The sequence below is a fragment of the Ictidomys tridecemlineatus genome, chromosome 4 (genome assembly GCF_052094955.1).
Source record: "Ictidomys tridecemlineatus isolate mIctTri1 chromosome 4, mIctTri1.hap1, whole genome shotgun sequence".
NCBI classification, from domain to species: domain Eukaryota; kingdom Metazoa; phylum Chordata; class Mammalia; order Rodentia; family Sciuridae; genus Ictidomys; species Ictidomys tridecemlineatus.
Window position 1 is genome coordinate 106,762,784 of NC_135480.1, and position 72,089 is coordinate 106,834,872.

Here is a 72,089-nt window from a genome sequence, read left to right on the forward strand (position 1 = left end):
GGGTGTCAATTTCTCAGAAGGTTGTACAAATCCTACATGTTTTTGAATTTGTTCTTTTTAAATGCTGTGTTTAAATAGTTATTCAAGATAATGCATCAAACTTAATATATACAAGCTATTACAATTTTTTTACTTTGACTCATTTTATTCTCAAAAATAAGTCATATATGAGGAGTTTTATATGTGAGGATATTAAATCACAGGTATTATAATTTTTCTAAAGTTTCATAACTGATGAGTAGCAAAGTCAAAGTTTCATTCTGGCTATTCTTGATATAGAGTGGTATTAAGATTTGTACTGTGAATACTATGATATTGTATTCATTAATTTTTTGAGATTGTATTCGCTTATTTTTTGAGACTCCAAAACAAACATTTCAGGAAAGATCAACCATACTTAAAATTTTTGACTGGAAAAGGGTAATACTTATTTTCTGTTCACATGTACCCTGGATGGTTTAATCTCCTGGATTGATCTCTCTTTATCTGCATTTCAGTGTCAGTATTCTTTTCAGAACCACTAATGAGTGAAGCAAATCTTGCAAAGCTGAGTGTTCTAATGTCCTGCTGTCCTAAAACTGCTACATTAGGGTACCTATAAGTTCTTGCTTCTGCAGATGGCTTTCCTATTTCAACCATGTCCCATCAGAGACCCAATTGATAAGTGCGTCACAGCCTTGAGTTGTGACTGGGCTCTTAACCATCACTGTCAATATTGAAGACATTCTTGGCATTATTTTACATGTGGAAGGTCCACAAGGCTGGTTAGGATGACAGCATTCAATAACCCCACCCTCCTGTTGTTCCCAGTGCTTTTCAGAGCAGCTTACTGCCATAGATGTTCCTGACAGCAGAAACAGCTCCTTCTTAAATCTAAATCATTATGTTATGCTATTCGTGGTCTACAAAATACTCCCAAATCTTGATAATTTTTCAGATGTCACTGTAGGAACCCCAGGGATCTTTTGATCTCTGTGCTTCTTGAAATCTAACCAATGTTTTTGTTTTCTAATTGAAAGACTGTCCTCTGCTCCATGATAGCTGGGAGTAAAACTGCTTCTTCCTCTGTTCTTGAGCAATACATGCTCTCATCTGCTTTCCCATTCATGTCCCTGGTTGAGGCTACTTGCTGTTTTGGGAAGCCTTGGAGTCAATTGGAGAGCAAATTCAGAAACCATTTTATAAATGTAAAAAAAATAAAATGTTAGGAAGAGTTGCATAGTGATTTAAAATTTGCAGAGGTCAGGCTGGGCTGTATGTAGCTGAGTAGCAGAGTGCTTGCCTAGCATGTATGAGGCACTGGGTCTGATCCTTAGCACCCACAAAAATTGAACAAATAAAATAAAGGCATGTTGTCCATCTACAAGTATAAGAAAAACCATGCAGAGGTTTGAAGACTTTGTCTTCATAACTATTGGTCCTATTCATAAGGAAATAGATGCCAGGAAATGACCTGTCCTGTCACACAGACTCTATGACAAGGAGTGCATGCAGTTCTGCTTTCAGCCCACTCTTCTGCCTCCAAACAAGAAGGTTTTCTATCTATATCATTAGTCATAGGGGACAGGAGTTAGGATTTGAATGAGCAAATGTTTCATTCTGATTAAAGTCATTTAGATACTATATAACATTTGTTTGAGATAAGTTAATAAACATTGAATATCTCCTTTCCATTGTATTTGAATCCAATGAAGAATTGGACCTCATTCTCTACCCAGAACACTGAACTTCATGAATTCTATTATCTTAGCCAAAAGACCAACTTTATCAATTTCCAAAGGGATCGCTGTAGTGTTTGAAATTCTGATGTCTAGCCAATTTTAATCTTGTCTCTTGAATGAAATTACATCACAAAAATGAGAATAGTGCGATTTCTTCAATAACTTTATATTCTATAGACCTCAAAATACTAGTTTAGGTACATTTTTTATTAAATTCCATCTTTTCAGTGCAAAAATAACAGATTAATACCTACTCTAGATATTCATCTGTTTAAAAAGTGAGGGTTTTAAATGAAGTATTGTCATAAATTTATCTATGTTAAATGAAATAGTGAATAAATATCAATTTTTAAAACTTTTATCTTTATTCTAATTATTCACACACATAGTAATATGCTTGTATGTAACTTGTATCATTTATTCACTGAAAATTCCATGGGTGACTTGTAAGCTCCTGGTGACCTGCATGGACTCTTACATTATTTAATGGCTGATGGTACAAACAACCAGCTACTTTTCTTGGATATGCATTTATGTTTCTCAAGAGTAGGAATAGACACTTTTATGTATTATAGTATGGTTGAATTGTAAAGCTGTAAAGGCAGTAGAATTGTAAGTCACCAAACATGAAATAATATTTGGAAGAGAAATAAAACAGTACCTTATTAGAGAATTCACATCACCTAAGGTCAACAGTCCTGCAGGAGAGTATATCACTCATGCAAATAGTAGTTGTTTATTTTCACTTTCATTTGATGTAATAGTATCTCATTTTCAGTAAAATCTCACTTATGTAAATACCTTACATTTGCTCATCTACCAAGTGACTTACTGAATTACTTTGGAAATTTAATTATTGTATTTCATGCTACACTGATTTTTTGAGTTGAAAATATTGAAAATAAATAGATGCTCTTTTGATGGTGATTCAAGGCAATAATTTTTATGCACATGACCTATTTTGTGTATTTTTTTTCCACATGACCAGACTTTGGAGTTTTAGAGAGCTTTGCAGTTTGAGGACTTTTTTTTTTATTGTTACTAGTTTTCAAATGATTTTCAGGAGGCTGTTTAAACTGCTTTGCTTGCTACTTTTACCTTTGATTAACTGCTCTCTCAGATATTCCTCTCTTTCAGATTTGGTGACTTCATTTTGATTTCTTCAGGTATGTTAAAATTATTTCTTAAAGCAATGATATGGGGCTGGGGTTGTGGCTCAGCAGTAGAGCACTTGCCTAGCACTTGTGAGGCCCTAGGTTTGATCCACAGCACTACATAAAAATAAATAAAATAAAGGTATTATGTTCAACTACAACTAAAAAAATGAATTAAATAAAAACAATGATATGGCACTAATAGCTGGTACATGAGCTGGTTTGTGAATGAACTTTAATAAAAGGATATTGTGATACTTAGAATGGTTTCTTTAAGGTGTAACTTACATTCATTGATTTTATAATGTTGGGATTTAAAATCACTTGATAAATACCTATAGATAGTGAAATATTGCTGCCTATCAGTTGTTTTCCTCAATCCAATGGGCTCTGTCAAAACATAAACTGATAGATTTTGTTTACTTTGATAGATCAGCAATTTTAGTCTTAAAAATTCAGAAAGAACATCTCTTCAGTTTCAGAGATAGGTCCTCTGTGGTTCTGACCTCTGGACAACACTTCCCAATGGAAAAAGTTTTTATACTAATTGGAATTATAAAAGGAAATTTAATCAGTACTGTGTAAGTCTATCAAAACTTATAGTAACCACTAAATGGATCTGAACCTAAACTGCCCCATTTCTGTCTCTTTCATACTATGTTGGCTTCTTTGTGAGTAACAAAAATATGTGTCTGTCTGATTCTTATAGTTCATTGAACAACTTCAAAGCATACTCCTGAAGATGGTCCAGTTTCATTGGTATGATCAATGGGGCTGTTTGGAGTTGTGCCTTGGCATCTCTGATTCTCTTTCTCTTAAAGTATAAGCTCATTTCCTGAATTCAGACCCATGGCTCTTTTCTTACATTCTTAGAATAAACACCCCATCTAGTTCAGTTTTAAATCAGCACATATATTGATTATCCTTAACATGTTGTGGAAGGTTTATCAAGAACATATGTTGCAGCAAATTTTTAAATCTTTTGTTAGAAAGGCCACTGAGTATTTGACTTTGAATAAGGGACAGGAGGAAGATGTAGGAAGGGAAATGGCAATGTGCTGATGGTTTAGGTGTTACACCTGAAGGTTAGCATGACTTCTTTGCTGTTTCTTGAACAGAAATATCTAAATTCTAATCTAAGCATGGCCTTTGGGACCACAATTCGGTCAGTCAAATCCACACTAAAAGGAACAAATGTCTTGGCCCTCTCAGGTTTTTCCTTCAGAAATCATACATGAGAGAATGAGGGTTGGAAGTGATTAGAGCCATGTCCATACGTTCTTTTCTGTACGTCATAGACATCTGTATGTTTCATGGGCTTTTACAAATTGTCAATTATGCTGATTTATGGAGGTGGGCTGGGAACTGAAATGGGCATTTCTCACAGCTAGATCTGAAGCCATCAGGTCACAAGGTCTGAAGGTTCTATTGGCATATGCTGAGATAAAGAGGGTAAGAGTTCACACTTTATTGGAATGAACAAAAGACTAGTTTGGTCTGGAAAAGTTTGTGCTTTTTCTCAAAGTGTAGTAGTTGAAGGCTTAAACATGGCAACAAAATGAAAGGACATTGACTTCAAGAGGAGCTTTCAGGGGAGGGGAAGGGGGAAAAGGAAGGACAGAAGAATAAAATAGACATTATTATTGCTTAATGTATGTACGTGACTGCATGACCAATGTGATTCTGCAACCTGTACACACAGAAAAATTAGAAATTATACCCCATCTGATTCAAATGTATGATATGTCAAGATCATTGTACTGTCCTGTTTAACTAATTAAAACAAATAAAAAAAACTTTCCAACACACACACACACACACACACAAAGAAAATTTGCTGAACTTTTTCTTTTTTTTTTTTTCTTTTTTACTTTCCAATCTAGTAGTGGGATTAGTAGTAATTTTAAGGGAATATTTTTAAAGTGATAGGATACACCAATACACCACTTTTTCAAATTATTTTTTTGTTCTAATTAGGTATATATGACAAAATGCATTTCAATTCATGGTACACAGATGGAGCACAACTTTTAATTTTTCTGGTTTTAAAAGATGTAGAATCACAGCGTTAAAAAAGAGGAGCTTTCAGCATGGTTGGATTTGAGTGGAGCCATGGTTCTGTGTTATAGTTAGAGTCTCTGTTCTCAAACTTTTAAGAGGTCCTTGGAAAGGATGAAGTCATGAGACACATGAGGTTGTCAGGAATGGAAATCCCCAAAAAGAGCCTGAAGTTCTGCTTTGGAAATCAGAAAATTAATACACCCTTTTTTCATATCTCTTCCTACAGATAATATTTTGTAAGAAATGGCTACTTCAAATCATTCTTCAGGGACTGATTTTATCCTGGAATGGTTAACAAAATGACCGGAGCGTCAGTTGCCACTCTTCCTCCTATTTCTTAGAATGGATGTGGTCACAGTGGTGTGGAACCTGGGCATGATCCTCTTAATTGCCATCAGTTCTTGGCTTCACTCTTCATGCTTCACTCAGCTTCTTCTTTCTTAGTCATTTGTCCTACATTGATCTCTGCTACTCTTGTGTCATTACCCCTAAGATGCTAGTGAACTTTGTGTCAGAGAGGAACATCATCTCCTTTCTGGAGTGCATGACTTAGCTTTATGTGCTCCTTTCTTTGGCCATTGCAGAAGGCTACCTTCTAACAGCCATGGCATATGACCGTTATGTTGCTATCTGTAGCCCACTGCTTTACAATGTTGTCATGTCCCACAGGGTCTGCTCTATCATGATGGCTATGGTGTACTCCCTGTGGCATACTTCCTGTACTCCAGCACTGTATCAATGAGGTACTGCTGTTTATTATTGTAGGGGTTAACACCTTAACTCCTACACTGGCCATCCTTATCTCTTATGCTCTCATCCTCTCTAGCGTCCTCCATATTCATTCCACTGACAGCCAGTCCAAAGTCTTCAGCACTTGTAACTCCCATCTCATGGCTGTGGGCATCTTGTTTGGCTCCATAACATTCATGTATTTCAAGCCTCCTTAGAGCAGTGCTATGGACCAGGAGAAGATGTCCTCTGTTTTCTGCACCACAGTGATTTTCATGCTGAACTCCCTGATCTATAGTCTGAGAAAGAAGGATGTGAAGAAGGCACTGAGAAGGGTGGTTGTGGGGACATAGTCATCCTGATAAATAAGCAATCAAGAAAAAAATAAGAAATCAAGGAAAAATTAACAAGATGATAAGTTGTCAGAGGATCTTTGAAATTTCTGTCTTGCAAAGAGAAAACTCATCATCATTTGCAAAATTCATATTCTATGCTTGAGAATAATTGAGACTTTTGTGGAGATTATTAAATAACAGTTTTCTGATATGTTTCAGGGAAATAAGGGTCGGCAATACAAAATAAGGGAAGGCAAACAAACATTATGAATTTTATCATTATGAAAACAATATTTTATGCCTGTTAGAAACTAGAGAAGTTAGTTATATATGATGGAGGGTCTGAGTGTTGAGACAAGAATGTGCATAAGTGAGTGTATATGCATCTTCATTAATATTTCAGCTTCTGTGGACATCAACATACTTTCTACATATTGTGTTTTATCCAGTGTAAAGAGACATTGTACAGAGGTATCTGGTTTAGTTCACTTGGGAAACTCCTTGGCCTTAATGCTCTCATTTCTTAAAAGAAAGATTAATTTAAATCTCCTTCCCATTTCAGTTTAAACATAATTTGACGAAATTGTCAAGCTGCAGAGTACAGGACATAAATTAAACACTGTAAGAACTCTAAGACACCAGCCCAGAGATCAACTGAAAATGTAAAATATTCTTCCTTGTAAGTGAAGAATTTATTCCAGTGATCTAATTTCAGGTTTTCACAAAGACAAGTATGGCTAAAGATGACCTGTCAATTTTTACTGCTCTGTTCTTTCCCCACCTCTCACACTTCCATCCTGTCACCATGTGTGTTTAGGATGAGATCCTACGCTGCCTCCAGTCTCAGCTTTTCAATCTCTCTATTTACACACAACTTCAACCTAGGGCTTTGTGATGAGTGGGAAAGCTCTTCTTTGTAATAAAATATGACAAATGATTGTAACTAGTTTCATATGGTGGTTGTAACAAATTTCCACCAAGTATAGTGGATTAAAACAATTTGGATATTTATTCTACAGTTCTAGAGGTTAGAAGCCCCAAAGTTCTTTTAATAGGCTCAAATCAAGGTTTCAGCTGGTCCTCATTCCCTTGGAAGTTTCAGGGTAGAGTCCATCCCTTGTTTTGCCTAGATTCCTGGGGCTGCTGGCTGCCTTAGCTTGTGGCTGCATTCCTCCAATTTCTGCCTTGTGCTCTCTGATATCTCTTGTCAGGATATACCTGATTTCATTTAAGGCCCACCTGGATAATATCTGATAATCTCCCTTTATCAAAGCCTTAATGTAGTCACATTTGCAATGTCATTTTAAAATTTTTTTTTCCAGATAAAATAACATTAAAGTGTACCAAGAACACTGATATGAATGTCTCATTTTTTCATCTACCACAGTCCTCAGGGACACAAGGACCTCTGAGATTAATGTGAATGTTACATATTGTCTCAGAGATTCATAGAGTGTTGACTGAGGCAGTAGCATGGAAAAATAATTCCGAAACTGTCTTGAAAACTAAAAAAAAGTACTTTAACTCATTATTGGAAAAAGGATGTGTTCTGCTCAGTTATTGCCAGTGTCTGCCATTACATAAAAATTGTACATTTATTTGTTTCATATGCAACATCCTGAAGAGTCATAGCCCGCCACTAATAACTTATCTTTTATGATCAACGCCAGTACCATGGCCAGCTACAATGATTTCATTTTATTTTACTTTGAGAACTGTGTGATTCTTTGGCTTGACTAGAAGTGAGTGGAACCTCTTCTACATTTTCTGAACTTCTCTATTATAATCGGATACTTTCTAAGCTGGAATAGCGCAGAGTAAGTCCTATATAATTTTCCAGTCATAATTCTTCACCTCCACCATCACCTATGCACAGAATGATTTTGTCCAGAAAGATATCTGCATAAATGAGAGAATAGATATGAATACAGAACAGTACTTCCTGGGCTGTCTTTGGGGCAAATGGTGGAGCTTATTATTCTTTACTTTTTAAAGTGCCTAAAATTTTTAAGTTGCATTTGTCATTTATTAGATATTTGTATGCCTTTCTGTGAAGTAGATGGAGCTATTTTTCAGATAGGGAAATTAAAGTTGACCACAGATAATAAGTATAAAACAAAGTGTAGAGTCTGAGTCCCTTACATGTCAGTCCAGGATTCTTTCTACCTTTTTATCATGAAAAATTCTTGGATCAAATCCAAAGGAATTTTAACATGACTTCTGAATTAAAGAATAATTGATTCCCAAAGATCACCCTTCTTCTTCTGGCATAATTTTTCCTATTATAAAAGTTATATAGCAGTAAGAAATTTAAAAAATAATGTACTTGAATCCTGTTATTTTATAATAGATGAGAAATGAGTCTCAGGGTCATAATGATTTCCTCAAATGTTTTGATTAAGGGAATATTATATATGTAAAGTGCCAAGGCCAAGGTCTTTTACATAATAAGCATCTATAAATAGTATTGCTAATGATAGTAATAATAATAATATCAGTAATAATAATAATAATAGTAATATAAAGATTTCTACTTAGCATTACAATTTTAGATAGGGAAGCTTTGGAACTTAAACTTGCTATTGAATAAATTTAACTTTTACTTGACTGTGTTAATATACTGTATGTGTAAACTTCATTATATATTGTTGAATGCATTTGAATTAACTTCCTTATAGAAGAGAATTAACTTGTGACACCTTGGAATTTGTGGTCAGCAGACACAGGAAAGCTGAAGTGACTTTTAAGTGTACCATCTCTGGCTGTGGATCAGGGGAATGTATTGCTCACTTGTCCTGGGACAAAAAGTACCTTCGACAGGTGTAATGTGTAATGATGAGAAACTGAGAAAGTCACTTATGCCATTGAATGACATTAAACTGCAGTCATAAGAAACAGTATAGGAGGAGCGGCAGCAGAATAATGACAGGGTCCTGGTAATTAATGATTAGTTCAGAGGGAGGGAGTTCAGGAACAATTTTTCTCAGGGTCTCAGGATATTTCTTACTCAAGTCTTAGACAGGAAGGGCAAAGAGGACATTCCTTTCCTATGTTAACCACTCCACACTTCAGAATTTGGATTTTGCAAGACAATACAAGTCCAATGTGGGAAAACAAGTTCTCTAAAATTCAATTTGCTAAGTAAAAGCACCAAACACAATACACAGATAAGTAATGTAGCAATAAAAAATATGAAACTACTATGTACTCTCAGAAACATATCATAAAAATAAAAGAATATTTTCAATCTCCCCAAAATTTTAAAAACTAACCATGACAACCTCGAATATGGATAGTCTTTAAATTGATAAACATACTTTTAGGAAAACATTACATTGTCTTTATCCTCTCCCATTTTCTTTTTTCTTTCTTTCTTTCTTTTTTTTTTTTTAGTAATTCATGAAATCGTATTCAAGAACAAGCATCTGATTTCCAACTTGTTTTGGGGAATCATTGTTCTAATTTTTCTGTGTTACACAATTATCATTGAAAATTTACAAATATAAACTGAGGAAATTCTTTACTCTTGTGACAGATAGCCATAGGGAGCTCAAAGCATGACATGATAATTTTTGCAAAGAGTTATTAAATATTGAGGACTCCAGTAATCTCTGGGCTATAGAGGTCTTGAGGGATTTGTATGTGCAGGAGTTTGTTTTGTATTTCTAATGAGCTCCCTAACATCACTCAACCTCAGATAAAAATTGTGTTTCATATCACCCTCATGTTTTTAAGCTAGGGAAATCTAGATACTATGACTAGTTTAAGGGACTAAGATATGGCATGAAATGAATTTTGATGCTTTATTATTATCCTATGAAATATTTCATTCTTTGATATCATGCCAGAGAAATGCATTGCTTTTTGTTAGATGAAAGAGGGATCTTTAACATGAGCAACGCAAGCAGTTTCTAAGAACATCATTCTCTGTGCAGGTTCCAGGTAAGTGTCCAGTTTCATTCAATATGGCTATCCTGTCATGTCTAACAGTTGGTGACAAGCAAGAGCGGCCACATACAATATTTTGGCTTTACCCAGGAGCATTGGATCCACTATCCTCTCCAGTTGGTCATGTCTCCCATCTAATTCTCTCAACCCTGTTTGTCACTTCTTTGTGACTCAGGTCTCACATCCTTGAGATGATTCTGTGTCTAAATTCAAGCAGCCCTGGTGTAGAGACTCTCACTGGGGTTTTAATTAACTGTGAAGCACTTACTTCCTTGGAAGGTTTCTGGTTTACAAATTCATTAATGTTCCTTATAATCTTGTCCACGACCCTACACCCACAATTCTTTAAGAGATAAAGATATTAAGGGCAGATTATAACCCAAGTAGAGTGTTCAGTTTTGGACTGAATATTAAACATAAATTCCTACCCTTTCATGTATCTTTGATGAATATTCTTAAGCCATTAAGAGATAGACAAAGCTTCCATTTATTTCAAATAACCCTTCTTTACTTCCTTCCTACCTCAGAAGCCCTTGCCACAGGCATCTGCTTTGGATAAAGAGTCTCAGTGAGCCAACTTCAAAAAAGGCAAAGTCTTAATACTTCCAACTACTCAGAGTTTATGAATCTAGAGACAAGTGTTTAAGTCTGACCAGCCCCAAATGTTTAAGATATTTTCATTACTCAAACCAAGGTGAAGGACCTGGAATGAAAAGAAGACATAGGAATTCATCTTCTCCTTACCACATTATGAGCCTTTCTATATTCAACCATATTTCAAAAATATGTGCCACATTAAATTTTGATTAGTGCTTTTAGATAACAATCTTCACATTCATTATTTTAGTTGATTATGACAATCCTTTGAAACAGATATTTTCATTTCCACTTCATAGAGATTTATATCAAATGGCTTGCTCAGTGTTGCAAGCTGGTCAGCAAAAAAGTCAGCCCTTGAACTTAAGACGCTCCTGACACCAAAAACTTCCAATTGGATTGCAAAGCAGACTATGAGTTCACCTTGTTAAACCCTTTCACCAGTTTTATTATCAAGTAGAAATGGCTACTGCACTGAGAAATGGACACATTTCTTTCCAGTTGATTATTAAAAGTTCTTAATATATAAATGCTTACTGTGTGCTTCTGTAAGGGATGTGTGAAAATACTTACTTGAAAAAAAATGACTATGTGTTTTATTTGTTGCTTTTTTTAACAGGACATTATGAATATTGTCTGTGAATATAGTCATGGCTATAGACACAGTGCCTCAGTGTACCCTTTAAGGATGACATGGAAAATGTTCTTTCAGTCATTCTTGTACATTTAATATTCTGTTGGATAGGTTCTTTGGAAGCCAAAAACATCTATGTTCCTCTCTCTGTATTTTCTCCAAGCCCCCATCAGCTTTAGGTAGAATTATGAGATATAGAAATTTATGCTGGATCTCTGCTATTCCTGATCTGAACCCCTCCATGATGAGCAGTGTTCTCAGGCTGCTCACCCTGCATAAGCCCCAAGCCCTGTTGTTGCTCATCATCTATATTTTTCTTTTCCCAGAAGAGTGTTGAAATCTGGACTTTCTGTAACATAAAAATGGTCACATTTCCTTGCAGGCTCTCATACTCTGAGTTTTGAGACAAGTTAGAGGACAATGGGTGTTAAAATATTCATTTATCCCTGAAGTAAAGTGGTGGAAGGGGACTCTGACACTATATTCCCTAGACTCTAGTCTTGTCTCTGCTGTTCAAGTCTTTGTGATTGATTTCTTCACCAGTAAAATACAATATAAATAATAATACTATTTCAAGTTATTGAGGAATAAGATAAGTGAACCTGTGGAAGTAATAAGCAATCAGTGAGTAATAAAGAGTAGGCAGAGAAGGGGAAGAAGGAGGAGAGCAGAAAAAATATTTCTATCTCTAGCTGAGTAGTGAGTAGTGAGTAGTATTCCATGAGTAGTGAATAATGGAAAGTTCACCAATTTATTCAAAAAAGTTCAACAATTTATTTTGTTTGGTATTGTTTACACCAATGACACCATTCTTTCAGGCACCCTGGAAGCTTCTTTTACTGCCACAGTGACAGAAAGTGTTCTGTACGGTAGGGTTTGGGTTTCTTATGCATAAGAGGATAGTGGTTCATTGCTAATGTTGCAGTCAATCAACATTTGGGGGCATAGTTGAGGTCTGAGGAGACTCTCATTATAAGTTTTAGGCTGAGCATCTGGGTTACCCACCCTTCATTAGTGAATGCCATGGTGAAGCCCTTTCTCCACCTCTTTTATCAGCACTGTGGAGAACCAGGAAGTGTTGCAGGAGCACTTTTGTTTTTGTAGTACTTGTAACCAGGACTGTTAAAGTCATTTTTCATTTATGGAGTGATGATTCCATCCTCTATATTTAACTCCTTGATCACCTTCACCTTAGCTGGAAGTTAGAATTTTTTTCCTTTTTTTTGTGTTTGTTTTAATTTGTTCTAATTAGTTATACATGACAGTAGAATGTGTTTTGACACATTGTACACAAATAGAGCACAACTTCCTTTGGCTGAACATGGTGTCCAGTCACACCAGTAGAGTAATCATGCATTTATATAGGGTAATAATGTCACTCTCATTATACTCTCCTTCCCATCCCCACACCTCTTCCCCTCCCCTCACTCTCCTCTGCACAATCCTTCATTCCCCACCCCACCCTCCATTATGGATTAGCATCCACTTATCAGAGGAAACATTTGACCTTTGGTTTTTTGGGTTTGGTTTATTTCACTTAATGTGATATTCTCCAGCTCCAACCATTTACCTGCAAATGTCATAATTTAATTCTTCTGTAAGGCCAAATAATATTTCATTGTATATATGTACAATATTTTCTTTAAATCCATTAGTCTCTTGAAGGGCATCTAGGTTGGTTACATAGTTTAGCTATTGTGAATTGAGCTGCTATAATCATTGATGTGGTTGCAATACAGTACTATGCTGATTTTAAGTCCTTTGGGTATAAAACAAGGAGTGGGATAACTGGGTCAAATGATGGCTCTATTCCAAGTTTTCTGAGGAATCTTTGGTTACACCAATTTACATTCCCACCACAATGTATAAGTGTACCTTTTCCCCCACATCCTTGTAAACACTTATTTTTGCTTGTATTCTTGTAATTGCAATTCTGAGTGGAGTGAGATGGAACCTTAGAGTAGTTTTGACTTGCATTTCACTAATTGCTAGAGATAATGAACATTTTTTTCATATGTTTGTTGATTGATTGTATTTCTTCTACAAAGTGTATGTTCAGTTCCTTTGACCATATATTGATTGGTTTTTTTTTGGATGTTAAGGTTTTTGAGTTCTTTCTATATCCTGGAAATTACTGCTATATTTGAGGTACATGTGGTAAAGATTTCCTCCCATTCTGCAGATAATTTTCGATGCTCTGAGCCTGAGACTTTGGTTCTTTCTTTGTTTGGATATTTTATGGGAAATTCCAGAAACCTCAGAGTGTGAGAAAACTGGGAACATTGATATAGTTATTAAAATAGTCATTAAGCTTTTCTGCTGTTTAACTGTCAGCAAATTGCTATAAGTAATTCTCCACATATAGAAAAATTTTGATTTTGTTTCCAAATTCAGGAGGTAAAGATTTCCAAGTCAATCCATAAGAAGTGTGTGTGTGTGTGTGTGTGTGTGTGTGTGTGTGTGTGTGTGTGAGAGAGAGAGAGAGAGCGAGAGAGAGAGAGAGAGAGAGAGAGAGAGAGAGAGAGAGAGAGAGAGAAGAAATTCTGGACTAACTTGGAGAAGGTTCAGGGTGATTTAGGGTGATAGGGAAGAGTTATCATGATCAGAGGCAATAAAAATTATGCCTTGGTCTTTCTGTTCTTGTTAGCTTCCTAGTGCAGGTTTAGTTTTATTTGAAAGGGGACTGAAGATCTTCTTTAATTTATTTATTTACATTTCTACAGAAATCTCAAAGAAGAATGGTCATAGCAAATCATTCTACAGAAACCATGTTTGTCTTACTGGGTTTAACACAGCAGCCAGAGCTCTAGCTGCCCCTCTTCCTCCTGTTCCTGGGAGTCTACATAGTGTCAGTGGTGGGAAACCTGGGCATGGTCCTCCTGATTGCAGCCAGCCCTCTGCTTCATACCCCTATGTACTATTTCCTCAGCATCTTGTCCTTCATCGATCTGATCTCTGCTTTTCCACTGTCATCACCCCCAAAATGCTGGTGAACTTTGTAAAGAAGAAGAATACAATACTTTATTCTGAGTGCATAGCCCAGCTCTTTTTCTTTGTGGTCTTTGTGGTGGCCGAGGGTTACCTCCTAACTGCCATGGCATATGATCACTATGTTGCTATCTGTAGTCCACTGCTTTTTAATGTGACCATGTCCCCTTGGCTCTGCTGACTACTTGTGCTGATTGCCTTCATCCTGGGTGTTCTACCTGCTGTGGCCCATACAAGTGCCATGATGAAACTGAGCTTCTGCAAATCCCACAGCATCAATCATTACTTCTGTGATGTTCTTCCACTCCTCAAACTCTCTTGCTCTAACACACACCTCAATGAGCTCCTACTCTGTCATAGGGGGATTCAACACTTTGGTGCCTACCCTGGCTGTTGCCATCTCCTATTCCTTCATCTTCTATAGCATCCTTCTCATCCACTCCTCAGAGGGTCGGTCCAAAGCTTTTGGAACTTGCAGCTCTCATCTCATAGCTGTGGGGATCTTCTTTGGGTCTATCACCTTCATGTATTTCAAGCCCCCTTCAAGTAACTCCTTGGGCCAGGAGAAGGTGTCCTCTGTGTTCTATACCACAGTGATCCCCATGCTGAACCCTATACAGTCTGAGGAACAAGGATGTGAAGAAAGCATTGAGGAAAGTCTTGGTGGGGAAATGAGTTTTCTTTTTTGAGAGTTTATAGATGGGGGAAATGAATAGTTTCAATGCAAATGACCCTTTTGTTCTTTTTCTTTGTTATTCTGTTGTTATTCTAGATTATTTTTCTTTTGCACACCAGGACCTCTTAGCCAGGTGCTCCACAACTGAGCTACATTCCTACCCTCAATATCCAGATTAATAAAAAAATGATTTCCTATCTATATTTGATTCAATTTTCAAATTAAAATAAAAAATGTAAAGCAGAAATTAGTGTTCTTGTTTTTCAACATGAAAACTGAAATTTAGTTCCATACTTTTTTATTAATGTAGAAAAGGAATGAGAGTTAAGATGCTGTCAAACATAATTATTATATTCCTAATTTTCCATGTTTGTTTATCTTTGAACACCTGCTATGTGAGAGGTACTGGGTTTTCCACTGATGTGCTAACAAGATAAAGGTAACCTGGTCCTGAATGTAATCCAATAATTCTTGAGGGAACAAGGCAAATATACAGAAAAAAAAAGAAAGAAAAATACAGGAAAAACAGCCATAGAACAAGAATAGCAATTTTACTCAGCAGAACTTTATATGGTTTTGTTATTCTTTATTTTTTATATGCAGTAGATTCAAAACCTCTATTACCATTTTCTTCTTGGCCCTTATAAGGTTTCTGTTGTTGCTATTTTATTTTTGTTGTTGCTTCTTTTAACACCAGAGATAAACTCTTAGGGACTTCTGAGTGCATATTTTCATGGCAGCCTCACCTTTGGTGTCTGCAGATTGTTCTACATTTGCACCTGCTGCAATGGCCTTGCCTGTGTGTGGAACCTGCCTCACAGGGAAGGTGTGGCTCATATGCACATTGCTTCAGTTGGAAAGTGGATATCAGGAGATTTCTGAACTTAAGCTATGCTTGACATTTCTTTTTTTTTAAATATTTTGTTTTAGTTGTAGTTGGACACAATGATACCTTTATTTTTATTTTTATGTGGTGCTGAGAATCCAACCGAGTGCCCTGCACATGCAAGGTGAACCCACAACCCCAGCCCAGAACCCTAGCCCTGTGCTTGATATTTCTGAGCATATGACTAGAGCACAAATAAAAACAGAAAATCTGGGGATAGCTTGAGCTCTGCAGATAATGTTTTTGTTGCATTCCAGACCACATGTAGCAATTCCATCTTTTTGGGGGATGACATGGGTTGGGTAGAGAGGGGTGGTAATAAAATATGCTTCTAAGCTTTGTATCCCTAAGCTGATTTCCCTCCTCCAAGGAATGTTTCATTGAATTTCCACCATCTTAACTTCCATCTCAAATTGATTCTATTCATCCTATATCACACATTAAACCAGTTGTGTTAATTGGAAGTTATTGAAATTACATCTTTCTCCCTTTGCTTTTTTGTTGCTCTTGTTTTAGCCAATATACTTTTTAGAACAAAATGTTTTAAATTTTATCTTAGGAATCATTCTAATTGAGACATATGAAATCAGTAGGTTTTCATCTATAAAATCCCACTGTTCTAACAAAGCATATCTACCTTTAGGTCCTCCCTTTTATAATACCTCCCAGATTTAACTTCCCATCAAGTTGTTTACCCAGGTCCAGGACTTTCGTCATGACATTGTCCACTTCTCCTTAATGAGTCTTCTCTGTACTTTATTCCATGTATTTCTTCCGTGAATATTTTAGGGTCCAGATAATGCTTTTATCTTTTCTATCTCTCCTGTTTCTTATGTCCTTTCAGCATTTGAGAGGACACGTATTACTTACTCTTTTTGCAACTCACTTTTTTATATCCCACATATAGAGATCTTGTAGTACTTGTATTTCTGTCCCTGACTTGCTTTACTTATCTATTTGCTCTTTTTTCCAACACCATTACTTTTTTATAATTAACAATCTAGGAAGATTCTGAATTTCAAATCGTTATTTCTATCATGTAGATTTTTAATCTGCTTTCATCTCTTCTTGGAATGTTTAATTTACTATGTCCTTTATTTATCTGCAATTTTCTGCTGCTCTTAGTGGGATTTAAAACTGCATCATTTATAAATCATTTCATTTACTAAACAGATTTGTAGAAACAGAATGTTTTCAGTCCATATTCTTAGCCTTTAATTTTACTATACTTTGATTGAGCTGCTTCTTCTTCCCTATAAGATGAAATATTCTTTTTATGGTAAGGTCTTCCTCTTCATTTTTATTAGTTGTTAATGAAATCTACAATCTACAACCCTTTTGTAGGGGAAAGCTCTAGCTTAGGAGACAGATATTTGCAGTCCTGGAAAGAGCTTATGCCTTTAACATATCCAAGTTTAGCTTAAGCATGAGATCACTTGGTAGACATTAATTCTCCTCTTCCTCCTCCTCCTCCTCCTCTTTCTTTTCCTTTTTTCCTCTTTTGCTGAGGCTCAAACCCAGGGCCTTGCATATGCTAGGCAAACACTCTACCACCGAGTTGCCTCACTACCCCAGAGAGTTAACTAAAAAATTAACTCCCTTAAAAATAGTGTGAAAATAACAGATGATTGTTCTAATCCCTTTTGTCCCCAAATTACTTTTTATAATTTTTTTCTACTTGAAAAGAGCTTTCTCTGTATATTTAAATTTAAGCTGCAACAATATTTTAAAGCATCTTGTGTAATTGCTTAGTTTAGCTCAAACTACCCAACCTACATTGTCTGAGTATCATGGAACTCTTAGTTAAATCACATTATTCAAAGGACTTAATCTTTGTTGATGTTAGGGGACAGATTATTAAGGATGGTGGAAACACAAGCTAAAGAGAATAATTCTCTAAAATGAACCCACTGTGCTTACCTCCACATGCTTTCTTTACCAAAAAGCAATTTGCCTGCAAACCTTTGTAGCCTAAGTGAACAGGATGTCACATTCCTCAGCAACCTACCCATTATCTGAAAGGAAATGCAGGCAGGAGATAACCTTGATAAAAGGAAACAAGAGAGAGAAGTTTGTGACATTTTCACAGACCATTCTGGAAGATAAGGATAACCCCTCCTGCTGACCACAAAATCCATAAGGATGTATGAATAACAATTCAATTAGAACCAGTCAACATGGGCCAGGGTAATCTAGAATGGCCATGGCAGTGAGCATTTGAATGTTTGATGTCACCCTGCTTCAGTTTAAGTCAAAAGATTGACCTGGGTGGAATTCTCTGAAACTTCCCTGGGATCCCCACTAAAACTGGAGCACAGGTGAGGCACATTGGACCCTTCCTCTGTGAGAGGACCCACTCTTTCCCTTGAAAGTATCCCTTTTCCTTTTCCTAATCCCTTCAATAAACTCATGCCTATTACTCTCAGTGCCATGAAACCTTTATGACTTGGTCACAAGAATTTGGGTTTGAAGAGGAGGTCTTCACACTGCCTCAGTTTCTTGGAGGTCTCTAATTTTGTAACATTGAGACATTTGTCTGTGTTGAAGTCGTCCTAGAACTAGCAGCGTGGTCACTGGAAAAATAAATTTTCCCTCACTAAAAATTACCTGTCTCTAAAAAGAAAGAAAGAAAAAGAAAGAAAGAAAGAAAGGAAGGAAGGAAGAAAGAAAGGAAAGGAAGAAAGAAAGAAAGAAAGAAGGAAAGGAAGAAATAAAGAAAGAAAGAAAGAAAGAAAGAAGAAAGAAAGAAAGAAAGAAAGAAGAAAAGAAAGAAAGAAATTTACTTGTGAACAGTCCTGCTGTATATGCACCTGTGAAAATGAAAGTCTGACATCCTCAGCTGTTAGCATCTAGTTGCTGCTTCTTGAGATCTCAATACTTGGAAGCTATGTATATAAATTGTAAACTATCAAAGTAGTGTCAAATGAGTGTTACTTCATGACACTGAGATAAAAATCCATTTCTATCTCCCTATTAAAAATATAAGACTCAAATGGTTAGCTTTTGCATCTAACTTTATTATTTTTTTTAACTTCTTTATACCCCTGGTCCATTATACAAGGTATCATCTGTTTGGAGCTGCAATGATTTGTGTTCTGCACAAGTTGAGAGAAAAAGTAAATTAGTTGTAAAGTGAAGAAGTAAAATATCTTTCTTACAACTTTATTATTGCTAAGGTGTATTTTGGGTAAAGTGATTGCTTTTTTTTAATTATAGCTGTATCCTTATGCATAGTTGTTGGGTTCATCCCAACAAACTTATACTTACAAGGAAATCAAATTCAGTTTGCGATCTTTCCCCTTTTCCCTCCGTCTTTTCTCCCTTCTCCCATTCTCCTTCTTCTACTCTACTGGACTTCCTTTTTCTCATCAAATAACTTATATTTGATAGTTTCTTTATGTTACCCTACTCACCAAACTCTAGAATTAAACAAAATTACCATGAATCACAGAAAGTGCTGAATCCATGTAGGTCTCTATTAGCAGTTGTAGGACTCATAGGCAAGAGCAAAGATATATTCATTTATTTAAAATAATATTCTTTATTATAAACACAATTACCTTTATTTTATTTATTTATTTTTATGTGGTGCTGAGGATTGAACCCAGTGCCCGACACATGCCAGGCAAGTGTTCTACAACTGAGCTACAGCCCTAGCCCTGAAAGATATATTCTTTATGAAAATATGCTAACTCATAAAATTTATTATTTATTATTAAAATAATATATTATTTTAATATATATTATAGTATATAATATATTTAATATACTATGACATCTTGATAATATATTTTAAATGATATATTATTATTTATTATTTATATAACATTTTTATTTACTATTTATTGTGAAAATATGCTAACTCATGAAATATAACACAGAAACGAACATTTTCCCTTTTTTTTATTAGTTGCTCAAAACACTACAATGATCTTGACATATCATATATCATACATTTGATTAAATGGGGTATGAATTCTTAGTTTTCCATGTGTGCAGATTGCAGGATCACATTGGTTATACAGCCACGTTTATACATACTGCCATACTAGTATCTGTTGTATTCTGCTGTCCTTCCTATTCCCTTCCTATCCCCCCTTCCCTCCTCTCCCTTTCTACCCCATCTACTGTAACACATTTCTCTCTCTCTTTTTTTTTCTTCCCCCTCACACCATTTTATATGTAATTTTGTATAACAACTCCTTCCATCTCCCATGCAATTCCCCTTCTCTCTCCCATTTCCTCCCACCTCTCATCCCTGTTTAATGGTAATCTTCTCATGCTCTTCCTTCCTGCTCTGTTTTGAGTTGCCCCCCTTATATCAAAGAAGACATTCGGCATTTGTTTTTTAGGGATTGGCTAGCTTCACTTAGCATAATCTGCTCTAATGCCACCCATTTCACTGCAAATCCATGATTTTGTTATTTTTTAGTGCTGAGTAATATTCCATTGTGTATAAATGCCACATTTTTTTTTATCCATTCATCTATTGAAGGGCATCTAGGTTGGTTCCACAGTCTAGCTATTGTGAATTGTGCTGCTATGAACATTTTCCCTTTTGAAACTCATCAATCAGATGAGCAGCCCCACCTTCCAAGGGAGAATTGGTGAACTTGCAGTACTAGAGGAATAGGTATCCCACCTCATGGATGGAAACATCAGGAATGAGGAATGTCTCATCCCATACATTAATTTTAGGACTTAGAAAATCAGGCTCCACTCAGCAGCTTCGGAAGCTGAGGCAGGAGGATTGCAAGTTCAAAGCCAGCCTCAGCAACTTAGTGAGGCCCTAAACAACTTAGCAAGATCTTGTCTCAAAATTAAAAGTAATAACAGAAAAAAACTGGGATGTTGCTCAATGGTTCAGTGCCCCTGGGCTCAACCCCCCATACCAGAATATTTTTAAAAAATTTAAAAAAGGAAAAAGAAAAAATAGAAAATCAGACTCCAGTCAATTCAGAGAGGAAGAAATGGTGGCAAGACTATAGTAAGACTATGATGAATAAAAATAGAATAAGAGGATATAATTTAGTTAACTTGTTATAATGATTAGGTCTTTTTGCAGAAGGAGGAGTAAGAACTAATGGAAAAGAGGAAAATAATTTTAGCTGAACAAAATTGAGCTATGTAAATGCTGCTTACATTTATAGAAAGGTAGATAAAAATCATTCAATGGGCATATATATATACACATATGTATTCATATACATACACATATTCATATTCATATACATATGTATAAACATATTCATACATACATATAAATGCATATGTATAATTAGCAAAATAAAAATTTTAAGCTCTATTAGGAATAGAAATTCAAATAAAACAAGTTATATAAGTTATCTAGAATTTACCTACGAAATAGCAAACATTTTTAAAAATCTTGAAAGTGAGTACAATAGGACTTATATAGAAATATTCATATTAATTTGTATAAGACATTTTGATAATACATCAAATATATTATAATTTTATAAGAGCTTTTGACGAGTTATTCAATTTCTATGCATGTGTACTTTAGAAACCAAAGTTACATGTCAAAGGTAAAGTTATGACATTTATTGCCTTGCTATTATAAAAGTAAAATAATGAATGCATAAAATTCACTCAAAGGTTTATGTTTGAATTTGGTATAGATATAAAATAGAATAAGTATGATTCAGACACAATAGAATAAAAAGCAATCATTATAACAATTTTGTAAAATAATACTGAAAAGAAAATTATCTACATGGGAAGTGTGAAGTGATAAAGGCATGACGAAAGGTGCTCACATATGTGATGTACTTAGATGAAAAATCCCTAGTGTATTAGCAGGCATTTTTTTCCTTTTCCTACTTAAATAAGCACATAGCATGCAAATTTAAATGGATAACACTTTAGGGATGACTTTGACATCCTTTCTATATTTCATTGTTGAGTGCAGGGAGATAAATACAAGGGGTTTCCTCTTTGATTCCAAGTGTTTTTGAAGACATTCTTCTACTGCATACCAGTGAATCTTCACATATATACATACAACATGCAGTGGAATGCAGCTCCTCGGATTGTTGACGATGTTTATACTTAGTGACTCCCCAGATAAAGACTTGAACATTGGCATTGCACCAGGAGGCTTCCTCTTTCTTCTTTCTAGAAAATGCCTACCCCTAAAGGAAGCCATTATTTTGACTTGTACAGTTGGTTTTGCCATGTTTGAACTTCATATAAATGAAGCCATAGAATATATATACTCTTCTATGTCTAGTTTATATACTCATACTATGGTGCATGTATGCAACCTCCGTCATGTGAATACAGCACATTTTATTTATCTATTCTCCAGTTTGATAGACATTTGTGTGTTTATTTTTTAGCTGTTATAATTAAATTTTCAATGAATATTCTTTTTCTGACTTATGGTTGATATATATCCTCATTTTTCCTGGGTATTTTTTTACTCCAGGTTATATATCTCCTTGATGTAGAGTGAATTAGTAGTTTTTGCTGAAACAGCTTTATAAAATAATGCCACACTATGTCCTAGGGCTGTTGGGCATGCTATACTGCAACTCTCAGTAAGAGAAAGCACCAGTTTCTCCAGAACATTGCCAAGATTTAGTATTGTGATATTTTTAATTTTAGCCTTTTTGGTGAACTTGTATCTCAATATAGGCAATAACCTGATGTCTAAGTATGTACCACATTCATTTAGCTATATATTTTTTTGGAAGTGACAATTTAAAATGTTTTTTTCCCCAGAATTTTGAGGTAACATTGTGGTGACATTGCTTGCCTAAATTAAAATTTCTCCAGACATTCTTCTCAAAGCTATACATATAGGTTAACTAAAATAAAAAGTAAAACCACATGATCACTGTGCCTTCAGCACAGCTAGATAACAGCACAAGCAATATTAAGTAACACTCCTATTAAACAAAAGAAATTGAGTCTAATAGCCTTCAGCATTAAAAGGACCATTTAATGCAAACATGATAAAAAAGATACTTTTGGTAAACCAGAATATTGACTATGGGAACCAAACTCAAGTCAACTAAAAAGCACAAAAGACTTAGGGTGTAATCTTAGAAAAATAGCACTTCTAGGTGAGAGGATGAAACCAACTCAGAGGAATCATATGTATACTAGATAGGGGAAATGACAGACAAAAAGTTAAAAATTCTGAAATATAAAAGAAAGTCAAAACAACAACATAAACAGAAAACATATACCCAATCTATTCCTAAATGCTGTGCAAAAAAAGAAAGAAAGAGAAAATATTTCCACTGAAGAAACTGCACATACCTATGCTGACAAAAGAGAGTAGAGTGTGGAGATTAGATGAGATCTAGTCATCAGCTGATCCTGCAATGTAGGCAAAAGCCAAGCCTGGAAAACAGTCCTTGCCAAAAGGCAGGGATGTGAACAGCCTTCATACCAGGCTCTCACCCTAATAGTTATCAGATGTTCCAGTACGATGGGTTTTCTGGGTACAGCACAGATGTTTGTAACACTGTAACAGCAGGATAGTTAGAAAAAGTTTCCAGCTCTGTAACTTTTTAGTGCATAAAGATACTTCTTAATAACTCACAAGCCTTGAACAATTCACGGAGCCTTATATTTAAACTTCCTATAAGACCCTATATAATAAACTCGTGGGGCTAGTTCTGGGTCTCTGTGACTCTGTCAGAGGGCAGTGTCCCAACTGGCCCCAGCTTTGCTTAAAAATATCTCTGTGTTTTCTTTGTCTCTGTGTTTTTCTCCATCTCCTGATGCCCCTATTGGAGATCTTTTGTTGATGCTGCGTGGGTCACAGCACTGTAGGTACACTGCAGTTACTGCAAACTCTCAAAAGGCAAATCTTGTCCACAAAATGTACGAGGAAATCCAGCTGGGAAATCTCATCATAGTAACAGTAGTAAAAACAGTCTGCATTGTAGTTGTGGTTGTTCACTGGCAATGGCCAATGTGGAGCATTCTGAGGAAGAAATATATTTTCACCTGGCAAGGAATGACATTAACAAATATGCTCATTTATCAAACCAGTTGGTATGCACCCTTGATATATGTTTGTATCACAGAATGTAAATAATCTGAAAAAAAGTACAATAATGAAAATTGATTTCCTAATTTAACAACTGAACATAAATCAATAAATTAGAAAAAAATCAAAATATATAATTAATTATTAAATTAATAAATTAGAAATAAAACAGACATAATTTAAAAATCAAAATCCTGAATTAAAAAAATCAACCAAATAGGCAAATCTTTAAGTAAATTAAAATAAAAGATAACACATCAATGTACAAGATATGAAATAAATAACACAAATAAGCCAGTGAAACAGGAATGTAAACTAGGAGAAATTAGTTTGAGATCTTTGTAGAGACGAATCTTAAAATTTAATTAAAAGAGTTTCCTAGGAAAATATGGTTTACTAAGGTTTTACCCTCCAGCAATTGTAAGATTTAACAGATTCATTTCCATTAAGGATGCAAGTTAAGAAACAATCCTAAAGAAAAACACAGGCCCAGAGGGTTTCAATTGGCAATTCCACAATAAGTTCAAAGACAAAATTGGCCCAAAGCTTAAAATAGAGTAAAATATCCCAGAGAATAAAAATAATAACAATCTTCCAAATTCCCTTTAATTAGAAAGTATAGCAGGAATCGTTATAGACCTATAACATTCAGAATATCAAAGCAAAAACATTAAATACAGTATTAAAAGGTTAAACAAAACCACTAAATACAGTATTAGCAAACAGAATCTAGTACTTGAATAAGAAAATAGAGGACCTTGACCAAGTGGGATTTATCATAGGAACGTACAATGTTTTGACATTAGGATCCTATAATCCTATTATAAATCAAAGGATAAAAGAAAAATATATAACATGATTAAAAACCTATTGACAAACTCAAATTTTAATTACTTATGTTAAAAACATTGTATAAAAGAGAAAACAGATGTTTACTTTCTAAATATAATGGAATATACCATGATTCAACAAATAGTATATCACAGAGGAAAACACTGAGTTATTCCTACTAAGACACAGAAAAAAAGAAATGTGTCAATGCAATAGACGTGAGAAACCACATAGAAGCTTAAAAATTAGGAGAAAAGAAGAGTTACCTCTAGTTTCAGATGATATAAGAAAACACCTCAAAATTCTTAGAGATTCAGTAATAAAACTAAAAATTCAGTCATGCAATAAAAATATTAACCTTCAGAAATAAAAAAATGTAACTACTATAAACCTCCTTTACAATAACAACAAAAAGTTAAAGTACATGCTATTATTTTTAATACAAAATGGAAAAAAACTCTATGAGGATGTAGCAGGAAATGAGGGTCAGGATACCAAGATCTGGAAGCAACACTTTATTAGTGCTACCATGGCCCAGAGGGATAATTCCCAAAGTCTGAGCCCTGAGTGCAGCAGGGCTTTTATTTTTATACAAAAGCAAGTTTTGGGTACATCAAAGCAAGGGAGCTCATGCAATTCTATTGGAGTGTGCATTCAACATTCTGTATATGGGTACAAGCTTTCAACAGCCTAGTAACTTTTAGCTCATACAGGGATTGTTCTGTCCCAGCTGTTTTGTTTCCTGCGTCTGCTGCTGCTATGCAGTTGTTACAGGTACCTGTTAACTGCTGCAAGCCCCTATGCTTAAATGTCAGTAAGTAGAGCTGCTGGGTGCCAATGTGTGAAATCACAGCCTGTCAGCTCTTAAACTGCTGAAGTTTCCATTCTATTCTACCACAAGGAAACATTTAAGTCATTCTGAAAGATACAAAAGTAGATTTAAACAAATTAAAAGATACTTATTGGTTTGTATTTTGTCCCATTTCATGGTTTTCATTTGCTTTCCATGCTAATAATACTGAACATGTTTTCATGTGAATTATTGTTCATTTATCTTATTTGTAAAGAATCTGGTTAAATTTTTTCAGTTTATTATTCAATTTTTGAGTTATTATTATTTAATTTTATGTAAATTTTATAGTAGATGAATTCTGTTTATGGAAACAAGTCCTCTATCAGATATGTGTACTGCAAATATTACATCCCCAATGTGTGACTTGTTCTTTCATATTCTCAGTGTTTTTCAAAGAAAAAATCTATTTGATTTTGATGTTCAATTTATTGCTTTTATTATATGTATATTCCTTTAAAAATCCTTTATATATTTTGAAGTTGCAGAAAACTTCCTTCTGTTAGGTTTTCCTATATTTTTTTTATGGTTTTAGGTTTTACAATTAGGCCTGTGATCCATTTTGACTACAATTTTGTGGTTAGTTTATTTACTTTTATCAGCACTCAAACAGTTGTTTTTTTTATTCTGTCTAGACTTATTGTATTAATTATTGGGTGTGGAGGGTGTAGTGAGCTTATATAGCTACAATAGAGGTGTGGCAAAGCTGGGTGATTTAGTACTAAGGTTCAAAAAGAGAAACACCATGCAAAAATAATTAGAAGACAATTGAAAAAAAAAACTACAGGGAAAATTAGAACTACCACATATTAAAACACTAAAAAACTTGTAAAATTAAAAAAAAGGTGCTACTACTGCATCAAAAGGCAGGAAGTACAATGGAATATAACATCCAAAATATGATTGAACACATATAGAAATTAAGGGTTGTTTTAGTCAGCATTTTCACTGCTGTGACTTAAAGACCCAACCAGAACAATTTTCGGGCAGGAAAATTTTATTTGAGAGCTCAGAGTTTAAGAAGTCTTAGTCTATAGAAGAACAGCTTCATTCCTCAGGACTGGGGTGAGGCAGAACATCATGGTGGAAGGGTGTGGCAGAGGGAAGCAGCTCACATGGTGATCAGGAAGCAGAGAGAGGGTCTCCACTTGCCAGACACAAATATATACCCCTAACCATACTCCAATGCCCGCCTCCTCCAGCCACACCCTATCACTTCAGTTACCACTCAGCTAATCTGTATCAGGAACATTTTTTTTTTTTTTTTTTTTTTTAGAGAGAGAGAGAGAAGAGAATTTTTAATATTTATTATTTGGTTTTTGGCGGACACAACATTTTTGTTTGTATGTGGTGCTGAGGATCGAACCCGGGCCCAAAGCATGCCAGGCGAGCACGCTACTGCTTGAGCCACATCCCCAACCCTGTATCAGGGACTGACTTAATTAATTGGATTAAGATTCTTACAACCCAATCATTCCTCCTCTGAACCTTCTTTCACTGTCTCACATGTGAGATTTTTAGGGTTACCTCACATCCAAAACATACCAAGTATAATATAAAGTCGCATCTAATATAGCTGGAAAGAGAAGGAATCTTTCATTTAGCAATGCTAACAATCTAAAATACCTATTCAGGAAAAGAATACAGGACTGGGGTGAGGCAGAACATCATGGTGGAAGGGTGTGGCAGAGGGAAGCAGCTCACATGGTGATCAGGAAGCAGAGAGAGGGTCTGCACTTAGCAAAAGAATGAACTCCAACACTAAATTTTAAAATTGAAGTATTTAAAGTTAAAAAACAAATGCAAGGGGGTATTCCTCTATAACCTGGATGTGTGGAGAGGTTTTCTTAATCTTGCACAAAATCCTAACACATTTAAATTTTTTTATTTTACTACTGAGTTTTTAAATATCACCAACAAGAAAAATAAAATCACTATAAACTACTCTGCCTCTTTGTGGTATTTCAAGATAACTTCCCATCTCTACATGCTGATAGAATCTTCAAATGCTCTGACACACATTCTGTCCTTATTTTATACCTTATTTTATAGTTAGTTCAGTGGGAGATTAAAGTGCCAGTTGCTTAAACTTACCTGGAACCATCTAACCTACAACTGAACTACATATTTTAATTATATGAACATTTTATAGTAAGATATTAGAAACAATATCAATATTCATAGAAGGATTTTATTATAATTTCCAACTTTATTGAATTACAATAGCATTTAAATGACTATATTATCCATCCACAAAAAGAAGTTTCACCGTTAAATAATTTACATTACTTATACAGTCATTAAAATAAAATAAAATCCACATAGATAGGAGAAAATCTCTGAAAAGTAATGTAAGTAGAACAAATTAAATATTAAAATTAACTATTTAAATTCATAAATCAAAAGCAGCAAAAGAGGAATAGCTTTAAATAATAATATAAAAAACAAAATTTCAAGCTCAAACTATTAGGCCAAAGAAAAATAATAACCTTGTCAATGAATATTATACTCTCCCAGATGGTTTTGTTGATTTTTTACAATTGTAGATTTTCAGTGATCTTAAATCACTGACATAGCTCTACCTTAAAAACTTGAAAAAAATAAGAGCAAATGAAATCCAAAGAAGCAGAAGAAAGGAAATAATAAAGAACAGAGCATAAATAACTGAAATATAAATTAATAAATCAACAAGAGAAAATTCAGTTAACCCCAACTAAATAAAATTCAATCAAAATCAATCAGAAAAGAAAAACTTACTTTATTTTCTGAGATCAATAGAATCAATAAGTCTGTAGCAAGTTCGGTTAGGAAAAAAGGGAACATAATTACCAATATCAGAAATTAATTGATAAAAATTAAGAAACTTGAATGGACATAAATGCCTCAAATTCTAGAACTTAAATATAAGTGGTAAATACACAAAACCCCACAAACTACCTAAGTTTACTCTAGAGAAAATTTATAACCTAGATTTTTCCTTTTATTTTATTTTATTTTTTAAAAATTGAATCAGAAAATCTTCAGACAAGGGAAAATCCAGATGCAGATTTCTCTGATAAATGATATTAACCATTTAAGGAAGCAGAAATTTCAACTATACATGAACACTTCAAGAACTTTCAGGGAAAGCAAATAACTCATTTTACTCATTTTATAATTTAACTCATTTTATAACACTAAAACCCCCCTGTTACTAAAAACCTGACAAAGATATCACATAATGGAAAACTGTAAACAAATATCCCTCTTGAATAGATGCAAAATTATAAACAAAACAAATCTCTTAGGAAGATAACATATCATGTCAAAGTAGAGGTGTTCCAAGATTTTAACAATGTTATAACTTTTGATAATAAATGGAATCAATGATATTTTTAAAAATAAAACATATTTCAATAATTTAGAAGAAACATTGACAAAATACAACCTTATTTTCTCATTTAAAAAAATCCCAAATTCGCAACAAACCAGGAATAAAAGAGAAATTTCTAAATATGATAAAAAAAATCTATGATAAACTTACATCAGACTTGTGAATGACTGAATGATTTCCTTCTAAGATCAATAATGTCAAAACGAAATGCCCTTATCACTTCTATTCAATATTTTATTGTAAGTGTCAGGTGCTACAATAAGGAAAAAGAAAAATGACACTGAAAGGAAGTAAAGCTGTCTGTAGAAAATTTAGCAAAGCCTCAGAACATCTACTATGGTGTATATATTTAGTAAGAGTTTCAGGTGAAATATTTTTACTCTAATGTGTTTCTATATAATAACAATGAGCAAAACAAAATTGAAATAAAAATAAGTTAATAGAGAATCAAGCAAGTGAGTATTAAGATATACCTTAAAAATTTTTTTAAAGAATCTCTACACTAAAAAATGGAAACTAAAATGTATTGCTAAGGGGAGACCTAAATAAATATTATAGCATTTCTAACCAGGTCTCTGAGTTAGAAATCTCATTAATCAAATAATGACAACTCTTTTCAAGTTTATCTTTACATTCAAAGCAATAAGGAATTATTCATCAGACTATGTGTATGTGTGTGTGTGTAAAAGTTGACATGCTGATCCTAAAATATTAATGGAAAAACAAAAGACCTAATATAATCACAACATGGAAAAGATGAAAAATAAAGAGAAACAAAATACAATATCAAGACTTATCATAGGCTCTATGATCCTCCCGATTTGACAGACAGCCACATCCTCTATTCTCTTGCAGTGCTAGCCATGACCCTGAGACATGATGGTGAATTTCAGAGTGAGCAGATTTGGCCGTACTGGATGCCTGGTCACCAGGGCTGCTTTCAATGGTGATAGAGTCTTCAAATGCTCTGACACACATTCTGTCCTTATTTTATAAGATGGATCTTGTTGCTATCAATGACCCCTTCATTGGCCTCAAATACATGGTCTACATGCTCCAGTATGATTTTACCCAGGGTAAATTCAATGGCACAGTCAATGCTGAGAATGGGAAGCTTGTCATCAATGGAAAATCCACCTCTATCTTCCAGAAGTAAGATCCCACCAATATCAAATATTGATATTTGATGCTGGTGCTGAATATGTGTGGAGTTCACTGGTGTCTTCATTAAACATGAAGAAAGCTGGAGCTCATCTGAGGAGTGGTGCCACAAAGGTCATCATCTCTGTCCCTTTTGCGATGCCCCATGTTTGTGATGGGTGTGAGCCATGAGAAGTACAACAACTCCCCCAAGATTGTCAGCAATGCCTCCTATACCACCAAATGCTTAGCTCCCCCGGGCCAAGGCCATCCATGATAACTTTGGCATTGTGGAAGGACTCATGACCACAATCTGTGCCATCACTGCTACTCAGAATACTGTGGACGATCCCTTTGGGAAACTGTGGCATGATGGATATGGGACTGCCTAGAAGAATATCATCCCTGTATCCACTGACTCTGCCAAGGCTGTGGGCAAGGTCATCCCTGAACTGAATGGGAAGCTCTCTGGCATGGCTTTCCGTATACCCAATCCCAACATGTCATTTGTGAATCTGACCAAATATGATGACATTGAGAAGGTGGTGAATCAGTCATAGAGGGCATCTGGGGCTACATGGAGGACCAGGTCATCTCCTAAAACTTTAACAGTGATACTCACTCTCCCACCTTCGATGCTGGGACCAGCATTGCCCTCAACCACCACTTTGTCAAGCTCATTTCCTGGTATGAAAATGAATTTGGCTACAGCAACAGGGTGGTGGATCTTATGGTCCACATGGCCTCCAAGGAGTAAGAGCCTCTAGATCACCTGTCCCAGAAAGAACACAGAGGAAGAGAGAAGCCCTCAGCTGCCAAAGAGTCCCTGCCCCTAACTCAGTCCCTCAACACACTGAAAATCTCCCCTCTTCCCAATTTCCATCCCAGACCCCTTGAAGATGGGGAGGGGCTTAGGGAGCCCTACTGTCACATACCATCCATAAAGTTCACTGCACCCCTCCTCCAAAAAAGACATTATAAAAACTCTATAATATACAGAAATAGATCCGAGTATTTATGAAAATATTTTTTTGGGTAACAATGAAAAGACAATTCAGTGAAAAAACATTTTACATCAAAGAGTATGAAAACAAATAAGATTATACACAAATTGAACTTGAATATGCACTTCATAGCATATACACAATATGTCCTATACCCAAATGTATAGCATGAACTTGTGAAAACTCTAGAAGATATTTAAGACAATTTTTGTTACCTGGTTTTAGGCAAAGCTGTGTAGGATATAAATAATCTATACAAAAATATATTGATAGACTGAACTGGATTAAAATCATGAAATTTACTTCTCAACAGAAGGTAAAAAGAATTTAAATAATGCATAGACAGGGAGAAAATATTTCAAACCAGTTATCTCATGAGTGACTTTATATAGAGAGAATATATAAAGATATAAAGAGCTTTCAAAATAATAGCAAGAAAAAAAGAAACGCAAAACATTTGAACAGACATTTTCACTGAAAAAGATCCATATAACATTAAGAAAAGAAGCTTAGCATCATTAATCATAAGGAAGATGCAAGTTAAATCACAATGAAACACCACTAACTACTCTATGGAGGAGTTAAGCATAACAATAATAAGAGTGACCACAACAAATGTTTCAAAAACAATGTAGGAATTGACATCCTGAAAAATTGTTATAGAGAATGTAAAATGGTGAAGCCACTTTGGAAAAACAGTTTTCAGTTTCTAAATCAATAAATGCATACCTAATACATGGTCCAGGTATTCCACTCTGATGTGCTTATCCATGAGAAATAAAAGCATATAAGCCTATGCTGTCACAAAGACTGGTACACCACCCTTTATCTGGAAAAAAACCAATGTCCAGCACCAGATGAATGAATTTGGTGTACTCATACCATGGAATGCTACTGCAATAATAGTAGATATTATTACATGTAACAACATGGACAAAATTAAAAATAACTATGCTGGGTAAAATAAGCCCCATACAAAAGAGTGATTACTATATGATTTACTTTGTATGAAATTCTTGAAAATGAAAACAAATTTATAGCAACAGAAAGCATCCAGGGGTAGATTAACGAGGAGCATGAGTAAACATTTAAGAATGATGGATATATTCACCGAATTGACTGTAGTGATGGCGTTGTGTGTACATGTCAACACTTATCTAATTGTATATGTTTAATGTATACAATTTGTACACATTTAATTTGTCTGTTATGCCTCAATAAAGCTATTAAAATAAGATAGAAATGAAGAAGGAGTATAGGAGCTGAGCTTGATCAGTTTTTAAGTTGTTATTTTTATATGGAATATTGAGAAATAGGTGGGATGCATGGACAGAGATGTTATCCCATGAGTTCCTCCATGGGAAAGCATGGGCCCTGCCAATGGAGTTTCCCTTTCGGCAGTGGAGGCTGGAAGAGGAACAGCAGGAAACTTAGGCCTTGAGTGGATGAGGTTGTTTGGCATGATCCTTACCTACCCTGTAAGTCATTCCCACAAGAAATCAGTTATCACACTGGACATAACATCTGTAAGTGGAGTAGGAGGAAATGGGGAGCAGAAGAGAATTAGTTAGGCTGCCTTCTAGGAGCATGCCCATGATTCAGTCTCTTTGAGATTAAGGAAAATCTATCACCTATGAAACTAAATTTTTTAAAGGTCAAATTGCTTGCATATTTTGCTAGGATATATATTCCTTTCTGAAAGCAACCTCCCTGGCCTACTATGAACTTATTACTTTGCTATTTATGTCTGCCTTTAAGTTTTTATAAAGGTTCATTAATTTGGGAATTAATTGATTCCCCAATTAATCTTCACAAGAAAGATACACAGCAGAACAATAAAAGGGAGAGGACCCATGAGGAGACTTCAAATTAGCAAAGTATATACCTAGTTTTTGAATTTTTCCTATGATTAATTGCTAAGATTACTATTGTGATAAGCCTAATCTGGTAAGACTTAACATTGAATGTTACAAAGCTAGTTATGTTAGATAGAAGGTGATGAACGCAGACTTACCCCAAATAAAGGAAAAAATAATTCTACTCCAGATTTTCTCAATAAGGAATGAAATAGAATGTGCAAATTTAACTCAGAAGAATATTTTTAAGTAAACATGTCCAGGCTTATCAAGGACTAATGATTCCTTATATTTTGGCATAGTTTGCTCAAGAAATAAGTGTGTATGTGTGTGTGTGTGTGTGTGTGTGTGTGTGTGTGTGTGTGTTTGCACAAACTTCATAAACTGGGCAACTGTTAGAGGAAATGGGAAAAGGGAAAATTATTGAATATTAATTTTAAGAAACAGGGAAGTTAGTTTTAAGACAAAGAAGGGGTCAAGTGGCCACCATGATCCTTAATGGTTATGTCCATTAACTCTGGGGTAGACCACATCTCTTTCTCATTACTTTGCTTAGAACATATTTTACATCCTTATTCCTTAAGCTGTAGATCAAGGGATTCAGCATAGGGATCACCGCGGTATAGAACACAGAGGCCACCTTCTCCTGGACCCTGCTGTGGCTGGATGTTGGCTTGAAATACATAAACATGATGGATCCGTAGAAGACCCCAACAGCTGTCAAATGAGAGCCACAGGTACTAAAAGCTTTGGACCTGCTCTCACTTGAGGGTATTCGAAGAATGTTGGTGAGTATAAAGGTATAAGAGATGGCTATGGGCCCAGTTGTTGCCAGCACATTAAATCCACCTATAAGTGTCACCAGAAGCTCATTAAAGTAGGTGCTAGAGCAGGAAAGCTGTAGGAGGGGAATTATGTCACAGAAGTAATGGTGGATGACATTCTCCCCATGGAAGGAAAGCCTGATCATGGAGGAAGTGTGGGCTACAGCTCCAAGAGCTGCCATGATATAGACCCCTGTTACCAGTATGCTGCATGCCTTTTGGGACATGGTGACACTGTAGATCAGTGGATTACAGATAGCTGCATATCTATCATATGCCATGGCTGCCAGCATATAGCCCTCAGCAATAGCAAACGTGCAATAGAAAAAGAGCTGTGTCATGCATCCAGAATAGGAGATAACATTTTGTTCCCATATAAAGTTTCCTAACAGTTTAGGGGTAATAACTGAGGAATAGACGAAATCTATGAATGACAAATTACCAAGAAAAAAGTACATGGGAGTTTGGAGCTTGGAATCAACAGTAATTAGGAGGATTATACCCAGGTTTCCCACTACAGTGATCCCATAGATTACTAGAAACAGGAGAAAAAGGGGCAGTTTGAGTTCTGGTTGGTCTGTTAATCCCTGGAGGACAAATTCAGTCATGGTGGAAAAATTGCATCTGATCATTTCCTCTAGGAAACAGAGTATAAACCTAAGGGAAAAAAAAAAAAAAGAAACCTTAGAAAGTAAGAAAGCTCTGTTCCCATGGTGGGAAGTTGTTTTATTACGAGTGTGACAAAAGAAAAGAAATCCTGATCATCAAATGAGAACAGTTTAATGGCTGTAAATAACAAAAGAAGAGGATTATATATTTTTTTCATGTCAGATTTGAGTTTCTTTTAGTCAAGGAATATTATAAGGTGTATAGAGCAAGTACTATATGATCTTAAAATGACTAGAAAGTATCTGAACAGTTCAAGGCTACCCCATTTTTATCCTCAGAGACCACCCTAGTGTCTACTATGAATGGGTACTCCATAGTTAACAGCTGGAGCTGGAAATCCATCTGACCTCTGCATGCCTAATGCCTGCTGAGATGTTCCATGCTGCTAACACCAAGGTTCAATCTGGTGCTAAGAAAGTAACTTCTGGGGCTGGGGTTGTGGTTTAGCAGTAGAGCTCTTACCTCCCATGTGCAAGGGCCTGGGTTGGATCCCCAGCACCACATAAAAATAAACAAATAAAATAAAGGTACTGTGTCCAACTACAAATAAAAAATAAATATATTTTAAAATTAAAGTAACTTCTGGGCTAGTAACAGCCTGCGTGTGCATTAGGTAGTTGTTTACTGTGGAATAAACAAGAACTGAGGAGAAAATGCATGTTTTAGGGTCACAATTCAAGGTCACAGAGGGAAGCACAGTTACTTTGATGCTCCACGTTAAGGTTTTAAAGTTGATTCTGAAGTTCTGTTATTCAAATAAGAGAGTCTATTGTCAGGCAATTTTACTTCTAGAGGAGCTTTGGGATATATTGTGGGCACATCTTAGGACTTTGATGAAATAATGGGAAAAAGAAGAGCCATCTTTCTGTGGTTCTATCCACTGCATGTTACAGGCAAGAGTAAATTTATTTCCTCCAACTCCAGTTGTATTGGGTGAACTAATTTCCACATGTATTTGATCTAACTAGCTTATTGAACTACAAATTTGAAATTTTCCATAAGTAACCCTATTTTACAATGAAAAATTTAAGGAAATGTGGCTTTTCCTAAGTGTACACTTACCTGAATGCTGTAAGGAGTAGAATTGTTGCTCCAACTTGGTTTGTTTGTTCTCTTTCAGTGTGAAATGAATTCACACAGTTGGATTTATGGAAAATATGCCCCATCCAGTGCCTTGCTGATCTTGTTGGAGTGTAATTGATGAACACTGAAAATCAAATGGATATTATTGAAAATGAAGAAAAAAATAGAGCATCTTCTGGCCATCTCAATGCTTACCTCATGCTCCAGCTGTGTCACCAAGTCACTGTATGACTTTGGGAAAGTAACTTCACCTTTGCTCTCCTGTGAAAGAATGAATTTGGGATGAGGCTTTCCATAGTGTACTGGATCTCTGAAATTTAATGACACTGGGTAAGCAAATATAAGATTCCCTTTCATCCCCATAACACAAACAGCCTTTTCTAAGCAAGGGAATATTTTGACTCATTGTTTGTGGATGTTTGGTCTCCAAGGAAATGGATGACAAGAATATTCTCTGAGGACCACAAGATCCACACAAGATGATGAAATTCTCCTGAGAACCAGAAACATGATAAAGTCTATTTGCTCTTAAATTCATGATGTGCACAGAATGTTGGCATTTCCAGTGAATGTAATTACATTTTTGATCTTACTTTTTGGAAGAAAACAATGTATGTGAAAGATGATAATAGTTCCCACCTGAGATGGTTGTAGGATTACCATAAGCAGTTTAGCTAGGAGAGTCTCACTTCAAAAAAGCAAATGTCTCTGACCTCATGACTGAGCTCCAAAAAGAGCATAGTAAACCTGACTTTTAGATTTTTAAATCTATGTGTTGTAATTAAGGTTAATTAAGATTTATATTCCTGGAACAGTAATTATGCTACCAGTATCAATGATGAGCCACTTGTGTTACAACTAGTGTTCTGTGATTTGAATGAATATTCCGTATGTATTTTTATTTATAGGAAGAACTTTAGGATATATTGTGGATATATTATGACTAGCAAACACAATATTGAAGGGAAAGAATAGTCAGAAGACTGGAAGTATCTGACTTCAAAATTAATGCAAAGCATTAATACTCAAGAAGGTAACATAAAAAGAATAGATGAAGAGATGAGCAGGACAGAGAGCCCAGACATAGACCCTCATAGATACTGATTGTGGATAAAGGAGCAAAAACAATTTAATGGAGAAGGACAATCTTTTTTAACAAATGATACTGGAACAATTGCACAATACATATAAAAAATTAATCTAGACACAGGTCTCACATGTCTCACAAAAATCAAATCAAATGAATTAAAATCTAAATATAAAATCATAAACTCCTAGAAAAATGACCTAGAGAAAAGTCTGGGTGACCTTGAGTTTGATGATAACTTTTAGACATAACACTAGATACATAATATATTAAAGAGTTAAAGAAAAATAAGTCACAATTTATTAAAACCAAAAACTTTTGCTTTGTAAAAGGTGTTTTTTTTTTTGCATGTGTGTGGATAACTGCATTACTTTTTATTATTTAGTTTTGTTATTTCTTTTTTAATTGATTTTTTAAAATAAATGACAGCAGAATGCATTACCAAAAGGCATTATTTAAAAGAAGAAAAAGGTAAGCTTCAGACTGGAGGAAAAGTCTGCAAAATGCATATCTAATAAAGTGTCAATATACTAAATTTACATAGAACTATTAAAAAATCAACAAATACTTTAATTTAAAAATAGGAAAAAACGTCTGAATGAACATTTTACCAAAAAGAAGATAAAGGGCTGGCAAGTAATCTTATGAAAAAATATTTAAGTAAGTTATCATAAAATTGTAAGTCATTCTGTAGGCTCTCTATTCACCTCACTGATTATATCTTTTGCTGAGAGGAAGCTTTTTAGTTTGAATCCATCTCATTTATTGATTCTTGATTTTAATTCTTTGCCTGTAGGAGTTGTTTTAAGAAAGTTGGGGCCTAATCCAACATGATGGAGATTAGGGCCTACTTCTTCTATTAGACTCTGGTTTTAATTTTTTTTTCAGAATAAAATTGTATTCGAACTAAGGTTAATTTTTAAGCCTGTAAAAAAACATCAGTGATGGTTAAGTAAGATCTTAATTCTTTTTTTCCCAACATTTAAAAATTTTTTTTTAAAAATACACTCCAACAGTGGAAGACATTACAATCCTTATTACACATATAGAGCACAATTTTTTGTATTTCTGTATATAAAGTATGTTCATGTCAATTTATGCCACTATACATGTACTTTTTTGCATTACACTTCTAAATACACATATATACCACAATTTTTCATAATTCTGTTGGTATATAAGGTATGTTGACTCTGGTTTAATTTCCAGGTTCTTGATCCACTTTGAGTTGAGTTTTGTGCATTGTGAGAGATACAGGTTTCATTTCATTTTGCTACGTGTGGATTTCCAGTTTTCCTAGCACCATTTGTTGAAGAGACTCTCTTTACTCCAATGTACGTTTTTGGTGCCTTTGTCTAGTAGAAGATAACTGAAATTATGTGGGTTAGTTTCTGTGTCCTCATTCTGTACCATTGGTCTACAGGTCTATTTTGGTGTCAATACCATGCTATTTTTGTTACTGTTGCTTTGCAGTAAAGTTTTAGATCTGGAATAGTAATGCTACCAGTTTCACTCTTCTTGCTAAGGATTGCTTTGGCTATTCTGGGTCTCTTATTATTCCAGGCGAATTTCATAACTGATTTTTCTATTTCTGTAAGAAATGCCATTGGGATTTTGGTTGGGATTGCATTGAATCTGTATAGTGCTTAATACTTACAACAACATCTGCTTCTTGGCATAATACATCATGATTCAATTTAAAAATATTTTTAGTTATTAAAAATTATAAATCAAAGCAAATTAAAATATCTGAAATTCAAAATACTGACAACACCAAACACTGTTGAAGTTGTGAAACAACAGGATTGCTCATTCATTACTGGTGGGAATGCACAAAGGTGCAGCTTATCAGGTTTTTACAAAACTAAACATACTCTTACCATGTGACTGAACAATCAAGCACCTTGCTATTTACTATGATGAATTGAAAATAAGTGTTTACACAGAAAATGCATGTGTGTAGAGGCTTTATTCATTATTATCAATAGTTGAAGTTAAAAGAAAAGTGAATCAATAAACAATGTGCAGTGAGTCCAGACAATGGGATATTATTAGTTGATTTTTAGACATGAGCTACCAAACCACAATAAGACATGGAAGAAGCTTAAGAGCACATTTCTAAGTGGAAAAAAAAGTAACTGAGGAAAAGCATACATGTATTTTAATTTTAACTATGGGTCATTTTGGAAAAAAGTTAAACTATGAAGACAGAAAAAAGATTAGTGGTTGCCAACAACTTGGGTGGAAGGAATAGAGATGGATAGATTAGCACAGGCAATGAGGCAATGAGGCAAATTTGTGTGGTATTGTAATGGCAGATACATGCAATTGTAGACTTGTCAAAACTTGTGGAATGTAGAACATAAAGAGTGAACCCTAATGTAAATGATCAGCTTTAGTTAGTAGTAATGTAACCATATTCACTCATCAGTTTAAAGGAAAATACCATGAAAAATATTACTAAAAGGGGAAACTACACTGGTTGTTGGAGGAGGTAGGAAGTGCTATGTAATATCTCTGTATTCTTTGCTCTGAAAACCAAAATTTTCTTGAAATTATACCTCTCTCTTTATTCCCCCTCCGTGTTTTGGATGTTTCTTTCATTTATTCATCCAGGACACTAAGGGACATTTCAGCACTAGGGATTCTCTTCTTCAACTTATTTAGATTGTTTTCATTCCATGAGATTTTTAAAAATATATTTTTAGTTATTAATGGACCTTTAATTAATTTATTTATATGTAGTGCTGAGAATCAAACCCAGTGCCTCACACATGCTAGACAAGTGCTCTACCACCGGTCACAACCGCAGCCCCTCCATGAGATCTTTATCTTAATGATTCACTTAATATTCAGTAGGGTAAAATTTTGGGAGCTAATACAGAATTTGTGTACAACATGACTGATTTCTTGGGCTTATCAATCTGAAAAACAAAAGAAAATACAGCAACAACCATTATCACTTCCTAAGCAAATTACAATTAAAATCAGTGAAGTGGAGAGAAGCCATCTTATTCTCTGTTGTTTAATTTCCTGGTATTCTGCTCAGGGAATAGATGACTGCTTTATAGCACTTTATTTTTTCATGATCATGTTTCTCATTTAAAAGGCTTCTTATAATCGCTTTTTTATGAAAATAATGTATGACAACTTCAAAGACATTTAAATGAGAAAAGTAAGTGAATTAGAAGAGAAATAAGGGTCATTTCATATTCAGTATTCAGCTGATCCCCTCCCCTATGCACACACATTTTGACTGTTTTAAATTCCATGAGACCTATTTTTTAATGCTACATTAAATATTCGATGGCATGAGAACCAGAATAATATCTTCCCAGAGAAGATAAATATATCTAGGAGTTTGGCTCTACACATCTTCTCTATTTTATTTTTCCTTGAAATTCTCATTTATTTATTCATCCAATAAATATGATTTGAGCAACTATGCATCATTTATTGTTTTAGGAATTGTAAAGAAAGATGTACAAGACAGACATGGCCACTGTTTTCACAGATTTTACATTTTAGATATGGTCATATATTACCCAGATATTCTCAGAATTCAGTGTTAAGTTTTAATTACAATGAGTGTCATGAAGGTGATGCTTAGGTTTCTATGAATTCATATGCTACAAGACCATATCCATTTTGTTCCTAGGAATCTGGAAGAACACAATTTATAGAACTTAAAGAAACTGCATCCCAGAGAGCACATAAAATTATCCAATTGGTTAGTGTTGTTTTGCAGATTATTTGTCCATATTTCCTAAATCTCAGTATAATGGTTTTCTTCTGAATCCTTTCAGAGCGAAGAGCCAACATACTAGAGGGACAGTGATAATATTTCAACTTCAACTCTCCTTGCTGTTTTCAACACTGCCCTGACTTCTTGTTTGCAGCTTAGTTTTGGTCTTAGTATAACTGCAGAAGAACTCTATGTTGATGTGAAAGCTGCTTAGGTAATATATTTCCCTTAGAAATGTGTGAATGTGTGAGTGTAAGTGTAATTGGGGCCAACCTTAGTCAGGATCCACTTGTTTTTTTTTTTTAACTGATCTTTGATTTTCTTCCTGAAATAAAGAATCAATTTGCTTTATTTCTTGCACAATTTTTTTTCAATAATATGTGTCCATATACAAACAAAATATAGATTCTTATTCTTGAGAGGGTATTTTATTGTAAAGAAATCATGATTATCAACATGGATTGAATGTATCCTCACCCAAATGGACTCCTCTCATGATTTTCCATAGCTTTGGCTATTGCAACCCTGTCTATCCAATGGCTAACGTGAAAAGCTTTGGAGAAAATTTCCTTCTCTTCCAATTCATATCCAAGCTATCCATAGATATGAATACTTGATCCTCAAGATGTATCTGGAATTCTGCCTCTTCTCACTGCCTTTGCTGTATCCATCCTGGTCCATGTAACTTTTGTCTTTCACCTGATTCCTGGAATGACTTCCTAATTGTCCTCCCTGCTTCCAGTCATATTCTTCATTAGCTGAAGAGCACACTGGGTGATTATTTTCTCTTCTTTTTAAAAAAATTTATTTATTTATTTACATATGGAAGCAGAATGCATTACAATTCTTATTACACATATACAGCACAATTTTTCATATTTCTGGTCATATACAAAATATATTCACACCAATTTGTGTCTTCATACATGAAATTTGGATAATATGTCCATCACATTCCACCATCATTTCTAACCCCATATCCCCTCCCTTCCCGTCCCACACCTCTGCCCTATTTAGATTTTATCTATTCCTCCCATACTCCTTCTCCCTACCCCACTATGAATCAGCTTCCTTATATGAGAAAAAACATTTGGCTTTTGGATTTTTGAGGTTGGCTAACTTCACTTAGCGTTATTTCTCTAACTTCATGCATTTACCTGCAAATGTCATGATTTTATTGCCTTTTATTGCTAAGTAATATTCCATTGTGTATATATGCCATATGTTTTAATCTGTTCATCTACTGAAGAGCATCTAGGTTGGTTCCACAGTTTAACTATTGTGAATGTGCTGCTATAAACATTGATGGGACTGTGTCCCTGTACTATGCTGTTTTTATGTCCTTTGGGTTTAGACCAAGGAGAGGAATAGTTGGGTCAAATGATAGTTCCATTCCCAATTTTCTAAGAAATCTACATATTGGCTGCAACAATGCGCCGTCCCACCAGCAATGTATGAGTGTACCTTTTCACCCACATTCTCCCAAACACTTATTGTTGTTTGTCTTCATAATAGCTGCCATTCTGACTGGAGTGAGATGAAATCCTACAGTAGTTTTGATTTGCATTTCTCTAACTGTGAGAGATGATGAACACTTTTTCATATATTTGTTGATTGATTGTATATCATCTGCTGAGTAGTGTCTGTTCAAGTCCTTGGCCCATTTATTGATTGGGTTATTTGTATTTTTGGTGCTTAGCTTTTTGAGTTCTTTTTATGCTCTAGAGATTAGTGGTCTATCTGATGTGTGAGGGGTAAATATTTGATCCCATGATGTAGGCTCTCTATTCACCTCACTGGTTGTTTCTTTTGCTGAGAAGAAACTTTTTAGTTTGAGTCCATTCCATTTATTGATTCTTGATTTTAATTCTTGCACCACAGGAGTCTTATAAAGGAAGTTGGAACCTAATCACATGTGATGTTATTAGGGTCTACTTTTTCTTCTAATAGATGCAGGGTCTCTGATTTTATTCCTAGGTCCTTGATCCATTTTGAGTTGAGTTTTGTGCATGGTGAAAGATAGGGGTTTAGTTTCATTTACTTGCATATGGATTTCCAGTTTTCCCAGCATCATTTGTTAAATAGGCTATCTTTTCTCCAATGCATGTTCATGACATTGTTGTCTTATATAAGATAATTATATTTTTGTGGGTTCATCACTGCATCCTCTATTCTGTACCTTTGGTCTACCAGTCTGTTTTGATGCCAATACCATGCTGTTTTGTTACTATTGCTCTGTAGTATAGTTTAAGGTCTATACCAGACTCTTCCTGTTAAGGATTGTGTGGTGAGCCGTTCCTGCGGACTGTGGTCGCCATTACATGATGGCGCTGGCTCCGTTGTGGTCTGTGAAGGACAACTCCATATCAAAGAGAGTTGGCGTGTTCCCAGCTCCTTATCAGAGAAAGTTGGCGTGTCATTTTCTAGCACCCTGTGAGAAGGGTACACGTGGCAGCTTTGCATTGGGGTTCGCGGTGCTTTATTAAGGCTGGGAGGGGCATCCGAGGGAGTAGTAGAAGAATTATTAGAAGAATATCAAGGGCCTGAATAAACTGCTGAAAGAAGATTCCTGAGTCGCGTCTTCCTTGTGGGCAAGGGGGGTCGCGACAGGATTGCTTTAGTTATTCTGTATTTCTTATTTTTCCAGATGTATTTCTGCCACAGTCTGGCTGGGCACAAAATCACGAGCCACTCACAGCTTTGTAGATTCAAACAGCAATTCTTTATTCCCGAACTCACACCGGCCCTCTATAAACACGTTCTGGGGAAATTCACGTTCTTCTCTAAAATTCCCGTACTCCACCAGGCTTTGAATCCCAAATACTTTCTGAATTCCACGAGAACTCAACGGGAACTCAGGCAGCAGGATACGCCCTATTCCCAGCAGGAATAACCTTAAACCAGGAACGCCCTAAACCCAAGGAGCAGGATACTCCCTAAAACCTGATCCGCCCTAATCCAGTAGGATCCTCTTTAAACCCGGATCCACCCTGGTCCTTGAGCAGGGTCACCTTTCTCAAACATACATGCAATGTCACTTCAAATGTCCATTTCCAGGAGTCCTTCCTCTAAGCAACATAGGGTACGCTGGCAAGGAAATTTCGATGCGTCATTCCCACTTGGCAATGGCCCTCAGCATATTTCATGATTGCTTTTTCTATTCTATGAGAAATATCATTGGGATTTTAATTGGAATTGCATTAAATCTGTATAGTGCTTTGGAAGTATGGTAATTTTGATAATATTAAATCTTCCTATCCAAGAGCAAGGTAGATCTTTCCATCTTCCCATCTTCTGTGATTTCTTTCTTTAGGATTCTGTAATTTTCATTATATAGATCTTTTACCTCTTTCATTAAGTTGATTCCCAAGTACTTTTTTTTTTGAGTCTATTGTAAATGGGTTAGTTTTCCTCATTTCCATTTCTGAGGATTTGTCATTGATATACAGAAATGCATTTGATTAATGGCTATTGATTTTATATATAGTTGCTGAATTATTTTACTAGTTCTAGAAGTTTTTTGGTGGAACTTTTAGGGTCTTCTAGGTATAGAATCATATCATGAGCAAATAGTGCCAATTTGCATTCTTCTTTTCCTATGTACATCCATTTAATTTCTTTCATCTGTCTACTTGCTCTGGCCAGTGTTTCAAGAAATATGTTAAGTAGAAGTGGTGAAAGAGGGAATCTGTGTCTTGTTCCAGTTTTTAGAGGGAATGCTTTCAATTTTTCTCCATTTAGAATGATGTTGGCCTGGGGTTTAGCATAGATAGTCTTTATGATGTTGAGATATGTTTCTGTTATCCCTAATTTTTCTAGTGTATTGAACATAAAGGGGCGTTGTATTTTGTCAAATGCTTTTTCTACACCTATTGAGATGATCATATGATTCTTATCTTTAAGTCTATTGATGTGATGAATTACATTTGTTGATTTCTGTATGTTGAATCAACCTTGTATCCCTGGGATTAATCCCACTTGATCATGGTGCACAATCTTTTTGAAATGTTTTTGTATTCAATTTGCCAGAATTTTATTGAGAAGTTTTACATCTATGTTCATTAGAGATATTGGTCTGAATTTTTCTTTTTTGGTGTGTATTTGCCTGGTTTTGGGATCAGGGTGATATTGGCCTCATAGAATGAGTTTGGAAGTTGCCTCTTTTTCTATTTCCTGAAATAAAGTGATGAGTATTGGTATTAGTTCTTCTTTAAAGGTCTTGTAAAACTGTGCTGTGTATCTATGTGGTCCTGGACTTTTCTTGGTTAGTAGACTTCTGATGGCATCTTCTATTTTGTCACTTGAAATTGATGTGTTTAAATTGTGTATATCTTCCTGATTCAATCTGGTAAAATTGTATGACTTAAGAAATTTGTCAATGCCTTCAATGTGTTTTATTGGAGTATAACTTTTCAAAATAATTTCTAGTTATCTTGTTTATTTCTGTAGTGTCTGTAGTGATATTTTCTTTTGCATTATGTATGTTAGTAATTTGAATCTTCTCTCTCCTTCTCTTCATTAGCATGGCTAAGGCTCTGTCAATTTTATTTACTTTTACAAAGAACCAACTTTTTGTCTATCAATTTTTTCTTTGGTTTCAATTTTATTGATTTCAGCTCTGATTTAAATTATTTCCTGTCTTCTGCTGCTTTTGGTGTAGATTTGTTCTTCTTTTCTGGGGCTTTGAGATGTAATGTTAAGTCATTTATTTGTTGACTTTTTCTTCTTTTGAGGAATAAACTCCATGCAATGAACTTTCCTTTTAGAACTGTTTTCATAGTGTCCCAAATTTTGATATGTTGTATCTGTGTTCTCATTTACCTCTAAAATTTTTTTAACCTCCTCCTTGATGTCTTCTGTAACCCATTGTTCATTCAGTGGCATGTTAGACTCCAGGTGTTGGAGTAGTTTTTATTTCTTATTTTATCATTGATTTCTAATTTCATTCCATTATGATCTGATAGAATGCAGAGTAGTATCTCTACATTTTTGTATTTGTTAAGATTTGCTTTGTGGCATAATATATGGTCTATTTTAGAGAAGAATTCATGTGCTGCTGAGAAAAAAGTGTATTTGCTTGTTGAAGGATGAAATATTGTATATATTTCAGTTAAGTCTAAGTTACTGATTGTGTTATTGAGTTCTACAGTTTCTTTTTCAGCTTTTGTTTGGAAGATCTATCCATTCATGAAAGAGGTGTGTTAAAGTCACCCAAAATTATTGAGTTGTGATCTATTTGACTCTTGAACTTGAGAAGAGTTTGTTCAATAAAAATAGACACTCCATTTTGGGGGGCATATATATTTATAATTGTTATGTCTTGTTGGTGTATGGTTCCCTTGAGCAGTATGTAGTGTCCTTTTTTACCCTTTTTGATTGACTTTAGCTTGATTTACTTTATTTGATATGAGGATGGAAACCCCTGCTTGCTTCCACAGTCCATGTGAGTGGTATGGTTTTTCCCAACCCTTTGCCTTCAGTCTGTGGATGTCTTTTCCTATGAAATGAGTCTCTTGGAGGCAGTATATTGTTGGGTCTTTTTTAAAAAATCTAATCTGCTAATCTATGTCTTTTGATTGGTGAGTTTAGGCCATTTACATTCAGGGTTATTATTGAGACATGATATGTATTTCCAGCCATTTTTGTTTATTTTTAATATTGAACATGACTTGGTTTCTCCTCTGATTAGATTTTCCTTTATTGTAATTCCTCCTGCTGCTGATTTTCATGATTGTTTTTTATTTTGTTTTCATGGAATATTTTGCTGAGGATGTTCTGTAGTGCAGGCTTTCTAGTTGTAAATTCTTTAAACTTTTGTTTATCATAGAAGGTTTTATTTCATCATCAAATCTAAAGCTTATTTTTGCTGGATATAAAATTCTATGTTGGCATTCATTTTCTTTCAGAGCTTGGTATATGTTGTTCCATGATCACCTGGCTTTGAGGTCTGGGTTGAAAATTTGCTGAGATATGAATTGATCTCCCCCTATATGTGATCTTATTCCTCTCTCTTGCAGCTTTTAAGATTTTATCCTTATTCTGTATGCTAGGCATTTTCATTATAATGTGCCTTGGTGTGGATCTGTTCTAGTTTTGTACATTTGCTGCCCTATAAACCTCTTGTATTTAGTTTTCCAATTCATTCTTCATGCTTGGGAAAATTTTTAATATTATCTCATTGAAGAGAGTGTGCACTCTTTTGGTTTGAAAGTTTGTGCCTTTATCTATCTCAATAACTCTTAGATTTGGTCTTTATATGCTGTCTCATAATTCTTAGATGTTTTGTTCATGCTTTCTAACTTTTTTCACTGTGTGATCAACTTTATTTTCCAGATTGTATATTTTGTCTTCATTATCTGACGTTCTTTCTTCCAAGTGATCTAGTTTATTGATTATGCTTTCTATTGAGTTTTTTTAATTTGGTTTATTATATCCTTCGTTTCAAGGATTTCTGACTGTTTTTTTTTTCAGAGTCTCTTTTTCTTGAAGTAATCTTTTGATACCTGTATTTGCTCTCTTATTTCTTCATTGGGGTGATTAATTTTTGCCTTTATTTGCTCATTTAGATCATTCTTTATGAAAATAATTCAGATCATTTTGATTATGAACCTTCTGAACTCATTCTCTGACATTTTATCAACTTTGCTATACATGGGTTCTGTTATTATAGTATTCTGGTTTGTTTGGGGCACTTTCCTTTCTTGTTTTTTCATGTTGTCTACGGGTCTTCCTTTCTTGCAGCATGAATCTGAGATATCACATTTTCTACCCTATATTCTTATAGTACCCATGAGGACTGTCTGCACCTCACCTTGATGTTGGACTTCCAGACCCTGCTGGTATCCCTCAATGTATGTTATTGCATCTAAAAGTGGTGGCAGCGATAGCCGAGGTTACTTGAGATAAAAGTTGAGGTGCCCCAAGATGGAAGCAATGTCTTACAGAGATGGGGCTGAAAGGGTGGGCCTAACACTCTATTTGCTATGAAATACAGCTGCTTATTGGCCCTTTCTGCTGTCAAAAAGTGAGGTGCTACTGTGTAGGGAAGACTATGGTGGTGACTGCAGTGTCCCAAGATGGAAGTGGGTTAGGCTTAGTCTCCAGGTGTGGGGTGGGGAGTGAACTCAAATCTACCCTGCATCTGGGTCCTGGGAAAGTCAGAATGGGTGGATCTAGTCTGCTGGTTGGAAGAGGCGGTTCTGTGCTGGAGGCTGGGCTCCAGGGAGTGTCTGCTGGTGGAGGAAGCCTGAATCTCTTGCAGGCTGGTGTGGGTGGATCTGGGCCACTGGGCTTGACCTCTGACAGAAGTCTACTGGTTGGAAGGGGCAGTCCTGTGCCAGAGGCTGGGCTTGGGTGGGTGCTTGCTGGTGGAGAGGTGGACCCAGACCTACAGTGAGCCTGCATCCCAAGCAGGCTGGTTTGGGTGGATCTCTCTTCTCTTTCTTATTTTGAAAAAATGTATAGCCTAGAGAAAAGTTGCAAGAACAGAACAATAAGTATATTCTTACCCTGGATTTACTGGTGATTTTTTTCCATGGTTACTTCAGTGTTCTTTCCCCACAGTACACTGCATGCTCACCCACATAGGTACACACACACACACACACACACACACACACACACACACACACACCACAGATATCCTCATGTACACATATTTTTTATCATTTAAGAGATAATTACAAATCATGAAGTTTCCTTAATATACTTTAGCACATATCCTCTAAAAATGAAGACATTCTCCTGGGTAACCACTATATAATTACATCACTAGGAAATTTCAACACTGGTGCAATTCTATTGAATGTATAATTCACATTCAAATGTCATCAGTTGCTCTAATGATATGTGTTATTAGTTCTTTCTGTTTTACTTTTACCTTAGATCTAACATAACAGTTTTCACTTTCCTTTAGTATATATAAATTTAGAATTGTTTCTCAACTGCCTTCTTTTATGATATTCAGATTTAAAAAACATAAATTAGCTCTTTTACAGGTTACCTTTAAGGTTTGATTTGTCCTTTTTCCCATGAATATTAGATTCAGATTACTATACTATACTATATTACATTAGTTATATAAATATATACAATGGGTAAGAGAAAGAATAGGGAGAGTGAAAAATCACTGGGAGTTGGAAGTAGGGACAATAAAAGGGAAAATGAGGATCATCAAAAACTATTTAGATATTTTGGTTTAATATTGAAATAGGTTATTCTTATAAACAAGCAAAAATTAAGATAAAATCTATGTTCAAAATTGTCTTATAAAAATACATTATTTTATACACAGATCTGGAGATCATCCACCATTCAAAATTTGTTAAATGCTTCCTTGACATCCTTGTTCCTAAGACTATAAATGAGGGGGTTAAGCATGGGAATCACTGTGGTATAGAACACAGAGACCACCTTCTTCTGAGTTGTGTCACTGGTAGTTAGTTTAAAATACATGAAGATAATGGAGCCACAGAAGATCCCAACAGCTTCAAGATGGGTGTTGCTGGTACTGAAGGCTTTGGAACTTCCCTCAGCTGAGCATATACGCAGGATGTTGGAAAGGATGAAGGCATAAGAGATAAAGATGGCTAGAGCACATGCAAATACATTAAATGCAACCAAAACCATCATCAGAGGCTCCTTGGTGTAGTCTCTTGAGCAAGATATACTTAGAAGAGGGAGGATGTCACAGAAGTAATGGAGGATGATGTTAGTTCCACAAAGAAAAGTGATTAGATACATTGCTGGTATGAACTAAAGCCCCAAATGCCCTCATGAAATACACACTGGTGACCAGTAGCAGACAGACTCTGTGGCACATGGTGACACTGTAGAGTAAGTGGTTACAGATAGCAACCTAGCAATCATACACCATGGCAGTCATCTTGGAGAAGTCATCAATACCAAAGAAGCAGAATACAAAGAGATGCACCATATACTCAGTAAAGAGCATAAAATTCTTCTCTGACACAAAGTTCACCAACATTTTATGGATTATGACCGAGGAGTAGCAGAGATCTATGAAGGACAAGTTACTGAGAAAGTAATATAATACATGGAGGTGTAAAGCTGAGAGCTGATCCTGATTAAAATGACCAAGCCCAAGTTTCCCAACACTGAGACCACGTAGATCAATAGAAACAGAATGAAGAGAGGGAACTGGAGCCCTGGGATATCTGTTAGCCCCTCCAGACAGATACAGTTGCTGTGTTCATTCTTCTCCCTATTGTTATAGGTAGAGTGGCACAAGGGGGACGTTCTCACTGGACAAATATTGTATGATATGGTATGTCTAGATATACTTTTTGCTTGTTTGTTTGCACTTGTCCTTCTCATCATTCTTTGAGATTTAGGGATCAGTGCTTTGATGTCCAAACTTGATTTTGGGAAATTATCAGTTATTGTAGCTTCTTTATTTGTTTCTTTTTCTGATATACACACACAATATATATGGCATACTTTTTGAATCAAAATTCTTGGGTATTCTGTTCCCATTTTTCCATTTTATAAGCAATTATTAATTAATATCAGCTTCTTTTATTCAAGAACATATTTAAGAGATATTAAAATAAATATACTAAAAGATAATAATGTTTGTTTTATGAAGAAAATATCTCTGTTTCTTTTTAACTACAAAAAAAATGTCAAAATTGTTTCTGAACTTGATATTAATTCCCAATGGTAGGACTTGATGAATGCATTTCTCTTCCCGTACAGAAAAAAAATGAAGTTATAAAGGGGAACAAACCAATTTCACAGTGTATCAGTGAGATGTCTGTGGTTAGTGGGGGTTCAATTTTACGTATACTCCCTGAGGCATGAGTAAAGAGCCTCCCAGAATGGTTACTTGAGGAACTATAAGATGGAGCATTCATACACAGGTTCCTGTTCCCATTAGGTTTGCCTTCAAATGAAGGAACTCTCATTAATACTTTATTGGCTTCAGCATTGGTGGAGAAGTCCTCAAGACAAGTATAAAAATAAATGATGCTCTTTATCTTTAAGATCAGGAATAAAGCCAGGCTCTCCTCTCTCAGCACTCCTGTTAGACATCGCACAGATAGGCAACTAGCCAGTAATGAATGGGTGAGTAGGAAAAAGACAATGAAGGGTGACCAGAAACCACAGCGAGTCCTATCTGACAGAGGAACATAGGGAAGATGGGGCTTGGCATGCTAAATTCTCCCCCAGCTATGATTAATTCCCCATAAGAAAAAAGTATTGTTTCAAGAACATATCACACTCCATCAGGTGGCCTGGACCCTCCCTCATCATTAAAACTATCACAATCTCCAAACATCCTGGCAACCTAAACATCAAGACACTCATGAAGGAAGCTTACTGAAGGCTATTCAAAAGACACTTTACTGATTAAGGGATCAAAAGTTAATGCAAGAACAGGAGTACCCAGTTTCCTTGAAATTTCCAACTCTGTGATCATAACACCTTCCTTTCTTGGAGAAAATCCATGCAGTTCCCATGTTATCAGTCAAAAATCAAAAGGTAGACTTGAAAGGGACTCTCTGGAATCTTTCCTATCTTTCCCCTTAAAAAATGAAGTGCAGGGGGGACACTCCATCCCTCTCCTCTATGAAAGGAGAATTTCCCTTTCCCTTTTTTCTCTCTTCTAACCAAACTCATGCCTGTTATATCATTTATCTATTCTTTGCAGGCAGACAACCCAGTCTAGCTAGCCAAGATCCAGACAGGCTCCATGGTTTTACTGCTGCAAGTATAAGTTCTTTCACCTTTACATTATATTTTTCTAGGTCAGATGTTGGCCCAGTTTTACTTAGTTATATGTAAATATGCTCATAATAACAAATAAGTTAATAGGAATTGGGGGCAAGCAGTTTGGATTTCCCTTTTAGGAATGTTAGGGATGATTGAGAGGTTCATGGTTATAGTCTGCTTAGTTTAAACAGGTTAAAAAGTCATCCTGGATGTGGGTGCCCTATAAGAAAAGCAAGAAGACATGAATACTGGAATGATATTGATACAATTAAATGCAGCAACATTCAAATATATGAATAAGTTATGATGATGACAATAGAGACCAGGAATTTTTTCCACCAGGAGGTGCCAGAGAACCATAAGCTAAAAAGTTGTTCCCATGACAAGGCCAGTGAGGCCGCAGCATCTATTTAGGAATAGAAATCTTTAAGGATTTTAGCCACATTGCCAGAGTTGTCAAGAACCAATTAGTCCCAAGCCAATCATTGGCCTATAAATTCATGATGTGTTGACATAGAGATACTGGGATACATCCTAATTTCTGAGAAGCGCTAGGCCATTTATCATAGGCATGGTTACATTGTTACCAATGTATTGGGGCTTTTTGATTTAGATGCCCTGTGGTGGGTGTAAGCCTTATATTTCCTTCCCGAATCTGAGAGTAACCATCTTTGGCATTGTGGTATAGATAATGGAAGGTGAGGAGTAGTTAGGCTTAAATGTGTTTTAACAGCTGCAAAAATTTAAAGATTGGTTTGCTCTTGAGTGAAATTCTTTCCATGACCTGGCTGTGACAAATTCTCAGTTATAGGTCATAATATAACAGCTGCATTGGTGGTGGTTCATAAAGAGTATATCTCTTCCTCCTCTTCCTCAATTAAAAATTGTAATTTTATCCAGTTATTCCCTTGTAAAGAAGATACCCACCAAGGCAGCCCAGAAGTACTGGAAAGAGACAATAGTACACATATACAGCAATTATCTTTCTGTAACCTAGTAGCATACTGTTGAGCCCAGTCTAGAAAATAGTTAATTTCAGTGGACTTATCTAAAATAATAAAGAATGAGATGAAGAAATATTTACATATCACCACTATCTTTGTGGAAGAGAAATTTTAGGTCTTCTAATGGAATGCAGGAGTTTAGGGTACTGGGGATTGAGTTCAGGAACATTCAACCACTGAGCCACATCCCCAGCCCTTTTTTTTGTATTTCTTTAGAGAGAGGGTCTAAACGAGATGCTTCATGCTTTGCTGTTGCTAAGGCTGGCTTTGAACTCGCCATCCTCCTACCTCAGTTTCCTGAGCCCTTGGGATTACAGGTATGTGCCACCATTCCTGGCCTCAGTTTCTTGAGAAGGAGAAATTTCCCTGTGAGTTGATCCAGGATGCCAACTTTTTAGCTGAGACTGGTGGTTCCAGTTTCTCTTGTCCAAGCACTTTTACTGAACATTGATAAAACCACATGGAAGGGCCCCTTATAGATTGGATCAAAATTTGGAGAATTTGAAGGTATTGTCTTGACCATAATAAGATCCCCATGATCATAGAAGTGAACAGTTCATATGTGGAATATCTATAGATTTCTGCTTGAAATTTAGCCAGCTTTGTGATAGGGGCAGTTTTATGTTCTTTGAGAATATTATTTGCAGTTTTATGTTCTTTGAGAATAATATTTTTTAGGACTGTGCCACAGTCTGGCTGGGCACAATCAGGAGCCACATGTCAAAAGAAAAGAAGTTTATTTTTAGAACTACACATGCCAAACAAAACTGCTCCTCAGGAAAAACCTTCAGAGCCCAACTGCCACCACCGGCTTCCCACAAGCCTCTCAAACTCTCCCACTCCTCCTGCTCTTGAGGCCGATTGGCTGGGTCACGTGGGTGGAGCCAAAAAAAGTCCCCCAATGAGCCAATCAGCTAGAAGTTGCTGGGGCCAGTTGTGAGCCAATCATCAGCTGGCAGTCTGAAAGTTTGCTGGGGCCCCTTTGGCTGTGGCTCTTAACATCTCCCCCTCTCTGTTTAAACAACAAGCATGTGGCTTAGGGACTGTGCCTGCCTTAGGTTGTCCAATAGTACATATGGTTCTTACCCGTTATTGGATGAGCTGACCTCAAGGCATCAGCCTCCTGTCTTAGGTTTGCACCCTTGCAATTGGATCTTACCAGTCACTGACTACCGGCCCTGTATACAGCCACATCTGTGGATAGGTCTTTGTACCAGCAGGGGGGTGAGGTTCTTTGCCTCACCTCTGTTGGCCCCCAAATTTTAGCTGAACAATCATGACAAGCAGAAGGGAGGAAGATACACCAAGCCGATTGACGGCTCCTTTTAGAAAAATTGTACCACCAATGACATCATCAGCAAAAATACCCCAACACTACCACAAGTCACACACCAACAGATAGTTCACAATGCATACAGGTGAGTTCACAATGCATACAAGTGATACATAATCCAGGCAAGTTCTGCAAGCAGTTCAGTGATGGCTATTGCAGAAGCTATAGATTGGTTTTATCTTTGTCTTCACTGGCACTGGGATGAAGATAGGAATTCTGGAAATAATGGCTAAAGAAAAAAATTATGTAACATTCTAGAAGGCACTAAAAGAAAACAATTTTCTTAACAATTTACATTATCTTGAAGAGAATTATTGAATATAATGAAAAGGAAAGGTGAAAGTAAACAAACAGATCTGTTAACCTCCTTTTTTGTTCACATATTAAAACAATCCTCAACAGTTGTTTACCCAATTTAAATTAAACCATTTAAATCACGTGAATAAAAAAAAATTTGGATCCATTTTTTCATGAGCGCTCATCATATATGATATATGGACATACGTACATAAAAACATACAACATAAAACACAAGTGTGCACACAACACATAACATAATAGTAAAGGCCTTATAACTTTTTACAGGTAAAATCTCCATTGCAATGTTTAAAAACTCTATAGTCAAAAAATAGAACTGATCAGCAAAACATTAACCTAGGTCTGTATCAGCTCAAAAAACAAAATAGAACTTCATGATGTGGGAAAGGGCAATAATAAAATAGATATTGAAAAAAGCACCCTGGTTCTGTCACAGATGTAAGGGTAGCCAAACTGGAGTTCTGGATATCAGCTGTTATGGATTTGAGCTGAATCATCTTCTTTTTGGTCTGTAGAAATTGCTTTAGTTACTCTTTCTGGAATCCAAATCGGCTGCTGTTCTCTCTGTGGAAACACATAAACAGACCCCCGACTCCACTGGGTCAGGACCTTAGTTAATTTCTCTGAAATCCAAATCAGCTGCTGTTCTCCCTGTGGAAACACACAAACAGACCCCTGACTCCAGACAATTACTGGGTCAGGACCTTTCATTGTCCTGTTAGAATATCCTTCCAAAGTACCTTGGGCTTATGTACATTTTTTGGACACATATGCTTTTCCACAGTACTAAGCCCTGATGAATCCAAATTTAAAAAGTTTAGAGTAAAAAGCGTTATTTTGTTTATCTTTGGGGAATATATACCCCTTCCCAATTCCTTCTTTTTGCTTTAATAAGTACATTTTAATAGTTTGATGAGCTCTTTCAACTATGCCTTGTCCCTGTGGATTGTATGGGATTCCTGTTATGAGTAATGCCAAATGTTGAGCAAAATTGTTTAAAAGAGGTAGAAGTATAACCAGGGGCATTATCTGTTGTTAACTGATTTGGAATACCCACAGTGGCAAAATTTTGTAAGCAATGAGCTATAACATCTTTAGTTTTTTCTCTGGCAAATGAAGGGAGCCCATCAAAAGTCCAGAAGAAGTATCAACTGTAACATGCAAATATTTTAATTTTCCAAATTCTGGCAAGTGTGTGACGTTCATCTGCCAAATATGGTTAGGTACCAATCCTCTAGGATTGACTCCAAGATTAACTTGTGGTAAAATGGTCACACAATTTTGACATTGTTTTATTATTTGTCTAGCTTGTTCCTTAGTTATTTTAAAATGCTTTTGTAAAGTATTAGCATTGACATGGAACTTTTTATGAAAATTTGTAGCTTCTTCTAGTGTAGAGAAAATATATATGTCATGTGTAGTTTTATCTGCTAAATCATTGCCCAAACTAAGGGCTCCAGGCAATCCTGTATGTGCCCTGATATGTCCTATAAAGAATGGATCTTTTCTGTCCCAGATTAGATTTTTTATAGTGGAAAGCAAAGAGAAAACAGTAGAGAAAGGGGAAATCCTACCAGCATCTTCAAGGGATACTATAGCATTAACTATATACTGACTATCGGAAAATAAATTAAATACAGAATCTTTAAACATCACAAAAGCTTGTAATTAAGCTCTACCGTTTGAGCTGATTGTTTGGGTACTAAAAATGTAAACGTTTGATCAGGTGTAACTATTGCTGCTGTATCATTATTTGACCCATCAGTGAATATATTTGGAGCATTCATGATAGGTGTTTTTCTTGTCATTTTTTGAAAAATTACAGGATGAAATGACCAAAAAGACAATAAAGGATTAGATGGTAAGTGGTTATCAAATGAAACATTAGATTTGCACATGATTATTGCCCAAGTATTTAACTCATTAGCTAACTCATCAATTTGATTCATAGTGTATGGAGTAATAATTTTATTGGGAGAAATTCCAAACACTCCCTTTGCTGCTTTTATTTCTTTGAATATTAATTGTCCTACAGCCTCAGGATACCTAGTAAGAATAGTGTTAGGAGAATAAGATAAATGTATCCATAATAATGGACCTTCTTGCCAAAATACTCCTGTAGGAATATTTTTTGTTGGTAGTACAATAAATAATAAAGGCAAACTTATGTTAATTCTATCCAAATGCATATTTTCCATATGTTTCAATGATTTTTAATGCCTTTCTTGCTTCAGGCATTAACATTCAGTGTGAATTTGGATCTGATGAACCTTTTAGGATATCAAATAAAGGTCCCAACTCTCCTGTTGGTATACCTAGGTAAGGCCTTATCCAATTTATGTCTCCTAATAACTTTTGAAAGTCGTTAAGTGATTTGAGTTGATCTACTCATATTTGTTTAAACAGAGAGGGGGAGATGTTGAGAGCCACAGCCGAAGGGGCCCCAGCAAACTTTCAGACTGCCAGCTGATGATTGGCTCACAGCGGCCTCAGCAACTTCTAGCTGATTGGCTTCTCTGCGGTGATGCTCATTGGGCTGTTTCCCCGCCCTTTCAGACTATGGCGCTGCTCATTGGGGGACTTTTTTTTGGCTCCACCCACATGACCCAGCCAATCGGCCTCAAGAGCATGAGGAGTGGGAGAGGTTGAGAGGCTTGTGGGAAGCCAGTGGTGGCAGTTAGGCTCTGAAGGTTTTTTCTGAGGAGCAGTTTTGTTTGGCATGTGTGGTTCTAAAAATAAAGTTCTTTTCTTTTGACATGTGGCTCCTGATTGTGCCCAGCCAGACTGTGGCATTTGGTGGGCCCCACGGGGAACGACTGAGGGTAAGTGATAAGGTAAACTGCTCGCCCCTGAGGGCAGGGCGAGAGGATGGGTAGCCATTTTAAGATTATTCTTTTGTTTTGCTTCACTTTTGTTTTAAGTTGCCTGTCCCTGGAGATGAGTGAGACGGAAGAAAAACCACTCACATCTGAGGAAAACTATTTACGTCTGAGGAACAGATAGGGAGAAAGGACGGATGCACATTTCAGGAGGATAGAAAGGCTATAATGATTTTTTGTTGTTCCATTTTTATTTCATTCTGTCTCAGTTTTGTTTGGCGTTATCTTGTTGGGTTGTATTATACTAGAAATATAGGACCAGAAATTAGTAAAAAACAAACTGAAAGAGTGTTAAGTAAATTATTAGAGGAAGGAGGCATCCCAGGAAAATCAAGAGCAGTCAGGGCATACGTTGATACAATACAAAAATGTAGCCCATGGCTTTTTAAGGAGGAGTTGTTGAATATATCACAATGGAACCATCATGGTGAAGATTTAAAAGGAATAGAAAAGAAAAGCCCAGGGACTCTGCCACTTGGCACATTGCCATTGTGGATGTTCGTATCTTGTTTGCTTAGTCCAAAGTCTTCAGTTCAGACAATGGTGGAGGAAGGAGAAGACATATTGATTCAAGTAAAAGAGAAGGTCTCTCAAGTTAGTCAGACAGAGGAAAAGATTCAAGTAAAAGAGAAGGTCTCTCAAGTTAGTCAGACAGAGAAAAAGATTCAAGTAAAAGAGAAGGTCTCTCGAGCTAGTCAGATAGAGGAAGAAAGCTTAGAGTAGAAAAAGCCATCAGGGGAAAAGTTACAACAGGAGACTGCTACTAACTCCTTTCTATCACCAGAGGGCGTAAGTGTCCAACCAACAGCGCCACCTCCATATGCTGGGAGGCTCCCAACCCCTGCAGTTGATAGTTGGGATCCTGAGACAGGATCTCAAATATTAACATGCCCTGTATTTGAGGCAGGAGGGCAACAAATTCACCATGCTTTAAATTTCAAACAAGTGAAGCAGCTAAAAGAGGCTGTAACAACCTATGGTCCTCAAGCACCCTTCACTGTAAGCATGGTCGAATCCATTACCAACTTGAACATGATGCCAGCAGATTGGGCTAATATGTGTAAAGCTGTGCTAAATGGAGGACAATACCTGTTATGGAAGGTTGCCAATGAGGAATTTTGCAAGGAGACAGCTAGGCAAAGTGCAGCAGCTGGTTATCCTCAGAGAAATCTAGATATGTTGTTAGGAAAGGGACCTTATGAGGATCAGCAGCAACAAATTGCATATGATCCTGGTGTATACGCACAAATTGCTGTAGATGCAGTTAGGGCATGGAAGATATTACAAGGGCATGGAGATTTAAAAGGTCAATTATCTAAGGTAATATAAGGAGCTAATGAATCTTACGCTGAATTTGTAGATAGGCTTATTCAAACAGCTACCAGAGTTTTTGGGAATACGAAACAAGCAATGCCATTAATAAAACAACTGGCTTATGAGCAAGTGAATTGTTGGTGCAGAGAAGTCATTAGACCATGGAAACATGAAGATTTAAACATATATATTAAATTATGTAGAGACATTAATGAACAAGGGCAAGTCATGGCAGCTGCAATAAAACAGGCTTTAGATGCCAGAGACATTAATGAACAAGGGCAAATTGTGGCAGCTGCAGTAAAACAGGCTTTAGATGCCAGGCCAAGAACATGCTACAATTGTGAACAAAAAGGACATTTTAAAAGGAATTGCCCCATTGGAGGAGGGTTTAACAAAACTAGGTATCAAAGGAGTAGAATACCGGGTATTTTCCCACGATGCCATAGAGGGAGATATTGGGCTAATGAATGCCGTTCTCAAACTACCATAGAGGGTACTCCATTATCAAAAAACGAACAAGGACCAGGTGTTTATCTAAGATATCATGGAGAAAGGCATCGGGCTCCATTGCCAAAAAAATGGACAGGGGGCCCCAATGCTCTGGGGCCAAAAACCACAAATATACGGAGCACTGGAGGAACCCAGCAACCCCATCAGGGTAGTGCCCAGGAAAAATTGTCCATCAGATCCCTCATCAGACAAACCAGAGGGAGTGCAGGGTTGGACATCTGCACCTCCGCCAGAACAGTACTAACTCCAGAGATGGGAGTTCAAATCATTCCCACAGGGGTAAAAGGACCTCTTCCCAAAGGAACAGTAGGCTTATTATTGGGACGCAGCTCTTCTACTATAAAAGGACTTACGATAAGTCCTGGGGTAATTGATCCCGATTATGAAGGTGAAATAAAACTTATAGCCAGTTCTCCAAAGGGTATATCAGTAATTTCACCAGGAGATAGAATAGCACAGTTACTAATAATACCCAGCCTACATGATAAATTTTCCAGTCGTACTGTAGAAAGAGGTTCCAAGGGATTAGGCTCCACAGGTGTAGATTGGGCTCTTCTTTTTTTTTAAATTTAGATTCTCGCCCCATGCTAAAACTAAATATTCAAGGACATGAATTTAATGGGCTACTGGATACAGGTGCAGACCTTAGCATCATCTCTCATCAAGAATGGCCAAAACATTGGCCATTACAACAAGCCACTCAAACGTTTCGAGGCCTAGGAGTGTCGACTAATCCCCATAGAAGTGCAATGGTATTAGATTGGAAGGATCCTGAAGGATGTGAAGGGACTATACAGCCATATGTATTGGATCATCTTCCCATAAATTTATGGGGAGGAGATGTCCTAGATCAATTAGGTTTGACATTAACAAATAACATCAACCAAAATGCACCCACTATTATTACTAGACAAGGTTTTAGGAAAGGTAAAAGATTAGAAAAACAAGAACAAGGTATAGCAGCACCAATACAAATAGATCAAGGAACAGACAGACATGGGTTGGATTTTCAGAAAGGGCCACTGTGACAATAAAAATTACTTGGAAATCAGAAAGACCAGTATGGGTTCCTCAGTGGCCCCTGACTAAAGAAAAGATACAAGCAGCCCATAACCTTGTCAAACAACAATTAGCAGAAGGACATATACAACCTTCTGTATCTCCCCATAATACTCCCATTTTTGTCATCAAAATGAAATCTGGTAAATGAGATTATTGCAAGATTTAAGAGCCATTAATAATGAAATGGTTATTATGGGATCTGCTCAATCAGGGATTCCTCAATTGTCTGCTTTGCCAAAAACCTGGTATGTTTTAATTATAGATATTAAAGATTGTTTTTTTTTCAATTCCAATTTATCCTGAGGATAGTCCACGTTTTGCATTTACTATCCCTGCACTAAATCATGAAGGTCCTGATCAGAGACATGAATGGAAAGTACTTCCTCAAGGGATGGCTAACAGCCCAACTATATGTCAAATTTATGTTAACAAAGTAATCCAGCCACTTAGAAATCAAAATCCTGAACTACAAATATTTCACTATATGGATGATGTATTATTAGCACACAAAGATAAAAAAAACATTGCTAGAATGTTATGCCATACTTACAAACTTATTCAAAAATTATAATCTAGAGATAGCAATAGATAAAGTACAATTAAATTTTCCAATTAATTATTTAGGAGTTCTATTATCCTCAACCATGGTCCATCCACCAATGTTCTTTGAGAATATTATTTCTTAGGAATGGCCTTCCATATAAAACTAGAATGGACTAAGCCCTAGTGTCCCTGAAGTGTTTCTAATTCTGAGTAGGGCCAAAGGGAGTGGGTTTCTTGAGAAAGTTTTCCCAGATGTCTCTTTAAGATATCAATATCCTTCTCTACTTTGCCCAAGGATTGAGGTTTCCTTGCTCAACGGAGATATTTTATACCTAGGACTTTGGATGTGCCCTGAGTAACAGCCACATTGAAAACTTCCCTGTTATCAATCTGGAGGCTGTGAGGCAGTCCAAATCAGGGAACTATTTCCTATAACAAGGATTTTACCACCTCTCCTGCCTATTCAATTCAGTAGGGATAAGCTCAGTCTATCTAGTGAAAGTATCTACCATAACCAATAAGTATTGCAACCTGCTGCTTTTAGGTATGTGGGTAAAATCAAGTTGCCAGTCCTTCCTAGGGAATTGTCTTTTGTTCTCCTGAAAGTCTTTGGGTGGAGTTAAGTGGGTTGTCATATTGAAGCTCCCATCTGGATATGAAGAAACAGGACACAGCTGCCCATGCTGGAAAGACTCTCTTTTTACTCTATAGGGACATCCTTTGGTGAACTTCTCATGGTCAACAATCCCGCCTCTCATACCCATGCTCTGCCAGATTTATTGCTCTCTTATTGGTGAGAATACAATGGTCTTTGTTTGCCACATGCCAAAGACTGAGGGAAATCAGAGTAGCTATTACTGGCTTCCCCTGGGTACAATGAAACTTCCAAATGTGGTGTCCCACAATAAAAAAGCTACTTACAGTAGGATATATTTCTCTGCTCTGTGCATCTAAAAGATTATATAGTCTAGTTTGAAAAAATTTCCCTAACTCACATAGGATTCAAGGAAATTATGAAGGGTCAATCAAAATAATTTAGGGGTAAATGCTGGAATAAGATGCTTATGCTTGAATCTCTGTAGGCCAAAGGAATCTCCAGAGGACAGGAAGGACATCTAGAGGTGGTTGAATTCTTAATGTTTTTTTCCCCCAGAGCAATCTAAGAAAGAGGTCAATTAAAAGGATATGGGCCCTGGAGGTTTTGAGATAGGGATTGTAATTGGTAGGCCTTATGATGTAGATGTTGATGGGTTAAATATGTCTCCAAGATCTCTGAAAAACAGAAAAGTGTGAGTATATGTCTTCCTTCTGTAGCCAAAAAGCTAATGCGGCACACAGGATCACAGAAACAACAATCAGGAGAATCCCTACAGGCTTGTAAGTTCTCAATATGTGAATAAAGGGGAACCCAGCCTTTCCTTATGAGCCATACCATGGAAAATGTTCCTCTTTCAACAGCTAGAGTCTAAGGAAAGGGAGGAAAAAGCACAAATGGAGGAGAGTGTGGTCTGCTCATATGGAGGTGTATGTTACTGGGGCCTTTGATCAGCACTGACCAATCGACCATTCACCATTAGATACCCAAAGGGCTGTTGGGAGATAGGATCAGAGAGGGAACTTTGAGATCCACTGAAGGGTAGCCTCAGCCAGGACCTTACAATTGTTCTCCAACTTTGCCTAAATCTTTGCGTTCAAAGACAGAACAGGATGAGGGGCCACTGTTTGCTGCATCAGATATGCTCCAAGTCAGGATAGAAAGTTAAAAATTGGCCTTTGCAGATCCCATCATGCCTGACTCTCAGCACAGGTGATTAGGAGCCACAAAAATTTGTGACGCCTTTCATTGAAGACTTGAGGCTGGCAGCCATGTTAATTATGTTTAAGTGGCTGATGGGTGCCCAGAATTGTCCTCCACAATGAAAGAGCCAGAAAGATGTATGGTGCAGGATATCTTACTATGCATTTTTACACTCTTTAGGAATTTCATTTCTTAGGATTGGTCTTCCATATAAGAGCTTGAATGGACTAAGCGCTAGTGTCCTGAAGTGTTTCTAATTCTGAGTAGGGTCAAAGAGAGCACTTTGGACAAAGGGTAGTGGGTTTTCTGAGTTAATTTTCCCAGATGTCTCTTTAAGATATCATTAACCTTCTCTACCTTTCCCAAGGATTGAGGTTTTCCTGTTCAATAGAGATGGTCCCTGGAGAGCCCCTTTCTGATACTGTTCCACTGGAGATCAGGTCTATGTTCCCTAGAGTTAAAGAATGAATCCTGACAGAATGGCTGAGGCATGCATAGCTGGCAAGTTTATTCAAGAAAATAATAGAGACAGACTTCTCTGAAGAGAAGGGGATCCAGAGCTAGGTGTCTTTAGAAGGGGGCACAACTTGCTTTCTTATAGCCCCCAGAATTTTTTTCATTAATCATTATCTTTCATTGCCTTTCCTTCCTTCCTCATATATGTGATTAGAAGCATGAGTGCAGAGGATCCTAGTTAGCAATGCTTTGTTCTCTCTTTGATAAGCAGTCATCATCCTCTCAACCCCCAACATTCATTACCTACACTGACTGCCTGACTTTTACCCCTGTCTCAGTTGATAAGGGCATGAGAACACTGTAAAGAAAGGAATTGCAGATGACAACATAGCAATTGTAATTCATTGTAACCAACATGTGACACTCTGAGATAGAAGAAATGAGAAAGAAATAGAGCTGAGTCATGCATTTGTGATAGGAGATAATGTTTTTCCCCCACAGAGCCAGCATTGTCAGATGGAAATAATTTTAACATCCTATAACTAATTTCTAGAAGGAGTTAACAGATATATTATCATTATCAGTCATTTCTATCTTCATTTAATGTCAAAAAGTAATGATTTGTGCATAAAATCTTCAAATTGTCAAATATTGTTAAGATGAAGCATCATTTATAGAAACCACTGTGCATATCACCAGGTGGAGTGGCTCATAGTTAGCTCTTTTGCCGTTCTTTCACTAAGTACCTTTGCTTTTCTTCAAGGGAAGCAGAATGGCCAGTGAGTGGTTAAATGGCCATGCCTCAAGATGAAAGTGCTGAATCATTTACTATTTGTTACTAAATTGTTTACTAACTAAAATCACTGGGCAGGTTAAATGACCTATTTGTGTTATGATTTTCAAATGTGCAAAAAATAGCAATATTACTAGCTAATTATTGTCAAAACTAAGAAAGTGAGCATAACCATTATTATGTTAATGCCTGTTAATATTCTACCAATGGGAAAATAAGTAATCATGAATTATTTTGAATTAAAAAAGAGCCATAATCTTATTATGTTAGTTTTGCCTTTCTTTTATCTAACTTACTGTAAGTTAGAAGTGAGTATAACTAATTTAAGTGGCTGAGTTACAAATTCAGTACTCTTTTCTGTTGAATTAGGAAACAGAATTACAAATTCAGTACTCTTTTCTGTTGAATAGATGATTTAAGTAGAACATAAAGTCTGTCTCTATTACTTTCTTGAATAAATTTGCTGGCTATGCTTGCCTCAGCCATTCTCTCAGCATTCATTCTTTGACTCCAGGGAACACAGATCTGATCTCCAGTGGAACAGTATCAGAAAGGGGCTCTCCATAGACCATCTCCATTGAGCAGAAAAACCTCAATTCTTGGAAAGGAAAAGAAGGCTAATAATATCTTAAAGAGACACATAATAGGAAACAAAATTACAAATTCATTACTCTTTTCTGTGAATAGATGATTTAAGTATAACATATCAATTAACACTCCAAATTGATTATAGTTGAAGTATAAAATATAGAAACATATTCTAACACATTTTTTCACCAAAATATAATATAAAACTAATCAGATATGTAAACATCTGAAAGATACTAAAGCAAATCTTTGAGATCTTGGAGTAGTTTAAGATTTAGTAGAAAGACTATGTATGCACACACAAAATAAATAAACAAAACCTCATAAACATAGTTCAATTGAATTTTAGCAAAATTAAAGATGCCATTAAGAAAATGAAATACAAGCTTAAGATAATACATATGTATGGAAAAAGAATTTTATCTAAAATATGTAAAAGTATATATCATTTGGAGGGAAAAACACAACAGACAGATTGTCATAAAAAAGAATTAAAAAACCTTTTTGTAGTTGTAGATAGGCATAATGCCTTTAATTAATTAATTAATTAATTTTTAAATTTTATATGTGGTACTGAGGATCGAATGCAGTACCTCACGCATGCTAAGCAAGCACTCTGCCACTGAGCTACAGCCCCAACCCATAAAAAAAGAATTTAAAAAAATGATTGTAATGATGATCAATGAATTCCAAGAGAGTACAGAAAAAGACACTGAATTAATTAAGGAAGTCAGTATAGTATATGAATGAGAAATTTGATAAAGAGTGAGAGACTGGAAAAGAAACAAAGAAATCTTAGAAATAAAAGACACAATAAATAAAATAAAATATTCAGTTCAAATTCTAATAGAGTAGACCAGGCTGAAGACAAGCTCACAGCTTAAAGAGAAAGTTGCCAGCCTTGACCATTCAGACATTATTAAAGAAAATAAGTAAGTATGATCAGAATATACAAAAACTCTGGGACAGCAGAATACAACAGACATGAGTATGTCAATATGTAAATCAATGGAAGTGTAACTGATGTGATTCTGCAATCTGTATAAGGGGTAAAAATGGGAGTTCATAACCCACTTGAATCAAAGTGTGAAATATGATATATCAAGAACTTTGTAATGTTTTGAACAACCAACAATAAAAAAAAAAGAGAGAAACCACATTCACATAAAAAAACAACAACAACAACAACAAAAAAACTCTGGGACAACATTTAGTCACCCAATTTAAGACTCCCTAGAATTAAAAATTGTTGCAGACTATTGAAATGGATAAATTCTTCAGGGAGAAAATAACAGAAATTTTCCCCAACCTTCAGAATAAGATGAGCATCTAGATACAGAAAGCATTCAGAACCCCAACAGACAAGGTCAACAACAACAACAACAACAACAACAACAAAACCTCTAAACGCCTAACACATAGAACAAGGATATAATTCTAAAAGCTTTAAGAGTAAAGCATATTAGGTCACCTTAAGAGGCAAATTAATCATAATTACTTCTGATTTTGCAACACAAACTCTAAAAGCCAGGGTGTCTTGGAATGATGTTTTCCATGTCCTGAAAGAAAATAGCTGTCAATCAAGATTGCTATATCTAGCAAAAATATCCTTCAAAATTGGAGAGAAAATAAAAACCTTCCAAGTGTAGCAGAAAGTAAAAGAATTTATGACTTGTAAACTAATACAATAGAACTTGCCCAAAGAAATACTCCACATAGAAAAAAAAAATAAAAAGCAAATCCCAGAGTTCACAAATGCACAAATGTCAGTGGAAGTGTAGTGAAGACAATGAGAAACAGAACCAAAATAAACATTCAAAATAAATCAAAATAGCAGAGAGTAATAAAGATCTTTCTATAATATCATTGAATGTAAATGGTCTCAACTCTCCAATCAAAAGATATAGACTGGAATACTGAATTAGAAAATAATATCTAACTATATGATGCTTTCAAGAAAATAATATCTAACTAAATGATGCTTTCAAGACACTTGCTTTATAAGTAATGACAGACATGGACTGAAAGTGAAATAATGGAAATTGATATATCATGTAAGTGGAGTCCACAAACAAGGAGGAATATGTACTCTCATATCCAAAAATGCAGACTTTAAGCCAAAATTAGTCAGAAGAGACAAAGAAGGTCACTTCATACTGGTAAAGGGAATGATACAAGAAGAAGATATAATGATAGCAAATATTTATGCCCCTAACATTGGTGCACCTAATTACATAAAAGAGACTCTAGTAGAAGACTAAAGTAGACCCTAGCTCAATAATATTGATAGTGATTTTAGCACACATCTCCCACTATTTGTTAAAGTCATCAATACATAAATTAAGTCAAGATTCTTTGAACCTGAAAAATATAAATCAAATGGACTCAAGAGACATTTGCAGAGTATTTTAGCCAATAAAAGCTGAATACAATTTCTTCTTAGTGAATCCTGAAACTTTCTCCAAAATAGACCATATTTTAGGTCACAAAGCAACTCTTAGAAAATACCAAAAAATCATGTAATCATTTGCATCTTGTAAGGTCATAACAGTTTAAGATTATAAATCAACTTCATAGAACCCTGAAGATACTATAAATACATCTGGAAATTGAACTTTTGAATGATAAAGGCATGACAGAAAAAATAAGGGAGAAAATTTTAAAAATTATATTATAGAAAGATCTTTATTACTCTCTGCCATTTTGATTTATTTTTAATGTTTAGTTTGGTCCTTTTCTCACTGGCTTCACAATAGATGCAGAGAACACCTTTGGGCAATTGTGGCTTAATTTTTTCCAGCACATTCTGATAGGTGCACACATGTTTCCCTAGATATTTTCTCTTAGAGACAGGAAGATGGAGAGTTTAAACAGTGTTCTGCCCCACTGGTAAGGCTAAGTACAAGGGCAAGAAACCCAGGGGCTGACCTGTGGAAAGGCCAAGTGAGCACTTGATCTGTAGAGGAGTTTCTAGAGTGAAAGTGAAAAGCTCATGTTGCAAATTTCAAGTGAAACACCCTCAATGCAAGCTGGGTCTTTGCTTGCACAGGCCTAAAAAATGTGCCTCACTTCTGCTGAAATGAGAGGCAGTCAGAAAATATGACATGGAAAACTGTGAGATTCTTGCATGATCATCAATAAATATCTCTGTTCTATGGAACTTACGGTTCATTGAAGCCAGGAAAATATAAAGAGTAAATATTTAAATGATCATATTATAATCAGAAGCAGGATAGTATAAAAGGAAATAGCCATTTCTCCTAGAAAAAAAGTAGAGGGACTATAAGGAAAAGCAATTTAGATTGATTTTCAAAGATGATTTTCCTGAGGAAGTAGTTTTTAAATACCTATATCCCTGAGAGACAGGTTTTTAAGGCAGATTCTGTACATTTTTTTTTGTTTTACTGATTATCTTCTGATACACTAGTCACAGTAAATAAGCCAATAGCTTAAATAAATCATTTAACTCAGCTTCAAGTGGTAGAAATAGGTTGATAGTAGGGTCCACCTAGGCTCAAATACAGAGTCCACAACCAATTGAGCATTTGCCAATCATTTTAGTGTGCTTAATTTGATATGTGATATAATTTTAGAGTTTCTGCAGACAGCCTTCTAGAATGATGGTCTATCTTCCCTTCAACTAAAAGTGTGAACAAACCATAGTTTGGATAACCAAGAGTCTGAGAATAGTCATGTGTAGATAAAGTAGGCTACATTATCTTTAATATGAGCAAAGTAACATATCTAACCTCACCTCAAAAAAGAACAAAGCATCTTCTGGCTATAGTAATATAGGTTACTGTATATAATAATATGATATACTTTCTCTTTTAGCAATTTTATTATTGTATATTTTATATATTATTAAATTATGAAATAATTTTCTTGATGGTAGAGTAGGCAGAATTGTGTTCTGTTCTGGGCATGAAGAATTGCTGGGTTATTCTAGTTATCATTCTATCACCAGGTTCACTAGCATGACCAATCAGGTGTAAAATATACTTTTTTTTTTCTTTTACCTCCCTGTGTCATGTACTTGAAAATCAAGAAAAAATATGTAGCAGTAGCAGTAGTGTCCCAGAGCAGGAAGACTCAGTGCTGTTCCAGAGTGTCACAGGCCAGAGTAATGATTCTGACATTTGGGAAAAAAAGCTTATGATAAAGCTGTGGCTTCCTTCAAGCATGCTCTAAAGAATGGTGACATTCGTGAAACTTCAGATAAACCAAAGGGCAAATCTAGGTGAAAACCTCTTAAGAAGAATAAAAGCCGGAAGACTGTTTCGACCTCCCTGAAACAGTGGAAAGCTGGTGACAAGTGTTCTGCCATTTGGTCAGAAGATGGCTATATTTACCAGCTACCATTGCTTCAGTTGATTTTTAAGAGAGAAAACTGTATCGTGATTTACATTGGATATGGAAATAGAGAAAAATCTGTCGGATCTGCTTTCCCCAACCTCTGAAGTAGGTAATAATATAGAACAGAAAGCTCAGGAGAATGAAAATGAAAGTCAAGTTTCTGAAGATGAAAGTGAAAACTCCTCTAGATCTCCTGGAAATAAATCAAATAACATCAAGTCAAAAGCAATTCCATGGAACTATTTCCTTCTTCCACTACTACCAATGCCAGGGTCAGGATTGGGACCAGGAAAGCCAGGCCTAAAATTCAGTAGCCCACCACCACCTTCACCACCACTTCATGTTGGTTACCTACATTTCCTTCAGGCCCATCAATAATTCTCCACCCCATCCCCACCTCCAATATGTCCAGATGTCTCTTGATGATTCTGCTGCTTTGGGAACTATGTTACTCTCTTGGTAAATGAGTGGCTATCATATTGGCTATTACATGGGGTCTCAGACAAAGTCAAAAAAGAAGCAAGGTGCTCACATTTCAATTAAAGAGTAAGTCTGCTATCATTATAAAATTGAATTTTACTTTTGAATAAATTTTATGATTTGTGGGAAACTGATGTTTTTTGAATATTTTAAAAAATTGAAATGTAAAAAGTTGAAAAGTTAAAGGTATTTTGATGCCCAAACTATCCGATAAAAATTTGATCTACATCCCCACTAAAATTATATTGGTGTCAGAATGTCATCTCACCAAACGCGCTGGTGGGTCACACAGACAAAATGTACTTTTACAAAAACAAAAACAAGAAAAAATCCTCAAGATTTGGTGACACTTTTAGCATTACTTACTAGCAGTGGTCAGAAAACCAGGCAGCTTTTAAATTTGTGATGCAATATAAAGTGTACTGCATTATATATGAAGTGTCTTTGTCAAGAATGTTTAACTGAAATCTAATCAAGTCTTTCAGTCTGATTTCCCATTTGCAAGGAGTATGGAAGATGGAGCAACAAGTTCGATGACATTACTAAAGAAGCTGTCAAACAGGTTTAGAATACAAAATGTTATGAAAGATAACTGGCTTTGTTTCTTCAAACTATCAGGGTCAAGAAAAAAAAAGGAGTTGGGTTGGGTAACTATTATTGATTAAAAGTTACTTAAGAGACATAACAGATTAACATAATGTGAGATCTTTTATAGTATTGGGGATTAAAACCTTGTGCAAGCTAAGCACCAGCACTACCTCTGAGCTGTCTTCAGTCCCCAGTGTAAAAGGCTTGAATACACTCTGGTTTGAAAACCCTTTATAACAACCTTGAATTGAGGGCAATGAAGAAATTTTGAATATGGATTGTATCTTAAATATTAGATAATTCTGGATTTTGTGAATTGGGATAAAACTTGTTTATAGAATAATGTCTTTTAATTAGTTTATGAAGCATTCAGGAACAGAATGTTATAGTGGCTCTAAAATATTTGTAAATGGTTTCTCCAAGTGTGTTTGTATATGAAGCATATACAACAAATTGTTTATCTAACTGGTGTGTATATGGATATTCACTGTACCATACTCTCATTTTTGTATGTTTAAAAGTATAAAATAAATATATTTAATTTGTAAAAATTAGCAAAACTTTTTTTAAAAAGAAAAAATATGCATTGCTTTAGGGACTCCTTCTTTGTTGACAAGATTAAATGAATGAAGAAATCAGTTAATTGACCAGTGGTCACACCTGTACTAAAATCCTGCCACAGAAGAAACTCAAGACTAAGACTTATAAAGTGTATGATGGGTTAGAATGTCATCATTATCTCATAGATATTTGAAGAATTTTCCAAAATGAAACATAATGATTTTGAACACAAAATATCTATTAGATAATATTTAGTTTTATTTTAAACAAAAGCCATATGTAATTTCTTAAAGAGATTAATGATATATTAATGGATGTAGATAGTATAGGATATATATGGTTTTCCTAGAAATATTTCAAAACAGAAAAAAGGATAAAATTATCAAGGAACTAATGGGTGGTAGTGGCTCTTCTACATCCTGGAGATATCGCTGTATGAACAGAGGAAATTACATGGAGATCTCAATCTGATCAGTTTAAAATATAAGCAGGCAAGAACAAATTAGAATAAAAGGGGAAAAAGTGTGTATATTGGATTGGGCACAAGTTGAACATATATATCCATTTGTAGCTTAGATTTTAAAGTACTATTCAAATTTCTGAAGTAATACAGAATAAACAGGATAAATAAGGTATATGAAAGAAAAGGACAGGAAAGAGATTTTTCAGGCTGCAATGTCTTCGTAACAAGGAATTATAGCCATGATATTTTTAAGTTTTATTCAGTTTCATATATATTGAAGAAAGAAAGTCGATAATCACATTTGGAAGATGGACATTTCATAAACTGAGTTTTGGTCAATTATATAAAAGATATAGAAGATGATGGGGTTGGTACTAATGGATATATGGATAAACACCACCGTGAGCATTTCTACTAATCTTTGCCTCTGTGATACATATGAGATAAAACTGTACCTAGAAAATGGCACTCAAAGGACTATAAAAAGATGAAGTAACATAAAAATCCTAGAAATATTTAAGGATATTCACAAATGGACTAAACATTACTTCACACCATGTGGTCATCAATGAATTAGATCTGATAAATAATCCCGCAGATTACTTCTATTCACAGGAAAGTTTCTCGGTGTAGTATTTTCTTCAGGGCAACACTAACATCTTTATTCCTCAGGCTGTAGATCAGAGGGTTCAGCATGGGCACAATAATGGTGTAAAACACAGAGGACACTTTTCCTTGGTCCATGGAGCTGACTGCTGATGGCTGCAGGTACATGAATGCAGCAGATCCAAAGAAGAGAGCAACAGCAGAGATGTGGGAGCTGCAGGTGCTGAAGGCTTTGGCTCTGCCTTCAGAGGAGCGAATGCGCAGGATGCTGGCTATGATGAAGATGTAGGAGCTGAAGATGGTCAGGGTGGGGACAAAGATGTTAAATGTGCCAAAAAACAGAATCAGCACTTCATTGACATAGGTACTCGAGCAAGAGAGCTTTAGGAGCGGAAGAAGATCACAGAAATAATGGTTGATCACATCAATTTTGCAGAATTGGACTCTAATCATGCAGCCTGTATGAGCTGATGCACAAACCACACCTATAATATACACCCCTAAAATCAGGGAAAGGCAAGTCTGAGAGGACATGATGACATGGTAAAGCAGTGGGCTACAGATGGCCACATAGCGGTCATAGGCCATTGCAGCCAACATGTGACACTCTGATATGGCAAAAATGAGAAAGAAGTAGAGTTGAGTCATGCATCCAGGGTAGGAAATGGTATTCTTATCGCGCACAAAGTTCACCAGCATTTTGGGGGTGATCACAGTGGAATGACACAAGTCAATCAAGGACAGACTGCTGACAAAGTAGTACATGGGGGTGTGCAGGTGAGAACTGAGCACAATCAGTGTGATCATGCCCAGGTTCCCCACGACTGTGAGCACATAGATCCCTAGGAAGAGGAGGAAGAGAGGCAGCTGGAGCTCTGGCTGCTGTGAGAGTCCAGCCAGGATGAACTCAGTCACTGTGGAATGATTTTTTGTCGACATGTCCTCTATTCAGCTTCTGAAGGGAAAGAAAAGAAAAGAAAAGAAAAGAAAAGAAAAGAAAAGAAAAGAAAAGAAAAGAAAAAGAAAAGAAAAGAAAAGAAAAGAAAACAACAACAAAGAAACATGGTTGCTGGAAGGATTTCACTTTTCTTTTTATTTACATGTGGGTGCTCCATACCTATGATTTCCAGTTTAGATATCCCTTTGGTGTTTATATGATTGTTTGACCTGGGTCAATTAAGTAAAATTTGTTTCAATTTAATATTTATTAAGCTTTATTTTCAAATACTATAAATGTATTTCTTTTCTTTTTTTAAAATTCATTATTAGCCTTGAAACCATAATTTCTTCAGCTCTAGCATCTTCAGTAACTATATTCACCCTTACTTGTTTCTTCGAAACTATAAATGTATTTTATATAAAAATGTTTAGCCAACTTAAATATTTTCAGAAAACTTGATTATTTAGACAAGTTGATATAAGAGTAAAACTAGCTGAGTGAAAGTTTGAAGAGAGCAAGCCCTGCCTAAGTTCATCAACCTTT

General features: G+C 35.7%; 2 protein-coding genes and 4 pseudogenes across 3 annotated transcripts in view; 3 read left to right on the forward strand and 3 right to left on the reverse strand.

The window, feature by feature from the left end:
* Positions 1-13,917: 13,917 nt before the first annotated feature.
* Positions 13,918-14,842, forward strand: LOC101957346 (olfactory receptor 8D1-like; annotated as a pseudogene).
* A 14,846-nt stretch (positions 14,843-29,688) lies between these two features.
* On the forward strand, positions 29,689-30,706 carry LOC101957626 (glyceraldehyde-3-phosphate dehydrogenase-like; annotated as a pseudogene).
* Positions 30,707-33,320: 2,614 nt separating this feature from the next.
* Positions 33,321-34,265, reverse strand: LOC101965645 (olfactory receptor 8D1). The gene has a single exon (XM_005328426.3). The coding sequence runs from the start codon at positions 34,263-34,265 to the stop codon at positions 33,321-33,323; it is 945 nt and encodes a 314-aa protein (XP_005328483.1).
* Positions 34,266-48,530: 14,265 nt separating this feature from the next.
* Positions 48,531-49,556, reverse strand: LOC101965936 (olfactory receptor 8D1-like; annotated as a pseudogene).
* Positions 49,557-68,172: 18,616 nt separating this feature from the next.
* Positions 68,173-68,451, forward strand: LOC101966237 (survival motor neuron protein pseudogene; annotated as a pseudogene).
* Positions 68,452-70,609: 2,158 nt separating this feature from the next.
* LOC101957910 (olfactory receptor 8G1) overlaps positions 70,610-72,089 on the reverse strand; it is a 3,731-nt gene continuing 2,251 nt past the window's right edge. Inside the window, exon 2 of one of the 2 annotated variants that reach the window (XM_013359951.2) lies at positions 70,610-71,520. In XM_013359951.2, the coding sequence (XP_013215405.2) occupies positions 70,610-71,520 (911 nt within the window). Of the gene's footprint in view, positions 71,546-72,089 lie in introns of those variants that run through there. The other variant, XM_005328410.3, reaches the window with a different exon arrangement.

What these genes read in the sequence shown, in the direction of transcription:
- LOC101965645 (XM_005328426.3), bottom strand. Translation starts at nt 34,265, where the DNA reads ATGATCAGATGCAATTTTTCCACCATGACTGAATTTGTCCTCCAGGGA.